The following is a 72,089-nucleotide window of genomic DNA, read 5'->3' as shown; positions in this document are numbered from 1 at the left end:
CGACGGTGCAACTCGATTTCATGTCGCTTTAACGAATCCTAAATATGCCGACCTGTTCTTTCCAGTTTGACACTGTGTAGAATTGTGTGTTATAATACGTAGAATGATCGATAGTTGCAGGAATAATCATTTTCCCCTATTGGCATTAGAAATGCGGAGAGACGGAAAGACGAATGAACGACATATTTGTGCTGGAAATATTTTTGACTATTTGTAAGAGCGTTGTATGGAGAAAATATCGATTAAAATAAAGTTATTGCAGGGAAGAAACATTGTTCGTTGAATGAGATTATTCGTTTCTTCTTATTACGAATATTTTTTTATATAACAATAAGACATAACGTAAAGAGATTAGATAATCGGTTAACTATAATCGATCAGAATTTCCTTCCCCGTAAAGACAAAAGATTCTTGTAGATTAAAATAATTTACAGTTGAACATACGCGAGTCGGATGTACAAAAGCTCCACGCGAAATATGAGTTACACAAGTGAAATACAAAGGAAGAAAGTGATCTCAGAAGTCCATCGGTAAATAATAGTCGCGCGTCGTACTATCGAATTAACACGCGTAATATAAATGAATAAAAAAGACAAATATTTTGCATACGTCTAACAATCTACAACGAATAAGAGAACGACGCAAAATCGAACTTCTACTTGTCTCAACAACGCGTCTATTAGAAAAGTTAGCTATTTTGTTATTCGAAGAGATGTGTAGAAAAGGAAAATGCAAGATTGACAAGACATCGCGATAATAATTCGAACAAAAGGGTCGACTTACTCTATCCTCGATTCCTGACACCGCCCGAGGACTTACGTTCAGGAACTGAATTCTGGACACGCTCGAGCGGCCATAGTGGACGAACGATAAAAAGCGAAAAACGTGGCGCGTTTTATTTCTCGGCCGACACCGGTATATCTACTTACGTGTACGTAAGTCTGTGTGTATGTGTGTGTGTGCATGCGCGCGCGCGCGTGTGTGTTGTCCGTTCTCGAAGCTTCGCGAAAGCTGCAAGAAAATTCCGTTTACGGACAACGTGCTGTGCGAACAAAGTTGAGAGCTTGCTTGGCGAACGCGTATCCATGGTGCGTGCGTGAAACCCTCGGGATTGCACTACCTGCAACTTCTCACTCTTTCTCAGACAAGTAGGAGGATCCAAGGTAACACGATGAACGCGAGATGGACTGAGATTTAGACGGCATGAAACCGGACATAAAAGTTAGTGAAGTGGAAGAATATAAACAAATGCACTGTCTGCAGAAAAATTGAAAACTTCTCGATAACGTGAAACTTCGTGGTAATGCGTGGAGAAACGTAAGTTGGAAAGTGCTGCAAGAGAATTTTCTATAGTGGCCCTTCAACAGTGTGTCAAGAGCTATTTATAAGGTTGAAAAAAGGTATAGGGACGTGAATGGCGTTCAAACCATTCGTCAAAATTAAATCGCCCTCGTGCGTTTGATACATTGAACCGTTTAAATAATAAATACGTTTTCATGATAATACAGTCGGTATAAAATATCGTCTGTAATGTAAGCCAAGGGGAAAAACTCGTGAAATAGAATCGGGAGCCGTTTGTCATACATGCTCGGTGCGCATGTAAGAAGTCGCAGCGAGTGGGCAACCGCGATATAAAGAACGCCAGACCGGGTAACGAAGAATCCGATAAAAATCAAAAGCGGTGGAAACTCGTTGCAAACTGCGACACGACGTCTTGGAAGCAATTAATGCCATTAACTGCTTCCTGGGAAAATATGATTACTTAGGTAATCGTGGCGATCGAATAAAAGAGCCTTCGTTGTTTCTACGATATAGTCAACTACGTAACATACGTACGTACTTACGTACACTGCCGGTCATAAGAATTAGAACTAATCTTCACATTTAAATAGATGACTCTAATGTTTACATCGCAAGGTACATTTGATTATCGAAATGATAGATTTATGAAAAGCTGAAGTAGGAAATACGAACACGTAAAATTTTGTTGATAAAACAAAGTTTCACCCGTAAACTTTAGAAATTACAATTTCTCCGAATATTTTGTTCTACATCGTAAGATGATAAAAGAGAAGCCTAGCGTCGATTACCAATGTAATTTGTCAATTATCGATACTTTCAGTTAATAAATTACTGTAAAAGGAAACCTAGGTATCTTCAAGGCGTCTGGCCAGCGGTGTACATTCTTCATGAAAATCGCAATATTACGCAGCAACGACCTAAAAAACATTCTACGGAAAACTGAAAATCTTCGTTTACGTTATTACGTAATTCCTTCTTATCGTCCTACCACATCGAGTTACCAAAGTAACCCCCGAGTTCTAATGCTGGCACGATCGAAACCAAGGGTCCGCGGTGTGAATCAATAACTACCGACAAACGAGCGATCAGCTCGAAATAAATCGGCGCTGACCACCGCCGAAAAGGAGAACGACAGGGGCAAGAAGCAGGAGGAGAAGGAGGGAGTGAAAACCGGCGATAAGTCGCGGCCGACCGTACGAACCGGGGATGGGGACGCACCGTTCGCAGTGTGTGCGTGAAAGCTTCGCTGGATGGGTGACCACCAGCCACCCCCTGCGGGTAGAGAGAAGGAGGCAAAGGTAGAGAAGTGGGCAGAGGTTTGGATAGGACGTAGAGAAGGAAGAGGATGAGGAGGACGAAGCAGGGGGTTGGCAGGGTCGTCTGGATGAGAGGGGTTGGACGGGGGAGGGGGCGGGTGGGAGAGCGGGTTGCGTCTGGTAGCGCGACTTGACCCCGGTTGACCCGAGACTCCTCTTTCCTCCTCCTCCACCTCCTCTTCTTCCTCCACCATCCTACCTACCGTCATCCCCCCTTCCCGCCCGCGGTTCCCTCTAGCTTCATCCACCCCTGACGTCCCCCTTCGCGTCTTGCCATCCCTTCGCTGCCATGGGTAATTATTGATGTGTCCGCCGCCGTCGCTGCCGCCACCACCACCGACTACACGCTCTTCAGGATGGTGCTACAGAAGGGGGAGGGGGTGGTGGGAAGCGTAGGGCGAGGCTAAGTGCGTGTACGCATCCGGCCTGAATGGATGTGTACGCACCAACACCCTCCCGGAGCATGTGAAACACGCTAAGTTCAGGTATTTCCTGCCGCGCCGTGGCGAGAGACCCGACGTATCTACCTACGCCACGTCTGTCTCGCGGGATAGAGATAACGCGACGCGGCCCGCGTTACCGTTTTCGCGTTTTAAACCTTTTTGTCTCGCCGATGCGCTCGATCAATTATCACTTCGATATTCGGTCCGGTTAATGGATAGTTTACGATCTTTTTCTAAGATGTTAATATTACAAATTTTTTAGCAGTACGTTTAGCATTCGATTTGAAACGAATCGTAATCGAACGTTGGTAGAGTTTAAATAATTCGAATGACGTGACGAGATTTGCATCTCTTCCCTTTTTTTCTTTTTTTCTTTTTTTGAGGACAATATTGCATTATGCAGGAGCGCAAGTCATTTACGTAATTACGTGTCGCGCACAAAGTTTAAAACTGCCTGTTTTCCGAGTTCATCCGTGCAGATTCCTTTGAAGAAAAAAAAAAAGAATTAAACGACCGCTTTGATGTTACACATAATTTTTTCTCGTTTCTTTTTGACGTTGCTTGTTAACAATACTGCTACGGTTGGCCAGGAAAGTGGAAAGAGAGGTCTAGACTCGAGACTAGACGTGGTGCGTGTACGCAATGATATGCACTCACCGTGAATGATTGCATGCACTTTAATACCTTTAAAGATAGTACACGCTGTTCAACCATTTATTCAACCCCTTGTCCCCTGTCGTGTACTCGACATTCGCCGATAAGATCCTGATAAATCTATTTAAATGTAAACAACAAGGCGCAGTTCAACTCATTAACCGTATTCAACGAAAAATTTAACTTTCAACTGGCTTCCTGGCTGCGTGAAGCACAGAAATATTCCCCCTACAAAATGTTTGTTTTAAATCCAGAAATTACACGTGCAGTTGATCGCTTCATTTCTAGTCTATGTTAACTCTTAACCACCACTTCTTCCGCTCTCTTGCTCCCCTGAAGGGTGAAACGTGTGTACTTGCCACATCTGGGAAAAAGCCGAAACCTGAAAGCCTCAAATGCTTATTTACCACTGCGATATGTTTTATACCTTACAGGTGATACACGTTTATCTTTGACCCGTAAGAAGATCTTTTTGCATCTTGCGCCTTTATTTAAAATTATTTGACAGAGAAAAATATTATGTAAAATCAATTTCAGATGAAATGAAAATTATTAGCGAACTTTTCAACATTGAGAAACGAAATCCACGATCAAAGATACAGTGGCACGAGATAGTAGCCCGGCCTTCTTTGTCAGTCTATATGAATGATTATCGTGACCGTCATTTGGCAACAGAAGAAGAGAATAATACATGCCTCGCATCCGCGTGACGACGTGTCGGCCTTCGTGCTTGAAAAGCAGGGTGTAGGCACGTAGTTATCGATCAAGTTAAGTCGACAAAATGGGTAGCCTCGTTAAGGAACTTCGTTACACCCCTTCCTCCTAGCGCCACTTGCTCTCCTTCCCTAACACTCTATAGTCAAAGTAGCTTTCAAACTCGCAACTTTCCACTCTGCAGTAAGTAGTGTATATCAGTCAAGTAGCAAGGTTATTAGGCGTTGTAATCGGCTGTTACGTTGCAAAAGCTTTCCGTTCTGTTCATCCCACTTTTACGAAGGTAATTTCAACAAATCCCTACGGTTTAACGACGCCTTGCAAAATTCTTCGCTTCTCTACTGACCGACGAGCCACGCGATATACGTTCCACATACTTTCGCAAATTTCTCTAATTCGACTGTCGTTATTTAATTTGTAAAATCTCGTACCGTGCTCTGAAAATAGCAGGGGATATTAGTCGAATTTACTCTCTTGAATGACTCTGCTCGCACAGTATTAAACCAGCACGTTTAAAATCTACATTTTATCGTTGCAAATTCGGAAAAGTGGGCCCCTGTGTAAACCTGTCGCCTATTGTGCGAGAGCTCGACCTCGGGATGGTTCGTGTTCCGTCGCTCGCAAGACGATGTTTTAAGCGGCATTAATGTTGCAAACTTCGAACATACCTGCGCTCTCGCGGAGAAATCTCCGGCACACGTCGTCGATTTGTCTCAATTTCGCGTTTCCTCCCGAACCAGGAATGTATTTCCGGGAACTATACTCCTGTGTAAACTTTCCCGCCCTCCGTTTCCACTACCGCCGTCAAAACCTTCCCAACTTTCTCCGCTGTTGAAACAACTTTAAAAAGGGTTACGTTACGAGTACAGCACGCGCGCATCGCAGCATCCACGAAAGCCGGCCAGGGAGAGAGTTGGACACGCGTCCATTCATCCCCGTGAATGCCACGTTTACATGCATAATGCCGCGACCGTAATGCGTTTACCACGTCAGCCGTGGAAGAATTATGCTACTGTTTAAAAAGAGCAGTTTCCCAGTGCTACGTTGCAGAGACTGCGAGAAAAGAAACGAAACGAGATACCGTTAGAAAGACAGAGAAGAAAAGAGAGTGTACGAGGGACTCGTTGAAGATGGGGGTAGAACGTAGGTGGATAGGAAGAGGGAAAAGGGAAAAGGGGCAGAGAGAACAGCGTTAAATACCCACAGCTCGACGCGACCCACTGGCACACTGTTTCCATGCAAATTCTGTTTACCGTCTCCTCTCTCTCTCTCTCTCTCTCTCTTTCACCCTCTCTCGTGAAAGCGGAGCGACGCACGTGTGCATATCCGGTTTGCACCATGCACACATCCCTTCCCTTTCTCCGCAGCCCTGCGGTTGATCTACATTATCCCTCATTTCGTGTCGAATCCATCACCTTCGTCTACTCCATCAACCTTACCAAAACAAACTTTATACGAACGTCCGTTAATGATCCGACGCGATGCAAGTTGCTAACGTCGCGCTCTCGATGCACCTGCACAATTTTTCCTAACAAGCTGTCGCTCTACCTTTGTCCCGCCGCGCCAAGTATTTTCGTTCGCACGAGGTGAACAATATATTGTCGAATGACTACTACCTCGTCTTCGGTCTCGTTTGTTTACTTTTACTTTGCCTCCGTTGCTATCGGTGGAAACGTATAATTATTCTTTTAGAGATATGGATATTAGAAAATTGTACTTTTTATAGTATCTAGTGAACCGCATCGTTCGTGAATTTGATTGAACTGATTGAGCCATCGATGATCCTATTATCTTTTGACCTGTCTTATATTTACTGAAGCATTCAGAATATTCAGCAGTCGAATTGAGAAGTTGAAGTGGAAAACTATGTAAATGCCAGCAACGAAGATTTTCGATAGAACGTATTTCTGTTCATTTTAGCATTTACATCATTTGTCACTCGAACGCGATGGACTTTTAACTTTCGTTACTTTTACAGATTTAACAGTAGAATAAAGAATAAAAAATGTATCAGATGAGTTAAATTTACTCGTCACATTTTTCGAACCACGATCCGGTTGGAATTTACGGTCATAGCTGTATCTTGTAACTAGTGCAAATAATTAAATATACGAGTCGTATTCCGTTTAGAATTTCCACTCTTCTCTACCAAAAATATAGTTTTTAATTCTTTTGCCATTTGAACAGTATATCGAAACATTTCAATCTTTAATTGCGAGTTGCAAAAAGAAACATTGTAAAGTAAAATAATTAGAGAATTATATCTTCTGCTTGCAGTTACGAAACATCCTAAATCCTTAAAATATCGAGTTTACGATAGCGCAAACACCCCTCTGTTAACTTACGCTTAAACGAGACACCTAGCCTCCCCTCGAAAGTCGGAAACCGCCAGTTGCGTCAGCGTTGGCGCCTAAAAGACACCTACTTCATAGACCCTTCGTATTCTCTCGAAAACTCTTCCTGTTTCTCCCCTCGAACAACCGTCCTTTCAACGATCGTTCCGACTGTCTCGGATCTACGATCGCATGACCTATATCGGCGTTGCTTCCAACGTACGAACGGACAGACGCGAGACTATCCGTCGTTTTACGGCCGCCTCAACCCGTCGCCGCTTTCGTAACGTTTAAAACACAACCGTGCAATTTTCTCGCGTGGTCGATGCAGCCCACTCGTAACGTCTTTCGTGCCGACCGCGCGTCGTATCGTCGACTCCAAGAGAAAGAGGCGGCGGCGGCGGAGGAAGAGGAAGGGCGACAAGAAGGGGACGGGGGTGGAAAGGGGCTGAAATGGCATGGTTAGGATAGGACGAGGGGCCTACGGGGCGCGGTATGAGACGGCGGGCCACGTTAGGTACCGTTTCGGCAGGGTTGCGTGAGAGCCGACGAGGCCTCTGCGTGCGTCGCTCCGACGCGAGGTGGTTGAACCCCCGCAAAAAGCTGGAAGCTCAAAGCTGCTCGGTGGTGCGGCCGACGATGGTAGTAGGACGGTAGCGGGAAGAAGAGAGGTTGGAAAGGCCGAGGGTGGAGTCGGAGACGAAGGAGAAGAGGGAAGAGGAAGGCCGTCGACTTTCTGTCTTTCTTCGTCCGCGTTTCTTTCTTTCTCTTTCCTGTCCTCCCTGTTTCTCTGTCCTCTGTTCCTCTTTCTACGTTCTATTTCTGTCCTTTTCTCGTTCTCTGTCTCGCTCTCACTTCCCCGGCGGTAGTGCTGGGTCATAGAAGTGGCTAGGATCTAACCTCATGGGACGGAGGATGAGGGTTTTGTGCGGTGCTTTCTACGCACACACACACTCGCCAACGCACGCACGCACACCATACCACCGGGTATACACACGTATGCAGTAGTGTAACAAGATCGCAAATTTTTGGGCGGTCTTCGCTTCGCGTCCGACTGATCAAGGTGAGCTTTCTCGCAAAAGAAAGCTAAGAATATGTGTCAAAGTTTGAAGTTAAAGCGTTCTCGGTATCTGACTATCTGTATCTCGCATCAGCGTCCGTACGTTTCATTTTGTTTTCAACAATTACATCTACCTAGCTCCGCCGACAACGCGATAACGATCGATCCACAGAAGTTACATCAAAAACATTTACAATTCTTCTCTCGATGTAGCGTCAATTTCCGAATAGAATGGTTACATAATCCCGGTTCACCGTCCAAACGCACGGCACCAAACAATCGTTAGAGCGAACCAGTGTTGAAAATGAAGATACATACACCGACCGGTCAAAACTGTCCCTGGTTACGTCACTGCACGCAAGAGACACGGACGACCATTGTTCGAGTGTGTACGTGTAGATCTATACACAAGGGAAAGCTATGCTTTTCACCCGTTCCTTTTACCTCGGTGTCCTTACGAAAAGGACATCTTTATCTCAGTCGATAGGGGCGAAGCCCTCTGTTCCAGAGTGAAGAACGAGCACCAGCGTAAGAGTAAGAAGAAGAACGAAGGGGAAAAAAGGGGAAAAAGAATTACGAGCGAGGGTAAAGGGGAAGTCGGCGAACCCGGTTCGTCGTTCTCATTATCGTCTCGGCTTCGATTGTTCCGGCTCGGCGGGTACAGGTGCAACCAGGTACACGCTCTATTCCGCTTCCGTTCGATTCCTCGAGATCTACAGCGAGAAAGAAGGTATACACACAGGCACACACCCTTCGTGTTCGTGGACACACGTATACGTATACAAGTATATATATTGTTATCCATCTACGGGTCTCTGTTCGTCGAGGAAAGAACGAGGAGAAGGAAAAAGAGCCCGCCAAGGTATGTCGGTCGATCTTTGATTATGTCCGACAGAGAATCCGTGATATTAAAGACAATTATGGTCTCTACAGGGGTAATCTATATTTCTCTCTCAGCCGTCCGCGCGACCGCCCTTCCCACCTTCACCTTCTTCGGCCTCATCCAGTTCTTTTGTAACCTGCAGAAGCGCACAGGCAGACCGCCAACGCGGTTCACTCGAAACAACGACCGGCCAATGCTGCTAGCCCCTTTCCACGACTCTTTAACTACCTCGCATTCAGCACACTAACTCGCCCGCGATGCTATATTAGCATCGTACTGGCATAACGTATGAAAAGGTGATCGTTGTACTGGTAACGACACGTGACGGTTTTTTTAGAACGAGGCCACTACAAGTTCTCTACTCCTCCGTAGCCGAGCCAAGGCAGTTTCACGCAGCCACATTCACGGCATCTATAATGCGCGAGGAGTTACTTCGTGCTTCCACTTGCTTGGGAAATTATTGAAACGTTCGATATGCACACGGATGGTAAAGAGATGGACGAAAGGAATCTATCGAAGTAGTTGGCGTTTTTAATAGAATTACACGACCTTCTTCTACGAGTAAGCGTCGTGTAACAGAGTCCGGGAAGGGTTGGCGCGTTCCTTTTAAAATCAACTATACCGAGCATTCAACGGAAAGGACAGTCTGCTAGCGAACCGCTTGAAGATCAAAATTATGCATAGCACGGCCGTAGACAGTCTACACCCACGTTTAGGTCGCTACGTTTCCATCTGCCACTTCAAGGTTGAAAGTTCTTCCGCGTGTGAATAAATGAACAACGTTCTGGACACGATGTTACCGAAACGACACCGCCTATGCCTTTCGTATTTATAAATTTAAAGTGCGCCGCATACATACGAACACATGTGTATATAGCCGACGTTGCTAGACGTTGACCCATAGTTCTGAGGTAAAAAATTTCGCGGGCAAAACTGCGTTACGAATGTATAACCCAATTTTCGGGACATACCTCAAAAAAAAAAAAGATGTTTCCGCTGTTTCGAAGCAACGGGAGCCGTGCCAAGTCTGAATAAGTGAAATACTGTCGAGACGCGATCGCACGCCTAACGTTACCGGACACGCGGCATTCTCGAAACCTGCAGCGTATTTAATACACAAAACGCGATCAATTTTTAAGTCACTGCGAGGAAAGCAGCTCGTAAGAGGGGACCGTGGGACCAGAAAGAAAAGCATGCTCAACGAGTACACGTATACATACAGTTCCGTGCAAAAGTTTTAGATCATTCGTCGTAAGAAAACGTTTTGTCATTTTCTAATCGATTTCCTGAATATATCAAAATGTACGTATAAAATTTATTCGATGTCTTTACGAATATTTAATGCTATTTTGACTCTTAGTTGGTGTTGTTACTGTGTACAGTGGTTGTAGGAAATATTTGCATATTATTGTATTTATTAGCATTTACATTTCACTTAATTAGATCCATGTGTATTAAATTTCGTACCATTTAATTGCACTTTCGTACGACTACAAAAACTTGCTGCTATGAAAAAGAAACGTGGAATCTGATGAAAGAGTGCTTGGAAAATAAGCAGTCCTCTGTCGTTGATCGTATAAAACGTCATCTTGATAAATTGTTTTTAGACCAATAAAGCGAAACAAGTGTAATGCGTATTATCGTAAGAAATGCGATATCGATATCGAAGAAGAAATGCTAAAAAATCCACAAATAAGTAGCAGAACGGAAAGCGTGTCTAACAAGTCATTTCCATGTTACAGTATGTGAGAATATTTCCCAAAGATACGTTTGATTAGCATTACGAGGTCCAGTAATATCCGATGGTCTAAGATTTTTGCACAGTACTGTATGTACGTATGTACGCGCGCGTATCTCGTTCCTTGGTCACAGCAGAAGGAAACTTCCGCCTACCGTTTCGTCGTTGGAGGTTCTCCCACACGTGAATAAGTCAACAGCATGGATACACAACTGCGTGTCCAGCGCATTGCTGTATACGCAGAGACGAGGGGAGGAGGATATAGATAGTCCGTTGTACGTGTATATATATCAGTGTTGGCGAAAGAGAGAGAGAGAGAGAGAGAAAGAGAAAGAGAGAGCCAACTGAGGCCGAGTCTAGGCTCATTAATAATGGAGACAATTCTATTACAATGCGAAAAAGGGGAGAAGGGGTTGTTGCAAGCGGCGCACGCTACTCTCCGATGTCGTCTAGCGTGTGCGTGGCTGCGTGAATATCTAAATACGTGTGCGAACGTGAGCAGCCGGAACCATCGTAGACAGAGAACTGAATCGTTTCAGCAAATATTGAAGGACTGCACGAAGAAATTGTACTACATATGATAAAAATAGGTTTCAGAATGACGATACGGGACCGGTAACTATAAATTAGGATTCATTTTTAATATTCCTCTGATTCTGAATTCACGACTGGTATCATCGACTGGTATCGATGGCCATGATAAAGTTTGAATTAGGTTTGGGCATGGTTACTTAATTTTAATCCCTTCGGAATCGAATTCTTTTTACCCTCTGAGAAATATCGGTGCTCGTCTATTATATATAATGGAACACATTTTCTGGAACGAACACTCGCTGCAAAACGTATTTGCGCACCATTGTATTTATTATATCACTTACGTACTAAATAATTAGGTTCAAGTACATTAAATTTCGTGTTATTTAATAGTATTCTATGTACAGAAGAAACGTAGTTTCTAAACGGGCGAATCCCTTTACAAAACGATTTTACAAAATTGCTTCATAGTGTTAGTAGGATATGAGCAATTTTTAAAAGTATATATACTCGTAATTAAGATATCTCAGTAAACGTTTCCTGGATTCTCTCGCTATACAAATAACGATACGTAAAACAGCCATAAAATTAAATTATCCGTGACTAAAATCGTTATAAATATTTGAACAACTGAATCCGCATATCCGAAAAATGAAATCGTAGTAATGGAGTGACACAGCGCTTATATGACGATTTAATTGCGAGTGGAGAATACAGAAGCGTTCGTTTGAGTGACACGTGTAAAAGTACAGATGACGTTTTCAACGTGCCATAGCGAAACGCTATGAAGAATTATCGGTAAGAACTAATTTAATATATCGTATTTCGTCGCAGAAAGAGTTTATCGTAAACATTTTAAACCGCGTATTATCTTATTAAAATTAATCACTCGCTGCTAACATTTCCAATGTCTAAACTGGCAAGTTTCTCACGCATCCATTCGTGACTACGCGTTCTCAATCGCGAATTTCACAAAACGAGCGTGCACAGGCGAAAAAAAGCCGCGCAATTATGAAGATGGGAAGGGAATCGATTGGGAGTGAATCGGCAAGTAGAAAGAAGAGCTATGCGTACGATACGCAATCACGGGTGTATACCTATTTACAAGAGCCTCACGGGGTTACAGGAGGTTAGAACATGGGCCGGTCAAGACGAGATAATTGCGTAATGCCTCCAATTTGAAGAAACATTTTTATACCTGTGAACGGCAACGATACGAGCCTGTGTAAGTACACGGATAGCCCCGGCACATACCTATATATAACTCGTGCGGGAGCTATCATCTTCTACGTAAAGCAGCGTAAGCACTTGTACGCGCCACGTTCATAAGATAATTGCGTAATCTACTCGTGCGCCACAATCAACCCCCGTGGACGCCTCTTTCCCTCCTCTTCTACTCTTCTCTTCTTCTCCTGTCAGCATATGTATGCATCGCCCGCGAATATACTTACACATTGACCAGTCGCATAGAAATACACGCAGGATCACGTAACACGGAGTAGAAAGCAGAACTTGCCATCTTCATCGTACAAGCGGGCAGCGATTGTGCATTCTACGGCTGGCTAGGGGTTTAAGAATACCATGTCCCTAAAACGAACCGGGATATTTACGGGAACTGCGAGAACAATTTACCCGTAGCGAATTGTTCTACCCGATACCCTCTTTTCGATAGAGACATTACGATTCCCGTTGGAAATGAAAGATGCATCCTTTCGAATGTACGTATATTCTAATTAACGTAGTATTTAGTTAAGATACCACATATTAGACGGCTACATCTATTTTTATAATATCTTTCGAAGCTTTTATCTTTGAAATGTTTCTGGTGTTATTTGTTTGCAAAGAGTCGTGAATAGCAGAAATCAAAATATATGATTTGAAGAAGTATATGATTCGATTTAAAAAAAGCAAAAAGATGGAAATTTGTTAGAAGATTGAGATTAAATAATATAAGATTGTGATTCCTTTATTTAAAATTCCTATTTTCTTTGGCATTAAACTTCATTTAAATATCACACTACATAAATGCATAATATACGTAATTTAAGAGTTTTGATTTTTCGGTTCACTTGTAAGTTTGAAAGAAATTATTACGAACATTTTGTTTGAAATCTAGATTTCCTTATATATATATCTGTTTAATGCTCGAATCTTCGCGATGTTTTCCAAGGTATAATTACCCACTCCAAAGAATATTGAATAATGTGCAAAATCACAGAATATAATAAAATTGCTTAAAAATCATCTTTTCGAAAGAATGACAAGCGTATTTGAACTAATCCTTTGTCATAAACGAAACTAAGTAACAATTATGAGAAAATTAGAACCGATAGAAAAATTTTTCCAAAAATTGTTGCAGGATCCATAAAATCTATGTACATTAGAAAACCACATTTATACTCGCGTTATTCTTGATTTACCACCATCTTCATCGACGCTCCGATACGAGAAATACGTTCCGTGAAATAATCATGGAAAATTGATTACCATTTTCTAATGGAAACTTAAGGATCGGCGTAGAGAAGAATCGGCGGATCATTCAGCACGTTTCGAGGCCATCGAATAAAGAACTGCATGTTGCACGTCGGCGAGAACTGCATGAAGAAATCGATTGGCTGCGCTCCTCGTGATCGGCCGATCCGCTCAAGTGCGTTCGAGTGTTTCGACACGCGTATCTCGTGCGTTTCTCGTAGCACAGGTCTTGCTTGTCGAATCACGAGAAACTGAAAAAAATGCAAAGAAGATCCCCTGCACGGCCCGATAAATCGTCTTACATATTTATTCACCTCTTTCTACCGAGGGGCCCGGATGAAATCACGTTCGTAAGCGTTCGATGAAACGCATGAGATCGAAAAGAAAAGATCGAAAGCCTCGGCCGTAAGGTGGTAACGTGTATCAGTGTAATGGTATGAGTGTAATGGTATCAGTATCTTCTCGTTGATGGACGAGCCGTCGAGTAACGCTTTTATTATTCAACAAGAGAGTAAAGCGATAATGCAGGGTACTAAGCAGCTGGCCAAGAGAAACGCGTTTTCAAGAAACGCAATATCCGCGAATTTTCATGAGAATAAGCTTAAGAGAAGAAACGCTGCAGGATGTTAAACCGTATCAGTCTGAAACTCGAAAAGATTCAAGAGTGCACACAGTTACGTTTAATGATAGAATAATAAACCTTTTAGAATTGAGGCAAAAACCTTATACTCGAGACGCTTCCTCTTATTATTCGTTCATTCGATTCTTCTCTAAGGGAATTAATATTAACCCGCGAATAAGCGTGCAACCTAATCAGCTAATAGAATTCGTCCAAACACAAGGATCATAAGAATCTTCCAAAATCGACACCTCTAACCATGTTCGTTTCTCTAACTTGATCCAACGATATATCGTAAGCTGTACAATGTGTACAGTGTGTTACGACAAACACTTAAATCGATCAATCTAGCGAACCTCGACTTTTACATGCTAATAACCGATAATTAAAATCAACTGTTACTTGTTCACAGACTAAATTACCTCTCTATAGTCCCACGACTATCGATTTACAAATTAGAACTAATCATCTTTAGCGACACTATTTTCCGTCCCTTCGATCAACAACATCAACCCCTACGGTTCGAACCTGCAATTTACTCCCACCCTATTACAAAGTCCGTGGAGCCTGGAAAATTCTCGAGTGCACGAGGAACTCGCTCGATGTCTTACGTCTTACATTTAAGATAGGGAATCGTCGAAGACTGGGAGGCTGATGACGCCAGTCGGACCCGGACCTAGGTGGCGTAACGGAAGGGAAGTGGAAGTCTGTGGAAGGAGGCGCGCACAGACGGTGGTATCGACCGCTCCGGACCTGCCCCACGCCGCTCTCTAACGCCGCCACATCGCCACCCGCCGCCATCCGCCGTGCTGCCCCACTACCACACTGCACCGTCTTGCCTTCCGTTCGCGCGTCTACGTGCACGCACAACCGTACCTACACCTTCTACGTTATAAGTTATGAGTTCTACACACATCAGTGTGCGTCTGCGGGACATGTTAAATCGTTTCATAAATTCTGTCTTTTCTTTTTCGTTCTATATTTCTAATGGAGCATTGCTTCTTATTTGTCAAGACTACGTTGTTCTTTAGTCAAATAGTCTTTTACTCGATATTTAGTCTTTACCCATCGAACGACAGCTTCGGTTTTTAATTCTGAATTGGAACCGTTGAGTTATCGGTAACAATGGGTTCAATAGATTGGGTTATGTTCATCGATAATAGATCGAGGGTGTATTAAAAACATTATTCATCCTGTAAAATATGAAATACAAGAAGATCAAGTAATCTGTTCTACGCGTAACTGAAATTCTTGTGAACATTTACGATCCAGAGATACTAGTCGATATTGTCCGTAAAAAGATTTTAGGGTATAGGAATAAAATGTTTGTTTTTAAATCAGGGCGATTAAAAGCAGAGTAGAATACATTGCTGTGTCAAATCATAATGTTTGTGTGCAGTTTCATGTCCTTTAAAAAAAGAGCGCAAAGTTTATGTAAAATGATCTAATATATACCACTATGATCTAATGATCTAATATACCACAAGTAGGAAGAGCATCTAATGGATAGACGATTTTGTATTCTGTATTTTGTATGTGAATGTCAGGATGACAAGTACGAAGCTTGCATTTTTAGATTTTTCTACCATCTACAAATCTAATAATTATTCTACCTATCTGGTAATCTACGTTACCAAAAAATGATACTAAAATCGAGACCTTCAAGAAATCACCAGATTTTTAAAAAGAACGATTTATCTTCTCGATCCGTTCATTTGCAACAGACAGGATACGTAAAAATACGTAAATTTAAATCACAGGAAATCAATAATTACGCAGAAAATAATTCTTTTCAATGAGATATTTCTTCATCCTAAATCACTGTCCACGGTTTTAATCGCGTAATCGTAATACGCGGGAACGTTGCAGGCGTGAGTGTATCTTCAAGAGTGCGCACGAAGCACGCACACGTCCGCGGAAATGCAAACACCTATACGCGAGCATAAGTTTCGCCTCTTCAACGTGCACACAGGTGCGTAGCTTTATATAACGCACGCGAACGCGTGCACGCGGTGTATTTACGCGACGACTAGCGGCGCATTCATATGTGTTCGAGTATCTATGCACGCACTGTTACGTATCGCGGGTATTCATCGTGCAAAAGTATCGACGTGTACTCTTGATATCGACCAATCCGGAATTATCAGACCGAAACGTATCGCGGCAGTCACGATTCTTGCGACAGGTTTTTATCCAATGGAATTACGACAGTTTATTCTTCCTCGCGAAGGAAGAAGAAACTTCGTTAATGCGTCACGAACCACGCACATGCATGGAATAACGTCCTCTCGTTCGACGCATATTTCACGATCGTTAGCAAATATCTGGCCTATTTGTGGCTCTTGCTCCTGACGCTATCATAGAGAATTAGCAAAGCGGCACGCGATTAAACATCAACGCCATTTGCAACGACACACGCGGCCTACACACACAGAACTCGTTACACGTTCGAAAAGTAAATGATATCGTAGATAATAGTTGCGCGTAAACTTCATTTAAATATTGACATCGTTAGGAACAATGGGAATTGTACGCGAGGTCGCGTTAAACAATTCGGTCGGCGTAAATAACAAGGTGCGTGGCAGTTACACGCGAATTTCAATTGACTAATGACACCCCGGTAGCCATCGATGAATGCGGTCTGCTTCAGACCATTGTACATTGCCGGTGCAACAATTCGTAATAATTGCGCTTTATTGAAACCTTTCTCTCTCTCTCTCTCTCTCTCTCTCTCTCTCTCTCTCGCTCACATCCCCTTTTCCTTGTCAGCCCTCTCTCAGCTTGGAATTTAAAGGGAACAAAGTGCCTTTGACGACAAAATGCTCAACATTGAGTTCGGTTATTGTGAAAAGAGGGATAATTGAATCGCGAGCGAGAAGAGGCAGAGAGTTAAAGGCCAGATAAATCTCTCCCTTTAAGATTGCGGTTAAATGAGTATTCTCCTCCGTTGCATCGAGCTCTAGCTTTACAACGCAGTCTCTCCGTGGTCTAGACACACTTTCTGTATTATGTAAGATAATCAGTACCACGCTAATTGCGGGGTAAACGTTACAGCCACCGTTACGCGTTTAACTGCACGGTTACACGAGTACAGAACAAATACATATAATGGCTATTGCAGCCTGTTCATCCATTTTATCCCATATACAGACACGTCATATCATATTGCCTTGTTGAGTTCCGCGGGTTAGTACCTATCTACTCAGCTTGGAAGCGCATCGCAAAACAGAGTCCCACCACTTTGAATTATTATTTAGCATAAATTCAAAAGGACAGACGATCTGCAAAGGCAAAGCGTAATTGTTAACTTATTATGCATGTAACCGTATTAAAAGGGACGGAGGAGATTTGGGTCAACGGTTGGTCGCGTTAAGTTACCAACTTGCAACGGAGGTTGAAAAAATAAAACGAAAAGATTAATTACGGCCGATAACAAAATCACCACTGCCACTAAAACAGACGTCCGACAAATGTATCGCATAAAGAGGTGCAAAGAGACTTGCGAACTATTTGCGCGGCAGCCTTCCGTTTTTCACCCGGAGCGCCGTCAAACGAGCTACTTCGTCCTCGCGATAGCTTATTGCGCGTTGTCAAACTTTTCCCGCGGTTTCGCGCTGTGCGCTGTAATCCACCAGCGAGCGTAAAACACAGAAGCAAAGTGAGAGAAAGAAAAAAAAAAGGGCGGGAGGCAGAAAAGAAGCGAAGGAAAAAGGAAAATAGGACAAGGTCGATCCGCAAGAGGCACGAACGCGACCGAATAATTTCCTTGAAACAGAAACACTCAACCCTCCCAACCAGCACCACATCCGACGGTTGGTAATATAAAAGCGTTACGATGAAGTGGTAGCCATTATTTCAGGCGACGGTCGTCAAATCTCGGAGAGTGTGCTCGTAGGAGGGCAGTTTCGGTTTTCCCTAGGCTTGCGCGTACGTAAGTTTAAAGGGAGCGAAATATCGGCGGCAACAAGGCAGTTAACGCTGCAGCGGCTGTCGTAAAGAGCGTGGGTGGTAAAGAGACGTAGTAAACGCGGAGAGAAGGGGGAGCGGTGGCACACGGGCAGGTAAATTCCCATCCCTCGATAGTCTGTCGTTAAACAGAACCCCCGCGATACGGGGCCAGGGTTGTGACGCAGTCTCTCCCCAGTCTAGACGCACGCTCTCTCTCTTTCTCTCTTTGGCTCTCTATCAGTCCACCGCTCACCGACACGCATCCATAGTCATTCCGCCTCACTCACACGGCCAAAGATTTACTGCCCTATCCCGTTCCTCCCCCGTCTGCCCCCGAGCACCCTCTCCTTTCGCCGTTAATGCCGCGCCACGTACTCTCGAACACGTACACGCGCATAAAGATACGGGCCGTAAACCCCAACAAGCGCGAAGACGTGCGTTTTGCTGTGTGCGCGGCCGACTCACCGACACCAAGAAAACGATTACTACCAACGACTGGCGCGGCTGCCGCCACCGCACCGCTGGGATAGCTTCTACGAGCATAATGAAAAGCAGATTAAAAACTTTCGTCGGGGACGGCCAAGAACGACGCGAGATGATTGGGGGATGAGAGCTTCCGGGCTTTCGGTCTCTGGTTTTGTGCTACTACTACTACTTGCTCCTTCTTCTTCTTCTTCCTCTTCTTCTTCTTCTTCTTCTTCTTCTTCTTCTGCTTCTTCTGCCTCTTCCTCTTCCTGTTCTTTCTCTTCCACTTCTTCTTCTCCAGCGCCGACTCGCGACCGCGATACCAGCCAAGAGTTATTGAGTTGGGCTAGGTCAGGTTTATGATGTACTACGGCCGAATACGAGTATACCCAAGCCAACCCGTGCCCGGCTACGGATTTACCTTCGACCGGGTGTAATCGTTGTAACGCCTCGCGATTCTTCTCGTCCCGCCGTAAATTACGCGATACACGTGTTCATGAAAATTGAATGAGACGATGCTACGTTTCAGTGGAATTTTAATATCTCTTTCCGGAAGTTATGTGTTTCGTGGTAAATGGTCTCCGCGTGGTTCGTGTCTATTGTTTTCGATGCTTGATGTTCGATGTTTATTGTTTCGGAAGAAAGGTTTATTCGAAATTTGTTTCGACGCTTATGACTGTCTATTACTCTTTCGTTTATTAATTATATAAATGAAATAATACAACGATGTTTCAAGTTTGAATATTTTAAGAAAATTGAAATTTTCTTTACGTTTGAGAATTCGTATCTGGTTTGTGGCAATTTGCTTCCACGATATTATTGATCTTACGTGGTATATTCTATATTTTATTACGTTAAGTGAAAATGTAAAAGGAAGCGCAGCGGTATAAGATCATTTAGTCTTCAACCTCTTACACATACGTTAACTTTCTTTCGTTTTTTTATATCGTTTAGTGAAAAGAAAGATAAACATGTAAAATTATTTCAACAATAATATCTTTCCTCGTGTCGTATTCATTTTTTCTCGCTGCAATATATCGTGCACTTTCGAAATAAAAATTACAATGATTCAATTATAGAATAAAAGACATCGACCTGGAAAAGAATAAGTGGCACTCGTTACTTATTAAATTAAAATTGGGAGTGTTTACAAGTCGTTGAAACGTTATGCAAAGAAGCCATCCCATCTAATGCACGTAATGGATGAGCGGCGGCTTACGAAAGAAGATAAACCGTCAAGCACGAGTCGATGCAAATGCAAAAGAAAAGGAAAAAAAGCAGCGTGGCGAGAGTGATTTTTTATTGTCAACTTCGATGCTACTCTGCTTACGTCCACCTGGAAGTGGTTCCTGCCGCGTCGGCCCGGCATACACAGTAGCTATGGGCTTTATTAAAACGGTATATCGGCTGTTTTATCTTATACCTACAGCCTTGTATTTAAGGTTTTGAAATTCAAATGAAGCGGCCCGGTGCCTGCCATCCGCTATTGATATGCGAAATATCGCGAGTCTGCCAGGCCTGCCTGGTCTCCTATGAACGATGCTATAAAATCACAAAAGAATATACTCGCTACATAGAGAAACAGTTGATTGCGCGCACGGGCAAAGACCATTCCAAAGATTTTCATGATAAACCCTTCGTAAATGAATTACCTAAAATGCACGAATAATTTAATACTTAACATTATTCGTTGGATTTCCTTTTAATCGTGTTTTTTAGTAAGCATACGTTTCAAAAAAAATTTGTTACTTTGATATGGCGCATCATAAATGAGTTTCATCCTGATTGTTCATTTATTTATTCTTTATTCTTCTCCGTTAATTTATTATTGTATACTTATACATAATACAGAGATATTAGCCTAGAATATGTTTAATTTTTAAGTTGCAGATAAATAACATACCTAGTATCTAATATCATTCGATTATTCATTAAAATGTGAAATATATCTGTATATTGTATTATAATTCGACCAAAAGTTATTCGAAATAACGAGTTTGGAGGTAACCGTATTATTTTAGCGTATGTGTGGAACGGCAGAGATTACGAGACAGAATTTCATTCTTTCCCATTTTGCCGCTCGTGAAAGGTTTGGGGTTAGAAAAAAGGGCTGACGTAAGCTAACAGAAACGTTGCCCCAAGACAATTTCCTTGCTACGCATAGTATCCTTTCCGGTTGGTAGACATAACAACGAAAATACCAACGAGATCCAGCGAATTTCGCACGATCCGTCTCGCCTGGTAATCCAAACAAACTCACACTTGTACACGGACAAAAGGTATCCGTTGCCTTCGATTGATCGGGATACTTTCATCGAGGGATATCTTTCGGACACGTAGCCGCCTAACATCCCGGCAGACCGAATTTTCCTCCGTACGTGTGCCCCGGAATGACGCACGTGTACCATCGTGCACACGTACGCGGCACATGCATCAGCCACTCTCGCACACATGTTCGCGCGGACCTTGCAAGAACGGAAAATCGAGAGAGGAAGAGAGCAGAGGGTAGAAGGAACGAGGGGAGAACAAGAGACAGGAGGGAGCGAGAGAGAGAAAGAGAAAAGCAACACGCAGACACTCGCGAAATTACGACCTTCGCTTACGTCTGGATACATCGCTCGAGTGAACGAGCTAGCGCCAGCGGACGACCAGGGTTTATAGGGTTGCCAGAGGCATGATGAGGGGTAAGGGGAAAGGGCGGACAAGTGGCAAGAGGAAGATGGTGAAAGAGGACGAACGTGCAAGAGAAACGCAGATAGGAAGGGAAAGAGGAAAGAAGGGGATGGGATTGGTTGGCAAATGGTAGGATGGGTTAGAGTAGGATGGTGGTTACGGGGACGCACACACCGGCGTGGTTTTACTGTTTCGGAAGTCTAGCCGCCCCCAGGCTATCCACCCCCTTTCCGGCAGTGCCGGGGTCCTACCATCCACCCGACGACCACCCTTCATCCTCCCATGGGGGTGGACCACCCGCTTATACGACCTTCCACCCCCTTTGGCCAGACTAGCACACACCGAAGTCGTAAACCTGCACCCTGCTCTCTGCCTACCTTCTCTGTTTGTCTCGTTCGCTTCCTACCTCCCTCCAACTCTTACTTTTGCACTTGCTCTTGCTCTTGCTCTTGCTCTTGCTCTTGCTCTCTGTCCCTCGATTCTCGTTCCACCCTCTCTCACGCTCTTGTCCGACCAGCCTGCTTCCACCGCTATCTAACCCCCCGCGCGCGGCTACCTTCAACCTCGCGCGCGGATACCTCGAATGCACCAGCTCTTTCTCATCGTCTGTCTGACACGCACGCACGCCATCGCTACCGTGCTCGATGGATATAGACACGTATTACACACGCGTCTATCGCACAGGTGTGCGCCACCGTACGAACGTGTCCCTGTCCCGCTCCACGTACGTATATACCATCTCTCGTAAGAGGTATAGGGGAAGGACGTAATTCCATCGACACCGCCGGTGGTATCGCGCGCCAACCGACCAACCCCTTTCTCTTTCCGCCGTTTTCAGCCCCGTGAGCGGTCGGATTACGAATTCGTTTCGACGAAATTGTTCGAGTCCATGTCCAGAATTATCAGGCCGCCAACGGTTAAACGGCAATCTTCTCACTTCCTGGCTACGTCCCTTTGCATCTAGGGACGTGCACTGTCTGCTTTATCGGACGGCCAGCGAACTTTCGATATCGCGAACGATATACTTGCTAAGCTTATCAATGTCGGAGAAAAGTATTTATCAACGATTTGGTTTTCTTTGCCTGAGAAACGAGGCGACGAACTTACGACGAAAGACACCGCATCGATATCGAAGAACAGAAATCCCATAATTAGCGATTACGACTTTCCCAGAAGAAAGATTGACAAAGAAATTACATTAATTTTTAAACTAATCCTCGAAAAACGTTTCGGCGAAAAATGTTCAAATGTCTTTGTACTCAGCGAGCTTGCAAGAACTTATCCAATTAATCGCATTATATAATAGGCGTACTTTTTTCGTAAGTAAAGCCTCGAATTTTTCAGTATCGTAATCTTGAGCTTCGCCAGACACGAAAGTACAACTTATAACCTTTTCGCGCTGCAGACGTAGTCGGGGAATGCAACAATAACTGAAATTCAGTTCGCGCCGACATAGCTAAGTTTATAGGGGATTTTAGATGTGTTTTCATGGAATTAATACAGAGTTTAGTTTTGCGACCATAAACTAGATCCAGACGGCAGTAAAGCGAGCGAAATGGCCGGGGACAGTGCTGTCTCGCCGTGGGCTATTAATGGATCACGAGACGCGGCTAACTATAAATTGATAAGAGAACCTGACCTGCTCCATTAAGACTAAAAACTTTCCTAGACTACTGCCGTTCTCTTTCCCTCTTCTTTTTTTCTTTCCCTCTTTTCTCTCTTTTGCCCTCACTTTTTAGTTTCATCGTGACACTCTAAGTTACGGTTGTAAAGTTGTTCGCTGACAGACGGGAAGATAGTAGCGTTTTAACGATCTTAAATAACGTTTAACCGACCAGTTTGCGGTATCCAATTTCGTTCTTTGAACGCTCTTTACACGAACACAATTTTTTTCTCTAACGAGCTTGAATAACGAAGTGTATAATTCATTAATCGATTATAATTATAAATTACAACCAACGAGAAAAGAATACGACGATGTTAAAGCAAAGACTGTTTCGATTTAACGTATAGTTATTCTTAACGCTTCGACTATCGCCGATCGTAGCTTACGATTTGTACTAAAAGAATGAAAATATACGATTCAACGGAAATAATCTTTTATTCATGTATTTTGCAAAAAGACCATTCAAATCCCTATGCTAGTCGAATTCGCCGTTATAGATTTATAAAATTTCTAAAAAAAATTGTAAATTGGTTATTTGATCAGTCTAATAGTTCCAGCATTAATGATTCAAAATGAAATTACCGAAACAAAAATTACATATCATATGACGATAATCTATTTACAATCGTAACATCGATACATTTTCTCTCACTCGGTTATCACTCGGTTCCCATGAATTAACCGAACAAGTTTTCCATGGAAGATTCTGAACTAGTCGTTTCGACTACGCCGGTAGTCGTAATATTGAAAAAAGAGAAACTACAAATGGAAGAAAAAGAAATCGATACTCGATTATACCATCGACGTGTATTTGGAGAAGCGTATCGCAGATATTATACGTCATTCGATGACAAAGCTGCAAACATCACAGACACGTAGATAAAATGTAGCGGAAAGTAAAATCTTGTTACGCTCAATTATCACGGGCCCCATGAATTATCCCAAAGACAATTCTTATTCATCGTTTCGCAACAAGTTAATTTATGTATAAAGTGCAGCGTTTGCCGTATACGCGATCCCGTCGCATAAATTCCAGCCAAGTATTTGGAGCATCTCCGGCGATGCGAATCCAGTGGATTCTGCGGGTCGAGTGGCGTCTCGTTAATACGAGCCCGGAAGATGATAAACGAGGCCAACTTATCAGCAGTCTACGGTCACGACCAAAAAGTTTTCACGGACCAAAGTGGTGGCGCCGTGAAAGTCGGAACGGAGAGAAGAGAGAGAGAGAGAGAGAAAGAGTGAGAGAGAGAGAGAGAGGCCGGGACAAACGGAAGTGGCAAAGGGAGAGAACGAGAGACGGTGGAAGCAAGAGCGGGTCGGTAAGTCGGTTTTCGACATTGACTAAACGAGACACGGAGACATGGCGTCCGAAGGAAGGATGGTAAGTACATCGACCACCACCCTCCCCCGTTCCACCATCCCCGTGCCAACCTATACCTTCTCTCTTCGTGCCCACGTCAACCCCCTTTTAACTTCCCCTCAATTTCTCCTCCCGTTCGCCAGGAGCTCTAGGCATGTAACACCCTCGGCTCCAGGCTCCTGCCCACATTCAAAGGGCACTGCCTCGCACTGGAAAGGAGCCCTTCTTCCTCTGATGCCACCCCTCGGACCCTACCACTCTCAGCCTGTTCCGCACTCGCGCTACTTCTAGACCCTTTCAACCGCCTCCGTCGTCCCTCTCTCGAACCCCATTGGCAATCATACTGCCATAGTATCTTCGCTGCAAAATGGCCACCTGACCTTCTGCCCTCTTAACGTCTATCTGATTTTTTTGAGGGCAAAAGAAAAGCAACAAACAAATCGGTCAGATTTATCTGTAACGATCGGCGCCAGTAATTCAAAGCGGCTTCGTGATTCGAGTCGGTTTTCTTCTTTCGTGTTTTTGAAAATAGTATAGCTATTCGAGACTTTGCGTGGTTGCTGATAGTTTATGACTGGGAGATCTTAAACGGATTAAAAGTGACCAGGCGATGTAATGGTACCAATTCAGGGTCTTACGGCTATCCGTGGTGCAATTAAAATTCTATTATCGGTATACGATGCGTTATCATCCCGTGGGTACCTTTTAGCAGAGCGTATATAATTATCGGGAAAGGAAGAAATTTCGTTTTATTTGGGTTGTTTATCTTTTATTGAAAAGAGGGATGATCCTGCGGGGATAAGATCAAGGTCCCTTCAAAGCGATATATGGAGATCACGGGTTCTAAATAAGATCGCGCCCTTGAACTCTCGTTGAATCAACGCGGGATTTACGCGCTCGTTCGCTCCTGAAAAAATTGATTTTCCCATTTGGCTCAACTTTCGCGGCGCGGATAACGCGTTGTAAAGTACGCGAAGACGATTTCTCTCGCGACCTCGATTCTCCTCGCGCCTCATCGTCGCCCTCGTCGTCGACTTTCCAGAGTGGATGGGGATGTCGCTGGCGTTACGTGCCGTGAAAAAGGAATTTGTGGCAGAATTTCGGATTTCTTGGCGCGACGAACGGTTGTCAGCGTATTTCGCCGATCTTTGCAAAAGTGTTAACGGTTTGGAAGGGCGAAAGGGAATGCGAAACGTATCGGGAACGCGGTTTCCAGAAAATATAGCACGGAATAAGTTTTACAAGGTACAAACAAATCCCAGCCACGTGTCAAAGAAAGAAAAAAACCAAATTTCTATAAAATTTTTGTAGACACGAGCTTTACTTTTATGCATATGTCGTATCTGAGAATCATTGTAAAAATGAGAATATTTGAACGAAAGTGGAATACTACTTTGAAGAAATATCGCGAAATCGTTCACGATATTTTTCTCCCTTTTTTCTTTTCTTTTTTTTCCCCCTTTTTTTGCTTTCCGCAATATCGTATTTTGAAAGGATATTCCAGGTTTTCGATGAACGTTTCTTCTTGCGTCAAATCTACCGTAGAACGAGTGTTTGAATTGCGAATAAAACGGAGCTCGATGTGACGTATTGCGAAAAGACAAGGGAACAAAGTGAATAAAATAAGTGGAAAAGAGAATTGTCATAGATTTCGTACTTCTTGGCACTTGGTAACTGTCTCGAGAACCACAGCTTCTTCCTTTTCCCGTGGCACTGCTATTTTCTGCATGACGGAGTGACTATGGTCTAAAAGAGAGGTATGCATAAATGCAGTGCGAACCGAATTGGATGTTCCTATAAGGTACTTTTCTCTCTACGATTGGTATAAAAAACCGATCTGTCGAAAGACATTTTCTACATTTTTCTACACGAACTTTGAACGCAAGCGAAGATGTGAAAAACATTTAAATTTCGTATTACGTGTAAGGATAATTCATACCTAGTCTTACGACGGTATGAAAAAGGAAATAAGAAAATAAATTGTCAGGCTCGTAAAACTGTAGAAACTTATTTATTTGCTGTATCATTAATTTCGATGAATAGTTAAAAATGTTTACCGATCGATCGACTAGAATATGAAAATTACATAGGAGAAAAACTCTTATATCGCTTCTAATGTGATTTAAGCCGAAGTACTTTAACACGAAACAACTGGAAAAAGGAGTGACCTGATAGATTCGAAGACGATTGTACGTAAGTCGATTGAAAATAGAACAGAATAGTTCGACTACGATCTTTTCTATAACTTAATTTAATAGATATTGATGTGTATAACTAACGTTGTTATGATTAGTCCAATGTATAAAAAGGCTGGAAAAAAAATTCAATGAAAGATAGCGAACTGACGTGCAATTGATCGACGAGATATCGAATTTTTAAACTGTCCTATTGTACGAGAAATGCGACTATCGCGTCTTTCACCTACATATAGGGATTAACTGGTAGCATGATTTTATATATTGGTTCAATCTCGCTTAAAAATGAGCGAATCGTGTTTACGATTGAGATTTGAAGAAGGGGATAATGGGAGAAGAAGGAAATGAAAGTAGGACGATAATGAGAAAGAAGGAAAAGGCGGTTACCAAAGTGGTTCAAAGAAATTGAACGAAATCCTAATCTCATCTGAGAACATCAAAGAACAGTTTGGAAAAGAATGTTTTGCCGTTCTTGTTTCAAAAACAATGGAATAGGAGCAACAAAGAACGAGCATTACATAAAGCAAAATATTATATCTGCTTTATGGTTTTTACGGCAACATGTATAATTCTAGAACAACAAGTCAAAAAGGAGGGAGATTGCAAAGGATTTAAGGCTTAGAACAAACCCTGCCTGCGGCTGCGACGTTTTAACGTTATAAGCTCTTTGTCCCCTTTTCTCTTCCTATTTTACTGTCATCCGCTGGATGCGAATAATTTACACCAGGTGAACTAAATAGATGAAAGCAATGAGCGGACAATTAAAATTAAACCAACGAGAAGGATTCGCAGGGCATGATCAATTAGCCGTTATAATCGAGTCGGCGAAAGAACGTAAAACGACGTAAGTCGGAAAATAAGATTCGTTCCTTGTACCAACCACACGTTTTACATCTTAATCTGGCGAAATCACGTGAAATTAATTTACACCACTCTCACCCCCGACGATTCAATTACATTTATTTGCATGCATTCTGTAACGCGATGCAATTCCAGATCCGAAGACTGATTACATCTGCAATTCAATCGAGAACAGTGCAACTAATTCATCAATACGTTCGCGTCTCGTTATTACGTTCACAGTTCGAGGAAAGAGAAAAAAGAAAAATCTCGACCAGTTTCTCTTCGGTGTACGATAATATCATTCCCGTAAGCTATACCGTTGGATAAGAGAAACGATCAGAGAGGAGCTCTATATCCGAAAGGAGCGCGTGATGTAATAGAATAGAGCTCCGCCGCGCCGCATCCTAGGCGATCGAATTACGTAAGACGACGGCTAGAAGATAATGACGAACGTATGAGAGAAGGGACAGAGAAAGGCAGATAGACGGAGAGATAGATAGATAAAGAGAGGGAGAGGGAGAGGGAGAGAGAGAGAGAGAGGACGACAACTGAGTGAGCGACGAGGTGGATCGATGCAATCGATAAAAAAAACTTGGTCCCTCCTCTCGGTGAGTCTAGAACTTTTTGGTGTGCGGTGTAACCGTCAGCGTCATACCTTTTCTTCCTCCGGTTCCGGTAACGTTCCTCTCTTCTAACGTTGTCGTCGTCGGTGTCGGCGTGACAAAGCAGAAGTGGGTGGACAGGGTGAGTGGAGCGCGGTCCAAAATGTGGCTCCTTCTCGCAGGACGCTGAGGACGAGGACGAGGACGAGGACGAGGACGAGGACGACGACGACCGAGGGGGGTTCTAGGGACTAGCGCGAGGGCGGATCAATACAATCGCTAATCCGGTGCATTGTGAGGCGAGGCGTGGCGTAGCAAAGAGGCGAGGTGAGGCGGTGGTGGTCTTGCTTGCCTTCTCATCCCCCACGTCTCAACCGCCGGTTTCAACCCTCTCCACCCACTCTCTCTCTCTCTTTCTCTCTGCCCCTCTCTCTCTCGCCCGCTCGCTCTTTCTCTCTCACCCTTCCATCCCAGCCTCCTCCTGCCCCTCTCTACGTTTCAACCCCTCGACGAGCCTGCCTCTGCCTTCCTTCGTAGCCGTTCGGCCCACCCGCGCCCCTACAACGTCCGTTGCCTTCCACCGCCGGCACCGTCTTGCCGCACTTCCGTTTCCAACCCTTAACCTAGCCGTCGACGAACCAACAACCCCCTTGGTGAGCAACGCCGTAGAATCACCCGCGCTCGCCTACGAAAACGTAACTTACGCCCGTGCAAGTAAATTCGTCCTTCGGCCAGCCTTGCTACCCTTCCCTTTTCTTTTCTCCTATTCTCCTCTTCCTTTGCCTTCTTTCCTCCTCTCTTTCTTTCTTTCTTCCTTACTTGGATTTTTCCGTTCTTTCGTTCCACAGTTCTTTCTTCTCTTCTTTATTCCGTAGCATTTCCAACTGCCACGCGGCCAACTTGCCATCGTTCTCCACGAGCACCGACAACGAAATCGCCGATAAGGGAATTGCAATGAATTAGAGCAATGAGGGATTTCGGTCGTACTACAACTTTTGCTCGAACGTAATTCTTTCTCAACGATGACCCGCTCCCTTTAAACTTCCTCGAAGAAATTGCATCTGTTTGGTATTGGATTATATCTATTCTTTTCTTTTCGCTTTTTTTATCTCCCTTGAGGAGAATCTAATTCGATTCCATGGATATTGACTAACATTCTGGTTTCTTCGGATTATCACATGTTGCGATAGTAGTGCGATACGTAAAGGCGTTCAGGTAAAAGAAAAGAAAAGAGTAGTTTCTAATATATTTTTAGAAATACGACACTGTGGTTATTAGAAGCTGTGCAAAATATTCGTTGAAGGACGAAATAGCCATTTCGAGTATTAACTTATCTTTGCAATTGTAAGGAACCGCTAAGATCAGAAAAAATTCAAAGGATTAAGGGCGGAGAAGAGAAAGGATAAGAATGGTTAGTTGTAAATCTTAGCCTCGTGGGAACTTAAAAGGTAGGTATTTATTTGCCTACGTTTTGGATAAATAATTAAGTACACGTTTCTTACATCGAAATTAAACAAATATTACTACTTCTGTTCTGAGTTAAAATCCAAATTTTTTCCTTTGGACGTGTACAATTGAAAAAAGTCACGTATGAAATGCTTGAACTATTTCTCCATTAAGCATAATTTCATTTAGAAAATTTTCTAAGTGAACTGTATAAACGTTAATCGAAAAGATATGCCTTATTTCCCCGAAATGTTATTTCCTTAAAAAAAGAACTCGTGGGATATCGTTGATAAATGTAAGAATACATTTTACTTTGAAAAAATAGTCATTAACGAAAGAGAAAACTTGTAAAAAATATTCTCAACTTTCCTTACTAGTATGATTTAAAATATTTATGTAATTAACAAATGTAATATTTAAAAATGATTTCAAAGCGAATATTGGTTGAATTCACAGAATAAGACATTACGTTGTTGCAATATTTTGCAGCATACGTCGATGTTATTTAATAGCAACTTTGCAAAGACAAAGCATAATTGTTGCTCGCACGATAGCGCGAGCGAACACAGCTGCGAATAAATATATTTGATTACAACGTTGTCCCTTTTCTACGAAACGATATCTCGTGCTTTTAACAATTCATTCTCCCAATACATATTTTATTGAAGATATTCTCTGAGTATGTCTAGACACAAACGACGATTGACGTTATTCCGTGTTAAAAAAAACACAAGTTAGGTCGAAACTTTTAATCGACTCATATTTAACTCGCAAAGGATAAAACAATTTCTTAATAACGAATCGACGATAACAAAGTCGAATATTATGGCCTGTTCCTATATCTTTTTCTTCAATGATTATTATTATTATTTATAAATAAAACAACAAACGTATAAATAAGAACGAATACTTCTGACAAACCCATCGAAATCACGGAGCTTCTTGAAGAAACCTTCCTTTCACTGTAATTTAAAGATCTCTAATCGAACGTTACAGCTGCTGAAATTTTAAAGAAACCAAAAATTATGAAACTCGATTTGTACGATTTCGACTGAATCGCTGCTTACGACGCTTTGAAACCTTACCTGTCCGTTACACAATTTTGAAAATGAACAATTATGCGTTATAGTTCCCGAGTCGTTCCTTCTAAATTCTTCGTCAAATTCTTGGCGAAACGAAGGATACGCGCATCGCGTACGAACTCAAATAGTCGATCAACGAAAAAGATGAAAAACGAAATTCAACTAACGTGCGAAATAACGAGTAGCATTAGCAGCCACGCCTAAGATAACCATGCTAACGAAGCGAAAGTATTTGCTGGTAAAAATTAACGGGAAACGATCTAAGGGTCCGTGGAAAGATTCGCTGCGCTCTTGGCCGCAAGAGTTATACCATACTCTATAAATATGGAGAAAGTACGAAGCAAGGGGAGCGAAGACGAGGGGTAAGAGTGGTACGAGAGTGGATCGTCCAACCCGGTGGTTCTAGCAATATCAACCCCGCATCCTTCGCAGGACCGCCCACTCTTAAGCGAGATGGACCCAAACAAACTCGTTCACGAACAGCCGAAACTGTGTTACTAGAATAAACTCGTCTCCGACGCAGAAGCAATTTACCAGCATACACGAAGCTGCTCGTAGGCAAGCCGGCGCGCGGGCGTGCTCGCACTCGCAACTTCTATTTGTAAGAGCATTTGCGTGTAAATGTATGTACAAGTTGCGCGGCCGCCACACCACACTCGGGGAATTCCCTTTCGGTTGGCATCAGAAGTGGAAGAAAGTGCAATAAATTCGGCGTATAATACGGCTAGGAAAACTTGCGCGAGCGACCTGGTGCACCGGCAGCCAACGCCGGTATCGGGGTACCAGGCAAGAACCGAGCAACAAGCGTCCGTTTTATTGTTTCTCGAAGATTTGCTCTTCGTCGTGCGATGGAAAATGGGAACTTGCAAAATTCAAGGGAACAAATTTGAGAAAGTATACGTTTCGCTGTTTGAGATAATCGATAGCGTCTTGCGAATCGAGGAATTGAAACGGAAAACGATGTTGCATTAATATGTCGACTTTTGTCCGATGGATAGATAGACGAAAAATAAGAAAGATTTCTTAAAAGAGCGCGTGTATATCAGAGGTATGAGGTCTAGAATCACCGCGGTTCCTATAAAATCTGTGAATTTAAAAAGAGAAAGCTAGGAATTTTATGTTGGGAAATATTTCTATCAAAATTTGATCTTTCGTTTCAATTAATACGCTACAGTTCTTCTGTAATACGTCGAAAGTGTACTTAAATATTGAAACTAAGTTATGTATACTCCGTATAATATGTTTTATCACACATCCTTTAAAATTCGTATAGAACAGAGAATATTCCATGTTCCTTTCTGTCCAGTTTTCATTTGGTTGCAACGTCGATGCGTGCACGCGATAAGTAACGATCATCTTTCGACGAAACAATTTCAACGTCCGATGCAGCGATACGATAGGAGCGTTTTGGAAGCCGAAAATACGTCTGTGCGCAGAGGGCAATAAAAATTAAACGAAACGGAAATAACAAGATGTTCAGAGACCGAGTAATTTTCATCCTTCAAATCGAATGGCCGTCTGAGGACATGCGCGTCGATAGGAAGGCATACGTACATGTAGTGGAGCCAGCCAATTATCAAGTGATTGCTCGCAGATTATAGGAAATGCAGTTCCACAAATGGGAGGTGTGCATTGGCACGTGTATGCGCGACCACTCTCACATCTACGCGATTCTCCACTTCCTCTGTCGTGTCCTTCGCGAATTGCCTATCGGTGTTTGCTGTCTGTCAAGCAACCATCCAAAATCCTATTCTCCCTCGCAGACCTTCAATTTTTCACGCGGCACGTAATGTAATTATTCGAAATATTTCTAATGAAATTTGAGGAAAATTTAAAAATAACGCGTATATATTACATATTTTTATAGAATTAGCATTTTACCAAATGGCATAAATGCCGTTTACTTTAGGTGATTTTTTTATTTAAGGGATAGTTTCCTCGTCATTTTTCTCAGACACTTGTTCCCAGTACTAATTTCTTCGAAATATACCGATTATATAAAAAAGAGAAAGAAGTTATAGAAAAAGAAGTTGAGATTTTTGTTTGTAAAAAGAAAATATTGCGCTATTTCAAAAGAATAAAAAATAGATAAAAATGAAACTCGAGACGCGTCTTTTTCCTAATCAAAGCTACTGGTTCATATAAAACTATATTATCAACATCGTTTAAAAGAATATCTGATTCTCGACTATTACGGTTATTAATTCCTTGTCGTCTACCGTCACCGTTAACATTCCCTGAATTTAATTTCAATCGCGCCATTCATTCAAAATTTCTGAATCTCCACTGAAACCATTTTCAAAAACTTCTTTACCTCCGCCCAAACTTCGCTCAATTTCCCAACCACCTTGCACTGCGACGAAAACGATCAACCACCCAAAACCTCCCACCAATCATCCAGAAAACGAATCGTCGGAACCGAATAAGCCTGAAATTACACGAACGAAGAAAGAAAAAAGAAGAATTTCGATTTTCCCCAATAACCGGAACCAGCTGTTTTCGGCAGGACATAAGGCTGCGTCCACTTAGAAGGAGGGTATCGGTTATTAGACGACCCGGTTCCAGCAACCAGCACCGTGTCCAGCCTGTCTGCGCCAAGTTCTGCAATCGGTCCTCTCTTTTTCCGTCTCACTCACGACACGGATGCTCTGTTCCTCACGCGAGGAGTGCTCTTTTCCCTCCCTTTGCCCGCCCCAATCGTAACCGGAGGCTGGCTCGCTCTGTTTCTACTCTGCTTCCGGGTTTACCTCTTTCTGTACGGGCGGCCCGTTGCCTCAGCCCCTTCATCGCTCGCCACTCAGACTTCAATTAATTTCGCTGGTTCTGGACCGGCCGTTTTCCAATTTCGAGTTTCTCCGGTGAACGCGAAACACGGCCCTCGATACGATGAAATGGTTGCCGGTGAAGATCCGGCCGCATCGATGTTTATAGAGGAACGCGTGCGCGCGCGCTCGCCTCAAGAGGGACACAGAGCCGCTTAACGCGAAAAATTAATTACATATGCACCACAGTCCTGCGGTTTCACCGGTTATGTCCTGTAAAAGCGAGATTTCCCATAAACGGCAGAGGCGAACGTTTACAGCGAAGAGGTACACAGCCTCGCGAAAATATTCGGACGTTCGCAGACAAGTCGAAATAATAAAACATTTTGAAATTTCGCTAGCGCCGTAACGAACCTCGTCTAGCGTCATCGTATTCGTAATGTTTGAAACGAATCCGAAAATGTACGTACCGTGGCTGCGCAAATTTTATTTGCATACCATCGTATCTATCAGCGCATTTACATACTAAACAATTAAGTCCAGGTATGTTAAATTCCATATTGTTTATAGTACTATTTTTATATCTGTTGAGATATGTATAATTTTCTGTGCTGGGCTGAGCTAAATGCGTAATAGATAATATTCGTATGTGGGTATCAGTGTGTGGAGGTATGTGTGTGCGCGGCGTCTCGAAAACGGATGAACGTAAACTATTCAGTCGGTTAACAGTCGGGTATAGAAGAAAGTGCTGAGACGCGTGCAAGTGTGCATCGATGAATATATAAGAAATCGTACATAAAATAAATATATTACTATTCTAATATTAATCCCAAGTATAAATTTAGCGTTCCTATAACATTATTTCGGCTTCGAAGATCCACAATTCTCAACGATATCGTATCTGGATGTTGCAAAGATGAAACGTAAAATATGATGAAAAATCGCTTCGTTGCAAATTGAGAGTATGCGCAAATATTGTTCGTAGCCTGTATAGAAGCTGTAACAAATTTAGCGCAAATATCTACATACAATTGGTAGAAATCGCAAAAGTATTTAAATAGCCAATTGTCCGTCATATCGATAAACCTCACGCTTTAATCCCTTGACGACCGCAGATTTAATTGGTTATTTAAACATTTTTTAACCGATACGTATATCATATTCCGTTACCTTGCAGTCGATGATATCGATATCAAACAGATCTATAAATTATTGGCCATTTTAACGCGCGTTGCATATTACGACCGACTTCGATCAAAAGAAGAATATTTCGAATATAGAAAATTAATAGCGAATCGACAACGCGTAAACTAATTTTTCGACGGTAATCCTAAGAATCATACACTTGTAAAGCATAATTGGAAACTACATTTGAAGGCAACATAACGAAACTGACAGGATACCAGCGAATGTTAGTTTTGATGAAAATACTCGAGTTTCCCGACTGCGAACAAAACTGAGCTTCGAACGAAAGAAGCTGGCGAAAGAAGTCAGATATCCATCGAGGACAGTGTTCGTGGCAACTTTCGAAACGAGTGTTACATCGGTGAAACGTAAGGTAGCGGAGAATTAAAAGGAACCATGAAAGGGGATGAAGAAAACGAAACGTTCGCGGTCGGGTTAACCTTCAAATTACAAGAGACCGGACGATACACGAGCGAATATATCGGACGAAGGAAAAAAGTTGCATTAAACTCGTGACGTACGGATGATACGGGGGAAAATTCCTGATAAAATCTCGCGAAACTTTTCCAGCACGCGGCACGCCGCCACGCTCGTAAATCGGTGGTTTCCGATGCGCGCCGTTGACGGAGTTTTATGGGCCTTCTGAAGCTGAAACTCGCCACCCCCCGGCAGTCCTGTTTACTGGCGTTCTCCGTGTAATTCGACGGGATTCGCCGCTCGCTGACGAACTGTCGCATCGCGTGAAACCAGCTGATGGATGCGTTCCACTGTCAAGACGATCGAGCCGCTGAATTTATTGCGCAGCGGATATGACTTGGCGCGGAAAGGCTGTTAATTGGATGCTTGTGTCATTCGGGAATAAATGTGCAGGCTGAAATGAGAGAACAGTGTTACGGAAAAATGGGTTCCCGTATGGATGTTCGAGCTCGATGAATTATAGAAAAGTAAAGGATGGCTTGCGGTGTTAGATAGCGATTCGATATTATTCTTTTCGGGATATCGTTGGTTATGGGCCGTGAGACATTCGAAAGTGCAGAAATGCATAGAATGCATATAACGTGGAAAAATATATAAAACACCCAATACGACAATATCACTCGACTTATAACACGACGTCTAACGGATAAAGCAACTTTTTACTCAAGTTCCATCTTTCTAATCGTAAATATTCGTAAAGATATGAATTTGAACGGAAGAAGAAATTATAAGAACCCGCTTATCGTCTGTAATCGTAAACAAAAATCGTTTAAGCGTATCAAAAGTCACTCTACCTCGTAAAAGTTTATTACGGAAAGGAGAAAAAAAATCGGAAAAGATACAAGTTATAGGTGGAGCTAGAGTCTTGGCATAATAACGAACTTAATTGTTGTCGTTACTGAAAATGCTGCTGAAACTAATAAGCCGCATAAAAATTCCACGAACGAACGCAACCGGGTCTCTCCTTTCACGCGAAACCGCAGACTTACTTATTCAACGATCCCTTCGCTTGACCCAACAAGATAACAGCCACGAAACACGAAAGACACCTACTCAAGCACCAACGTCGATGCAACGTTAACCTTTATTTGCCCGAAACTTCCAAAGTTTATCGTTCCGTGAAACGCTCGTTCGGTATCTCTCTCGACGCTAATAAAATCCCTCGAGAAACCTCCAATCGTTCAACATTTACACGAAATATCCCGCAATTTCCTTACAACGGTCAAAGATCAGTGTACACCTAAGGCAGAGTATGTAAACATCGAGCTCGAATGAGTTCAGATAGGCGGAACAGAGTCGTCGATTGATTCCGTGGTATATCTGCGTCTTAAAATTCAATCTTCAACTCTGCACGGAATAATCGAATTTGTTGCACATTATGAGACATAGTTAGTCCGTAGCACGCTCATTGCCGCGAGAACTTAATATACAGGGTGGTAGGTAATTGGTGGTACAAGCGGAAAGGGGGTGATTCTAGGCGAAAAAAGAAGTCGAAAATATAGAATAAAAATTGTTCGTTCGAGGCTTTGTTTTCGAGAAAATCGACTTTGAATTTTCGCTCGGTACGCGTGCGGTACGTTATAACGGATCTCATTGTAGATCGTTGACTCGATGGAAAAATTAAAAAAAAAGTAAAAAAAATTTTTTATTCTATATTTTCGACTTCTTTTTTCGCGTAGAATCACCCCCTCTCCGCTTGTACCACCAGTTACCAACCACCCTGTATTTTACCTTGGCAGCCGACAACGCATCAAAATGTAAGATTGAACCGTTGAAAAATATCGTATCGTATTTGCGCGCTTTTTCTTTGACAATTTCGACTAGAAGGCACCCGTATCGTTGAAAATTTGTTAACGTAAAATTTAGCTTGCTTCGTCGTTCTAATCGTTCGAAAGGATGCAATGACTTGGTAGGAGAAAATATAAAAATGTCGTGTAGTAAAAACACGGAATAAGTCTGAAAGGATAGAGTGAGAGCGCAGAAAAGGTCCAGGAACGTCGTAACAAAACCACAGCGAGTATATCGATACAGTGGCTACGAAAAGTATTTGCACATCGTTGTGCTTGTTAAAATATTTACATTAAAAACATTCGTTACGTTAAAACATTCCTAGTCGATTAGGTCGAAATATATCAAGTATATTAAGCGTACAAATTAGATACCGTGAACGGAAAATAAAAGTATGTGCAAATACTTTCCGTGGCCATTGTATCAAGCACAGAAATGACGCAAAAAGAGCGTAAAGAAATTCAAAGTTGATGAGGAAAAGATGATAACGAAGGTACGATAAAGTACAAACCGACGGAGAAAGGTGGTTAAAATATTCAAAACAGTCGTAGGGAAAGTGACAAAAGCGGTGAAAATAAACGGAAAAGAGTCACCGGGAAGACGTAGAAAACGCATAGAAGATTCGTACAACAATGGCGGAAGACAGAGGAAAGACAAGAAAGGTGCGAAGATACAAAAAGTTGGCAAACGAAATGCAGAAAAGACGTAGAAAAGTCGCAAGAAGTACAGAGGGAACGCGGAATGGCGTAAAGAATGTGCAAAAAAAAGCTACAAAAAGCGCGCAAATAAAATACGAAGAAACGTATAGCGAAGGATGCAGGAAAGATGAACAAAAAGCGCGAGAAAGACGTGGAAGAAACGGAAAAATGGCGAGAGAAAGGAGCGGGGAAAAAGACATAGAAAAAGCGTTAAAAAAAAGTGGTGAAAAACGCGGCAAAGGCACAAAAGGTGTAAAAAAAAAGGGTAGAAAAAGGAGATGAAAGGCTTGTGGTACTTGGTCGATCCTTCTACGTCGAGGAGTCCCGATTGATTTACAATGGACGAAGGTGTGGCGGAATCCGACACCAATATCACACCGATACTCGGCCGCGTGGACAATTATCCTGGTGGACAAAGGCTACGGGGGTGTACGCGGCTATCCCACACGTAAGTAGGTACGCGGCGAGAGCTGGCCTACGGCTCTTTACGCAGCTGACGCGGCTCGTATTAGGAATCGCGTGGGCACGCTCCGTACGTGCGTGGGCAAACACCCGCACGTCCTGGCGCACGCAACTTCGAAGAAAACTCGAACGTTCCTCCAACGCAGCTAGAGGAGGTGCAAGGACCTCCCGATATTTATCTGCCATTGAAAGCTGGACGCGAGATCGCCTCGAGACCAAACATACGAGACGCGCTCGTCACCTCCTACTTCAGCCGTTTCATCGAGTTCCTTCATTTTTTATATCGACGGAATGGCCGAACAGAGGATGGAGAATGGATCGATAGAAAAATTTGGTTAATTTGTTCGAAAGACCAAACGCGCGATATAGACGTTTCCCATTTGCAATTCGATATTTCAAAAAGTCGATAAGATAAATAAACGTATAAAACGTTTGCATCGTTCGGAGATAACATAAGCCGAAGCGTTGTTTTATTCGCTCTTGTATTATATTTAATTAAAGCATAGAGCAATATATAAAGCGAAGAGCGATAGGCGAGAATTAAGAACAATATGGTGTTTTTGTGACACACCGTGGAAATCATCGATCAACGTTACGAGTCGAAAGTACGAAGAGTAAAAGGAAGGTACGGTTACTATAGATATTTGCGTAATTCTATATTTTCGTAAGAGTAACTAAGGGAATGGAATAGCCATTCGTTTCATCCGCTTGGTCTCGATATGTGATTTCCATTTCATAGAACTTGTATCATAGTTCAGAGTTTACGAGAGAGCTAAATTTTTCGAAATGATTTTAATATAATTATAATTTTCATTCGTTGTAGTTGGTTTGAGTGATAACACGCGGAGGAGAAGTTACGCGAGATAAGGTGTCGTAAGTGATCGAGTCGTCGAGTAATAACATCGAGAAAGATCGAACCTAGCTTCTGAAATTCGAATACAACGCTAGTTAAAGGCAACGACGATTCTACATACTTCGACTGTAACGACGATTACGTCGTGAATTGTAAGAAGGAAAATCTAATTTTGATAGGGTTGGTCTCACATCGAACGTCATACGTTTTAGATCTAGATAAGAAATGTTAAGGAATGGAAACAAACGCACAATACGACAGAATACAATGGCAATATCGGACTTACGCATCGACATTGTCCGATACAATATCACAAACTATTTCTGATTCATAAAAATAATTCCTAGTTACAAATTGAATAGAGAGATTAGCATTTAATTGTAAAGTAGATGGTGACTGGTCGTCGCATATTCGCATGAACCACCGGTGCACGCTTTTCGTTGTTTTCTTTCGCCTATGCCTATTGTTCTTTGGGTGATAATGAGCTCATAAATACTGGCCAATCATCGAATAAGGCGCAAGCATCGTATGTTCTTCAGGGCATACATACTCGAATAACAACCAGCCGCCTTCCTTCATGACCGGCAGGTTTATGTCTTCGCTCGTCACGCCTCTACGTGCTGAACGAGACAACCTGACCTTCCCCCTCTCGTCTTTCTCTTCCTCGTTTTGTCAGTTTCCACCGGAAGAGGAGAACAAGGCGAAACAAATTTCAAACTTATGCTCACATGTACGTCGTATATTTTCTGAATACCGTGCGACTGATTACGAGCTAATTACTATACGCGACGATAATGTAATACCAGAACGATTCTATAGGCAGAGAAACGGAGCTCCTGAAACACGTCCGATTTTAATTTTAGTTTTCCATTCCGTTGTTTAAAATTAATTTTATTTGAAAGCTTCAGATAAGTATTAAGAGTCGAAGGATGAGAACGTTTTACATTTGACCAGAGAAAAATTCTATAAGCGTACATTGGCGCACGGATAATATTTTCAACTATAATTGTAGCTGCCAATTTCGTCGCTTGATAACATCGAGGTGACGGATGTTCTTTAATTATTTGAAACATCGGATGGATATCAAGAGCCGAAATATAAAAATGTTATATTTCACCGGTATATTTGGCTTAAAGCGAAGCATTTAATCAAAGTATACAAAAAGAATAATCATAATGCTTCACAGAGATTAGTATTGAATTGTTCGGTAAAATAATGGATATTGAATTAAAATCAACTACGAGGATCATTGAAATGTATTCTTTAATTATATATTTTAATTTACTATTATTCTTTTCTATTTACCATTTCTATATATTATGTTATATTAATATTTTTTAGTTCGTTCACTTTTCGTTGTAATAATATTACACATAATTACTACTACTAATTCTTTTGTATCATTTGCATCAATGAAATTCCATACTTCTATAACTCTGTTTTCTTTGCTAATATCAGCGCCATTTATGTCGTATATCAATTAAGGCATAATATATTAAAACTTCTTATAAGATGTCTACGATAAATGGTGCCATTAATAGATTTCAATAATTCCTTTAAAATGCCAGAAATCTAACGCAAGAAAGTTCAACGATTGATTATGAAACCGAGAATTACCGTGTTATTACAGTTGTCTTGTTCTACGAAAGTAGAAACTCTTTAATGTTTCCTAATCTCCAAAAATCGACTACTAAACGATCTGCGAGTTTCTTATCGGCGTAGGAATCGAAGCGAACAATGATGCACGATCTGTGCCGCGACAAATTAAATTATTCGAAAACTATTTTATCCTTAGAAGACGGGAACAAGTACAGCAGCGGCCTATACGGTCGAAACGATGTGCAATGCCAACGGTATTGTCGTTACGATATCGTAGTAACATCGCTACAAACAACGCTAGGTTGGAGCCCGAATAAATTTAAAGAACGAACAAGGAGGATCACGGTAAAATCCAGGCTTACGCGACGAGTTTCTCTCACCAGAGACAAGTTTAACACCCACGCGAAATTTCTTTGTGAAAGTAACGTTAAATGCTTTTTCACTTCAGATATCACGCATCGTTGCAAAACAATGGTGCAGCTATATTTATCGGAGCTTTTATTACCAATGAAAAACGTGTATATGTATACGTATATGAATTAAAGAGTCGACGATTTTTATTGGTAATTTGATAAGGTTATTTGTGCTCAATGTTTGCTATTAAATTTGTAATGCGAAAAAGGAGTAGAGTTAGAAAAAGTAGAAAAAATTGATGATACCTGATGTAACGTACAAAGTGCATTATGAAATGAATTGCAGCGCCATCTAAAGCTGCAACAATGCAGTAGGTGCATGGATACATTTGCTGATACACGCATGAATATCGCTAGATCACTACATTGTCTACTGTACTTTAACTCAATGATTTTTACTATTGAATGTTTTTACCGATAAATCATAGGATGAACATTCGATAACTTATAATATGTATCTACCATTAGCAATTCTCTCTTCCGGTAAGAACATTGAAAAGCATTTTTATCGATATAGAGGATGATCCTAGCTCTTGAGAATAATATTATCACGTTATTAGTGATTGAAATTAAAATTAATGAAACTATGTAAATTATTTGGTGAATAACTGTGTACTATCCTTAGCTGTAAAAAGGAACGCCAACTTTATAATAATTACTGTGTCACTAACTAATCCGATTAAAAATTTTCGATAAAAAATTTCGTGTTATCGCGTTTGCTTAGAAACATTTTGTCCAGGATTGTAGTTAATAGTCATAATACAATTATAAACTAGATTACAAATAATATGAACTAATTGACTATAATCGCAACTATCTTTTACTTTTATATTTAGTTTCAGTTCCAACTGTTTCAAATGTTACAACATTGACTAATAATGCTCCTTTCCAGTATTAAAACTCAAATACCTCACAAACTGATGATCTTTTGATACAGATAAGTTAATACTTTTTTTAAAAGATTAACGACATAATCATTAATGTATTAAAAAACATATGATTTTAGTAATATGTACATCCTGTCTGTATCTTATTGTAATGCGTATCTTTCAAGTATTTTCTTCTGACCAGAACATTCTTTGTAGACATAGATATCTACAGTAAATTAAAGTAAAAAGTTTCTCATACGTATAATAGGTATTAAATAAAGAAAATGTAACTGTAATTTGCAGAAAACTTACGAATGATTAAGCTATAGCGATATTATTCATCGATACTTGTAATAACTATTTTAGCGATCAAAAAAATAAAAAAAATGACTCACCCACAACAAGAAAGATCGCCTCCTCTCATTATGACACATATTTCTCGCGTTATTTTACCTCACTATTAGAAGATTAACAAGGTTAAATTATATCCAAACAATTAATCTAACTTACAGTTAATTAAAAACACTAAACTATAGCTTATTACTACATTCGTTTGACATTATAATGCTACAATATTACACGAAATATTTCCTTCGAAACATGTTTTGAAATCTTGGTCATTACACTGGCCAAAAGTTCGTTACATAAATAAAATCGAGTTGAATGAATTATTTTAAACCAAAACATATCGATTAAAATCGAATGAATAACCAACGACATCTTCAATTATCGATACTATAGAATATACATGGTTCTGAAAGTCCACATTTTTTTTAATAATCTAAAGAATTATTTATATAATACAAAATAAATATAAAGATATATTATATTATGTATTAATTGAATCATATTTATATTACATATTGGCTAACGTATAGTATTATGATTCAAAGGTTAAGCAGGATGATAAAAACAATGTTTCCACAAACTTAAACAGAAAATATTTCTTGAAATATTTCTAAGATGAAATAAATCCAGAAATTGTTCTAAAAATGTAAAATACAGAAAAGAAATGCTTTATAATAATTATATTTTTTGTATCTTATATCTTGAATGACATGTCTTTATTATAAATAACGGCAACTAATAACGTAATATATTGCATAATTTTTTGTGATGAATGATCGATATTCATTACTTATAAATTTTTTGTATAGATTATTTATAAAAGTGCAATTGATGTATTTCACAGCCAGTCAAAAATATATATAATCATAATAATTGGCTTCAGTATCGATGTATTTAATTGTAATATATCCTTAAATATGAATCAATCTGATTAAATTTCTCATTACATTACCTATTTAAAATAATAGTTACCATTACTTTAGTAGTTATAATAAGATTTTAAAAATCATATATCCACCAAAGGACATAGCAATACTTAAATAGATTAATAAATGCTGCAGTAATCTAGTAACAAGAAATAAACAATTACTATTTTAATTTTGTTTTATTATCACAGTTAACATTAATGCAATGGATTTGTAATAATAATAATAATAATATGTATATTGACAATTACGGTCTGTATACACTTGAAATCATAGTTATATTTTCAATATTATAGTTTACATACAACTGTTATAAAATATGAACTTAACATTGTTGAAAGACGATATACTTGTGATAGTGTAAAAAGCTTATTTATAGATTTATTACTAAATTTTCTACATTACGCATAAATTTTAATTGGACATTGTTTTGGAAGATTTTAATCGTGCCATCACAATGTTATATTCTTAAAGTGCAATATAACGCTAATAATTATCATTAAATTTCTAGTTTCATCAATGTAATATCATAAAGAAACAAAATTGTTACGATTAAACGTCTTAAAATGTAAAAATCAAAGAATAGTTCAATTTATTTTTCATTTCAAATTTAAACATTAGGTTCTGTCTCGCTCAAAGTGATTTGTTTAGGAGGAGCGAAATCGGCCTTCCATACGTTTTCTTTGCAATGTTCAACAGCCTTAAAAAAGAAACATAAAAATATTTATTATATCATATATGTACATGTAATTTCATTGAATTACTTCGCACTAACCCACACGTGTGACAGCGAAAATTCTATTTAAAATATTACGAGATGCATAAGATAGTTTTAAATGCTTTACTACGACATAGTTTACTTTACATATATTGTATGGCATTTTGTACTGAACCTTCATCGCTACCCATTTGTACTATATATGGAACAATGCAATGAAACTGACGACATAAAATTTCTAATATGTAACAAATTTAACCACGTTTACTTACCTTACATTCACGAGCTGTTTCATTAGTAGAACACCAGTAGACAGGCCCCCATGTACAGTGCTTTATACGATTTTTTTCGTACGATCGTTTAATTCGCGAATTTTCCAAAGACACCATTGAATAATCATTGGGTGCACAAAGACCTATTTTACTACATATTTTGTAAATATTTTCGCGCTTCTTGACAATATTTATTATGCTTTGCCCATAGGAATTAATAAGCGTGGTGCACTAAAAATGAGTAAATGTTATTATTTTACAAAAACTTTTAAACAAGTTAACAAAAGATCTAACCAAATTACCTTATGTTCTTTGTCTGCTGGTAAATGTTTACATACTTTAGACAACACTTTCGTAATGCTGTTATCAACATCTTGTACATCCAAAAATTCATCTATTACTGATATAATAGATTTGCACAAAGCGCATTCTGTTACAGAAGCTATTAATACAACAAATTTCCGTTACAAACATACGTTAAAACTGATATTTTAATAAGTAATTAATATCTTAAATATTTCTTAGCCACCTTTGATTTCCTGTATGTATAATGAACAAAGTCCAAGCATACTGCAAACTTGCTTTGGTTTGACATCTTTTGTGAGGACATCAATTACAGCAGAAGCGTATTTACTAACAAATTGGTTACATTCTTGAGAGACAGACTTTGGAAGATGATTACATACTTCAAGTACTGCCTTTTCAATTTTACTTCTTTCCTTTTCATTACCAAGTACTTTGTCAATATAATGCATAGTGAATTCACAGATTACACAATATGGCCCTTGTGTACTTTCTGATACTTCAGTACTTGCTGGAGAATTAGGTATTTCATTTGTTACTGAAACATGAAATATATTTTTGAAATACCCCAGGAATTTTATAGATATTGTATTTTTATTAACTCTTTGAACTCCTTTGTCGAGCGTTCACAGACACTCTTACGTCGAGTTACACTCGACATTTTTAAATTGCAGGTTTAACTCACAAGAGAGTTCGGGAGAGCGTGTTAGAATTTATCTATGATTTGCGAGTATCAACAGCCAAATTAGGAAGACCAGAAACAAGTGATGACAATGAATGACTAAATAGAAAACCACATTTCATATTTCTGCAATCATAAGGATAAACACATTGCTAAAATTATGCAGTTTGCTTCAATAGAAAAATGCCCGGGGGAAGAAAAGAAATTAAATAAAGAAAACAGAAAAGAAACTTCGAATTGGTTCCTATCTACAATTGTCTTTGAAAAACATTTCAAATGAAATACTTAAGATAATAGAGAGTTTCTGAAAAAGAGATTAGAAAAAAATAGAAAAGTTTAAAGGGATAACTTATAAGAAATTTTCATGCAAAGCGCTCAAAAAATATATGTATATACATACAAATTTCACCATCTTTATCCGTAATAAAATCATCTCTTGGACCAGGATTCTTTGAAGCATCGCACAATTTAATATAAACACATACTTCTTGAGGTGTTAAATCAGCCAGCAATAACTCTATAAGTTCTTTACTATAAGCTTTAACTAAATCTGTACATTCTTCGACCAAACTCTCTGGCAAATGAATACATAGCTTATCCAGTTGAGCTTGTATGTTTGCCTGCAATATTAGGATGTATTTAATGATATTATATTTTTAAATATGTTAAAGCATATAAATGCAGATTGCTTGTAACCTCGGTCTTATTATCTTTTATAACTTCATAAATTTGTGACACAGCAAGTAAACATAGTGGACAACTAGGTTGGCTCTTTTTTTCTTCAAGCATATATTTTGCTGGAACACTGTGCCACAGTGCCATCAACTTTGCATCTGGACACAGGTGTAACATTGGACATATCTGTAATTAATACTTTATGATACACTGCATTTATTAAATAATCAATAAACAATGAACTTCTACACTAACTTGAGATGGATCAATTTCTTGAACCAAAATAGCTACAATAGCATCTCCATAAAGATCGACAAACTGTGTACATTGATTTTCTATAGATTCAGGTAATTTCTTACATACTTTCCCTAATGCTTCCTTTACTTTGTCCTGAAAATAATAATCAATAGCATTTTGATATAATTTTACATATTTTTTTATCAATACCGCGTTATGTAAAATATTATCGTAATTATTACCTCTGTGGTAGGATTCGTTATAGCTTCTTGTATAAAATGTAATATATATTCGCATAACGCACATGTTTCTGTCCCTTTAGTGTCTAATAAACCTTCTGATACAGGGAATGGTACTGTTCTTTCAATAGGCAATTGCATTGCTTCAACTTCTGATTTACTCAGTTGTTCGTTACTATCATCTTCTATATTCTTAGTGTCTGACAGACCCTGTAATTGATGGAACGGTACCAACCTTTCAATTGGCAATTGCATTGCTTCAACTTCTGATTTGCTCAGATGTTCACTATTATCAGCTTCCATGGCCTTGTTTGCATTTTGGAAAATACGTGTTCCTATTGCAGCCGCAGATTTAGGTACTAAAGGCCAAATTGGCTCATTCTATACAATATAAAATATTTTCATTAATAACAATTCAGAGATAGTAGTTATGTTAAAAGCATGTGTATAATTAAAAAAAGAAAGATATAAACCTGCAATGCTTTGTCTGGGGTAGGGCATATTCCACCCATTTGACAAACAATATTGGAATTTAAACCTTTTGTAAGATATTCATATATTTCTGGATAATATTCATCAACTATAGCCAGACACTTAAATAAAAGATACAAAGATATGTGATTAATAATTTGAGATATTCTATAGAATATTTCTACAATTGATAAATATTGCAATACTTACCTCAGTAGAAAATGATTTAGTTTGTTTACATAATCCTTTCAGAACTTCTTTAAATTCTGCTTCTGTAGTATTAGCTACTAAAAGATCTCTTAAATGTCCCACTAGTTGTTCACACAATTTGCATGGCAGGTCGTCATTTACATCGACCATACCCACACTTGAAAGTGGTCTGATTTCTACTTTCAAAGTCTAAAATGCAATTTTCATAAGTAACTTAATCATAATATCTCAAAGTTGTTACATTATATTACTTTCTAAACTCACTTTATCAGCATCTTCATGTTTGTGGAATTTACCACTACACTGACCAGATAAATGACAAACATTTTGAGCATTGAAACTTTCTTGCAATTGAGCATATATTGGGTCAAAGTAAGTTAAGATCGTAGCTGAACAAGCATCTGAGTAAGTACCAAGTTCTGCACATACATTAAGCATTTGTTGTAACACTTTATCGCGAGGGGTATTATTTAGTTTATGTTCCATATGAGCTGCTACTGTGTAACATTTTGAACATTCATCAGGTTCGTATTCATCTTTTTCCAAAGATCGAGATTTTACTTCCTTAGTCTAAAATACAATATATTTAAAACAATAAGGATATCTTTTAGTATAAATAATTAATATAGGGAAATAGTTTGCATTATTAATTACCTTAGATTCAAGTTGTCCATATTCCATTAACAATTTGTCCATACGAGCGGAATTACAAAGTCCCGCAACAGAACAAACAATAGATGGATTCATTTCAGACGCTAATGTTTCAACAAGTTCTGGGATAAATTGATCTACAATTGTTATACATTCTTTCACAATTACATTTAGGCGAATAAGCCTACAGCTTCCTTCAAAAACAGTTTTTAAATCCTCTTGGGTTTGATTGCTCTCTAATTGGTCACGAGCTTGCCGAACCATGTCCATACAAACATTACATACACTATCATTATCCTGTGGTACTTTCATATCCTTCCATATCGTTTTGATACAATGTGCAGTTGCATTACAGCCTGCCGCAGTTCTACATTTATATAAAATAAAATGTTTTAGTACTATTTTAATTCTTAACGATGTTATATTTAATGCGAAATTTTATGAATATAAAAGTTTTTATTATGTTTCAAATACAGAACACAGCTATACACACATACACAAAAATAATGATAGCTATAAACTTGTAAAGTGAGATAAAGCAAAATATATAATATCATAACCAATAAAGTATGTACTACTGCAAAATTTATCATGCAATCTAAAATAACGTGTAATGGATATTTTTCTTATACAAATATCTATGATAATGTAATAGTATTAATGGCAATATTTTATATTCCTTATTTTACTATATTTTATTGAACGCACTTGATATTTTCACACCAATATGAAGGTCCCCATGTACATTCCTGTTGACCCAAAAGGTAAAGATTTGCTGGTCCCTCAGCATTAATAACTACCCTTGCTGTAGATACTAAAATAGATATAATAATTATTGAGCATAATAAAATATATATCCAAATATTATATTTATTAATTTTTAATGTTATATTATCATATAAAACATTATTTATAATATTCACAATATGTCTATGGGAATGAACTAAGTAAAGGAATCAAACTTTTATTTCTCAGGTTATATTATTTTAACAATAAATATAAAAACAATATATTCAACATCTTTATCTAGAACAACATATCTAACAAAAAATATATATTTAGCAGGTTGAAAATACATGGAAGATTCTTGTTAATCATGAACTATTCCTCAGTAATTGTTAAGTACTGACTCATCTTATTCATCTGAATAAGCAAACTCTGTCTTTTGTGCGTAATAATAATGCGATTATAGGATGTAACAGAAGAACCAAATTAATGTTATTTCTCAAGTGTCCTGATTCTCAATAAGCTGTGCCTTTACAAAATAATCAATATTATGGTTCCAAGGTACATTAATAATATTGCGTGTTTTCGATAAGACTTCAACAATTAAGGCGTAAAAAGTACGTTTCGAAAAGGTAAAACAAATAAAAATATAACGCAGGAAAAAAAATTTAACGTTCAATTACGGTGCAGTTGAACAAAGGAAATGTACAAATTAAATGCAGAATAATCGAGATGCTTACCAGCAAGGATCGCGCAAAGCGCGATCAAAATCTTCATCTTTGCTGTGTAACTTTCCAATTTGTTTGCGACAAGGGTACTAGTAAGAAAAGTTCCCGATTTAATCGCGTTACTTCTTTGTTGCTTTCTTATCCACAATAATGTTCAGCGGTGACGTGCAATTACCCTTGTAACAACGTAGTTGCAGAAAATATCGACAAATTGTTTAACGGTGGGACACCAGGCGCTGCTGTCAAGTGACTGTTTCTAGCGCTTATAGGTATAAAGATACGCAGCTACGCATTCTTTGACTGATGAGTATTCTCTCTCCCTCTCTTTCCATGTCGCTAAACAGCCAATAAGAGCTTTGTATCTAGAGCCACCGTTTCCATCACGTGATATGAATCTCCTTTCTTACTCATTGCATACAAGGAATTTGATAGTTTATGCTGTTGCATTCTTAAAATGTGAGACATCTTTAAAAATTTCGTCGAATTGAAAATAGAATTATGCATGACCATTTTTCAATCAAACGATTAGGGTAACTATGTTTCCTCGCTAATTAATCGTTGAATTGATTTTAACTGAAGCGGACGGCGTTCGTGGTGTCATCTGTCGGTATGTATATAAGAAGTGTACGGTATGAGAATAAACGTTGTTTTGATTGTGCTATCAGAATATTATCGATTCTTAGATAAAAATCAGCAATTATTTAATGATTAGTATAATTTATTTCATAGTAGAAAGATAAAATGGATTAAAACAAGAGAATCGTTTCCTACAATATGTAAAAAAATGTTTATATCAATTTGCAATTATGTATGATGTATGTATAGCATACGTCGATAACGGATACGTAAACGAATTCTAGATAAAGTACCGACATTTTGATCGATCGCGGATTTGATATTCCTTTGTGGCGAAATAACGCCAATGTACACAAAATCACGATTTTGCTTTTCAATCTCTTATTTCTTTTTTTCAATTGCACAAGCTATAACAATTTTTCATTAAGTGTTTGCAACGAGGGTCTTGTAACTTTTATATATACACGTATATTTTCGGATTGATTTAAAATTTTACTATTATAATCACGATATTGTGCTTTACTACAGTACTAACGAAATTTCAAAAAGTTTCAAAAGTTCAATGCGTATAATATGTATGTACATTTATAACAAATTTTCTGCGGCAAGTGCCAGAATACTTTGGTGAATCACTGTACGTATGTTCGATGTACATATGTAGGTACATATCGCAGTCGCTTCTTTTATTGTATATCATAATAATCATAATAAGGACCATAAGTTTAATTAAATATTTCGCGCAAATTTTATTTAATTTATCTTATCATCTTAATACTGTGATTATTAATATCTCTAAATATAAATATTAAATATTCAAATATGTAGTAGATATGAAATACTACTACATTACCATGTATTAATTGGTTATATTGATACGTTATCAATATTTTAATTATTAAACAATCACTACCTCGAAATTACGAAACTCATTACATTTCCAAATTTATACAACTATTTTTAGGTTCATTTCGTAAGTTTGCGTTAAAGCAAAAAAACAATTCAACCGAAGATAAAAGTGAATTATATTACAACATTAAAGTTCTTATGTTCGCATTATCGGTTCACACTGCCATGGCTGTGACAGTCATTGGTGTTGAAAAATAATGTTCACTGATATAGTAATATCATATGAGCGTTTATTATTAACCATTGTAATGGTTTTGCCATAGCACATGTCACATGTATGCCACGTATAAGTATACTTCATGCTTTCGTGTATCTAATTCGTAAAAATCAGTAGTCAATTTCGAGATGAACAAATCGAATCATCTATATTCGATGCGTATTAAGTCATCGTTTGTTTTAATAGCAATACCCAAGTCTAATTTAGCAACCATCGTTATTATTATTGTCGATACAGTGTCAAACACAGAATCAGGCGCTTCAGGCGAAAGCGGTCAATTTTATACAACGAATTTTATTTTCGAATTTTCACACAATCAAGAAAGTACTCTAATTACAAATCAGAATGTCAAAGTTCAGTCGTGTTTGAGAGTCGAAGGATATCAATTTGCTGTAGATAGAGCGTGATACGAATATTTAAAAAGACTCTAAACAGTAGTGTCGTCTTAACGCATTGCTATCTCGAAAGGTTTTAAAAACTTCCTGTGATAAAACCGTATGTAAAGAGACATTTCGAAAGAAATAAAAATTATATAATTTAGTTAGAAAGTTAAAGTCTATTGTCCCTATCTCTTTGATTCAAGACTACAAATACAGCACAGATTGAATTTACATTTTTTTCATTTTGTAATTTCATTTAATATCACGTGATTTTGTTACGTTGTATTTGATGGAATCGATGTCTATTCGCAATTAAAGGCCAATATCACCTGATCGTGCTACTGTTATCGATGCAATTAAATAAATCGGTCAATGATTAGTAACTACAAATTGTAATTATGATTAATAATTTAAAAAAAATGTATTTTTTAATTATGTCATTATCAATGATAGTTTCTACTTAACCTTGTTCTCGATATATAGTACTTTCTGAGTTCTGTAAACCTGAGTACTTTGATAGGAGATGTCCAAAATGACATCCAAGTGATAAGATGATAATAAATATGAGCTTAATATAACGTATGAGTTGGAATAGTTGAAAATTCTTCGATAGGGCGTTTTCTTACGTGAGTGTAACAGATGTAGGTTATATTAATTTTCTAAACACATAATTAAATATTCTATTATAGGAAATATTATGAAATAATTAAATATCACATGTAAATTATATTAGTCAGCTAGTTTGACGATCTTTTAATAAACAATTTTTAAGTAAATTGTACTAGGAACTGTGGAAGTTCCGAATTTAAATTTACATATGTCATTTTTACTTGTGAACATACCTGAAATCCGTCGTATGCGGAATATTAGTTGAGGTAAGCATTCAAACGAGTGTGTACAGAATGCATTAGAGAATTGAGTTTTAAAAACTTTGAGTAGTACCAGGAATTATTGAAGAATAACAGATCAATGACAAAGCGCCTACGTACCTTGAAGTATAAGCTATAGTATTTCTGAACGTCTCCTGTGTAGGCAACCAGCTAACAAATTACAGAATATAAAGCTTGTTATGTCTCGTAAGCAAGATTAAATAATATATACTTTTATAGTATTACAAACTCCACTTATCGCTGGACATCCTGCATATGTATACACAAAAGTATAGGAGGAGCATCTCGCTTTTATTCTTCACAAGATATAATTGATGTTCCAAATAATTTTTATAGATTTTAGTTTTTTATTATTAAAATTGAATCTTTTTGCGTAATTTAAGAATTATGCATATTACGTAATATAATATTGAATATTATATTTATTTTTTTTAAATTTTGAGTTTAAAAATGATAAATAATTTATGAAAAAAGTAGCTACCAATTGTTTCCGTGGTGTAGTGGTTATCACATCCGCCTAACACGCGGAAGGTCCCCGGTTCGATCCCGGGCGGAAACATTTCTTTTTTTCTTCAATCAATATTTTCTATAGTAAGAGAATATATTTTAGATCACAATATTTTAGTCATAGACGTACGTCTATCATTTTAGCAGTCTATTCTTAAATATTTCTTAAATATTCTTTATAAACCTTGCAACAATACAAAATATAGAAACATTTTTTGGTACCTGTGTTAGGAATTCTTATATATCCATACCTGCAAATAAATTCCACTTGTTTGATACATATACAATAATGTATTTGTAAATGTGACATATCGTCATGTACCACATCCTCATTACTCGCAATGTTGTCGATTCAACCTAGAATAAGAGTGAGTGATCGTACTTAGTTTCATTTTTCTCCGCTAGGTGTGTCGTAATCTTATTCTGTGTAGTTGATAATATTGTAACTGATATAATAATGAATTAGATGTTACATAGATTTATTTAATATAATATTGTAGATTATAATTTTCTCCCGTCTAGGATTGTCTTCAATATGATATTTTGTAACATTAAGAAATAACTTTACTTAAGAATATCTCATTTACTCGCTGTAAGTATTAATTTAATATATTCCTTTTATCATAGATGTCGCTGATCGTTTAAAATATGTTAATTCGTAGTAACAAGTTCAGTAATACTGTTTCCATGGAACGCTATTGACTTAATTTCACTTTTTATAAGTTTGTATCAAATACTGCTACTGACTTAATAGCCAGTTGCTAAGCAGATTCAACTAGCTGTTCGTCATTCTTTACTGTGCATTTTGCCAAGTGGAATACTCTTCCTCCGTAAAAGGTATGTATCAATCATATAATTTACCGTGACATTTTAGTAAACCTTTTTTGATTGTTTCTTCTATAATTTACAAAATACATAAAGCGACATTGTGTAGTACAAGGAATACTAGAAGAAACTTTATCAACATAGTTGCACAATTATAACGTATTGTTATATGTATTCTACCTATCCACTTTATTTTTCATTTAACCTATCGAACCAAAGCGAACGAACCACGATTGCAATTGAAGTACAACAACATATTTACACATTCGAAACTGATAAATATATATGTGCGTAACAATTATAATTATTAGTTACAACGAGACAAATGCAAGATAATAAGAAATGGTCGATAAAAATGATTTTATGGAACAATTTTCTCAAGACTCGTTCACGAGTGCTGTCAAACGATTAGCTTCTTCGTCGATAAATTGGAACTAAAATGACAGGAAAAGGAATTCGCCGATACAGATTTATTAAAGATATCAGCGGACATATCGTAGAATTTTCGCGTTGCGCGTCGTAACAAAGCAAACGGACAAATTGTAGCCATCTTTGGAAACACGATCGTCGTGTCAATAACAATAAGACAATATCTTGTTCTTCCCGTATTACCGTGGAACGTGGCAACGTAATGACGTGTTGCGAATACGAGCCTATCGCGATAATAATATTCACGAAACAAGTCCCACAGGTGAAATGATCAAAGTTTGCCAGGCACGTCGTTGCTGGAGGCTGTCACCGTCAATTTCTAACTAATATGTCACGTGGAAACTACGGAATTGGCCGGAGGGCGTCTTTGATCTCGCAACAGCCCCCCGGAACCAGCGTGCTTGTCCACCTTCCGAAAACTCACCCTTCGAGTCGCACGCCACGTACGTGCCACGAGGGTCGCTAAATCCAATTTTATTGTTTGCACGCTCAGGAAAGCCGGAATTACTCGATTCCGACCGTGAAGCGTAAATCGTTCCGTCGACTCGATTTCGGCTAATTTAAGCGTGTCGTAATCATTAAAAAGATCCGAGAAGGAATATTCATTTTCTGCCTCGAGTGTTTGATTAATATTAAGTTTCTATGGAAGAGATTTCTCATGGGCGTGGTGTAATCTATGTCAGATTAGAACGTGGTGCGATCTATGTAAGATTAGAACGTTTATGGTCTTTGAAGAAGCATCCGATATTTTTGACTAGCGAAATAAAAATTATTGATATAATATCTAGAATGTAGATATATAGGTGGTAAAAATTCTATCGATTAAACAGTTTTTTTATCGATTAAACAGATATTTTTCATCGATTTGACGCTATTCTTTAACTAGTAGATCAGTTCTGCAATTTTAAGGAATTTCTTTATTTGTTTTCTGAGTCGAGTAATTTTTTTTTTTTTTTATTAGGTAATAATCTATAATTTTTTAAACTTTGTACCACAAATAACGATTCAAATGCTCCTCGAACAAGAAACAAGCTATTTAATTGAAAAATCGAAAACTATTCTTTTAACAAAAAAGTAACGCAACAACGATGAAAGAAAAATGAAAAAAGGATCAATTTTTTCCTAAATAGGAGTAAGAAAAGCTCGAAACGAGCTGGTACACGAATAGAAAAAAAAAAAGAAAAAAAAATAAAAGATAGCAGAAGGGCGAAAAATTGACTTGGCGATCCATGTTTGGCACGATCATAGATCATTCTATTGTATCAAAAGGGGGTGTGTGTACACATTATAACAGGGACATAATGGCGCACCAATGTGTACACACAACGGGGACAGCGGCGACACAGAATGTGCGGTGTTTGGTCTCCATTAATATCGGATCGACTGGATGGTTACTGCAGGCCATCTCTTGTATCTCTGCCGCTTTTTTTTTTATAGGGCCATATGTCTCGTGCGTGGATCGCGTCCCGTGGCGGGACGCTCATTTGTCAGCACGGAATCTGCCATTGTCGCGATTTGATGCCGGCAGTCAAAACATGCGTGCGATTTTCCCGCCATCTAACGTTGCTTTTAACGCGACAGATCGCAATTACGCGGTGTTGTTCATCGATAAAGACGAGCATAGTGTCTCGTTAAGTTGCAGGTTTCAACGAAACTCGATTAGCAGACTACGGATGTTTGTGCACTTAGATGAAATTCTAAGGTGCAAAATTACACGGAATACGCGTAATACGTAAAAATATGCTTCTTTATAATATTACTAGGAGAATTAAACAAATCACTGCTTGAATTTCAATATTTTCTAAACTTTAATTACGATTAGTTATAGATCCGAATAAAATAACGCTAGCAATTACAGGTACCATTTTCTGCTTCGCTCTATCACATTTTTAATCTGCGATATGACATAACTCACGGTATAATAATAGAATCAGAAAATTACTCTACGCGAGACATGCTACGTTCTATCGAAATTCGAAATTAAATGTCACCATTAAACGCGACAACAAATAATTCCACCGATATAGCGAATAAGTCAACCCTGAGAAAAATATCTCTCTGTTTCAAATCACTGATCGAATTTCAATATTTTCTAAAGTTTAATTACGAGAAACATTAGTTATAGATCGTTATAGAGACGGAGGAGATATTTCCAAATAAAATAACTTCAGCAATTACAGGTGCCATTTTCTGCTTCGCTCTATCACATTTTTAATCTGCGATATGACATAATACACGGTATAATAATAGAATCAGAAAATTACTCTACGCGAGACATGCTACATTCTATCGAAATTCGAAATTAAATGTCACCATTAAACGCGACAACAAATAATTCCACCGATATAGCGAAAAAGTCAATCTTGAGAAAAATAACTCTCTGTTTCAAAATACCTCAAAACCTGAAGAACAACAAGGAACTCTGTCTCGTCTAATCATTATGTATCTTTATTTACAATTAACGACGCGTCGAACGAACCGTACTCGTTAAATGTTAGTCAGTAAGCATAGCTCGCAGAAAGCTTAATCGAAAGAAAATCGAAAGAAAATTTCAGAAAAAGAAAGAACGCGAAATGTATCGACCAAAAGAAGCGGAACAGAAATTCGACCGTCGGAGAATACCTACGGTGGTTGAAAAGAAGGGAGATTGGCCACGTCGTATAATATCAATGGGCGATAGAGGTGGATGGCGATGATCGCATCGCATTAGCAACGGAGCGTTCTATGAGCGACTACCGTCGTGGCCACCGTCTATGTCCGCTTAGAACCCCACAGCGTATATATTATACGCTGGAAGTGTCACCCTAGCTGCTGTGTCTCGGTGTAAAATAAACGATACCTAATTATACGCGTCCCGTCCGCGTGAAAGCCGAACCCGGAGCAAGTGCGTACGAAGGTGGCCTCCTGCTTAATGGGATTACGAAATTACAATTTAGATTGATTGTCCGTGCGCGACTGCCTCTGTACAAGCGGCAACTTGCTATATACCGTGCATTTAAGAGGCAGGATAAAGTCAATAGCGTGAAAGACGCATTTCTCGGGAAACTGATTCCTCATGGAATTAGTACTTGATTGGAAGCAGAAGTTCTGTGATCTTTGCGCTTTAAGAGGCAAGAAATCAGTTGTTTCAGACGAACTTTCTGTTTATTATTCTTTCATGTAATATTCCTTTGTGAGTATCCTCTTCGTTGAATATTTTTCTTATTAAACGTTTTTTTTTTTTTTGTGAAGATATAAGTTAAGAATCTATCGAACAGTGATACTGAAAATCATCTGTGTTTCACTGTTCCGTAATTCGTACGAGATATAGTTCGTAGTTGACGCTTAAGGTATAGTTTGTTGTATTATATTATTTATATTACGTCGAGAATTTTCTTAAGCGCAATCAAACAGAGTATAAATATTTTTAACATAGGGAACACTACTACTATCGAGAATCACGATATTCGTGTTAATTTCATATTTCTAGTAAAAGTGCAGAAAAGTGAATTTACGATTTTAATCGAACAAATCGTAATGTTCACGATACAACGTTGCATTAATTTCACGAAATTTCTAAATACCTTAATAGGCGTAATATCTTGTACGAAACATGCTTAAATTAAAACCTGTAATTAATCGTATGCTAATTTCTCGCGACGTCAAACAAAAGCTGGTGAACTCGTGCCTCGAAGCTTGAAAATTTCGTCTCCGGTGATCTAGGCTTCGTAATTTTCCCGGTAATCCAGACAGGCGCAATTTCAGGCAACGATAAATTTTTGTTATTCACCGCGATCGTTTCCGATGTTGTCAATTCCATTTAAAAATCTCGCCGGTTTCGACATCTGGATGCGCCCCGTAATATATAGAGGTGTCTGCGTTGCGGATATCGTATTTTTTTTTTTTTTTTCCACCAGGCTTCGCCTGCTGCCAAGAGGGTGGCTCGCAGTGGGTGTGCCTGGCGATGATTAATTAGCGTTTGATGAATATGTATGAGAGAAAGGCAACCAACTCCGCTAACACGTACACACAGCCAGCATCCCCTGTGTTACAATAACGCGGCCAACCCCCTTCGCATAGCTCGTTTCAAGCCTGTGATAGCTCTTTCTCTCTCTTTCTCTATTTTCCTCTCTCTCTCTCTCTTTTTTCTCTCTCTTTCTCTCGTTTTCTCTATGCTTCACCTCTACGGATTCTGCGACTCTTCCGTGAGCTGTATAACAATGCGTTTTCGGGTAAAAATTTTTGTTACGGAACGAACGTCGACCCACGGCCATCCATTATGATTTACGCGGGCCTCGTGCATACGCAGGTTTACATTTACCGGCGAATTTCGTTAAAATATACCGAGCAATGGCAAACGCGTCAAGTGTACCGATGGCTGGAATCTTGGGATCTAGCTTTGATATTGATGGATTAGTAGCAAATGTAGGAAGAAGTAGCGCAGTTGAATTTAACGTACGTGTATGGTGACCTGTTAGCATATTCACTGATATTGACACGTATGACCGGTACCGCGTGATAATAAAAGTGGAAATTTATTTAAAAAATTAAACGCCCGGCATAATGTCGTACTATGGAATAATACACGTACAAATTACATCTCGTTGTGCGTTTAAATACAGACGAAAGATCGGTAGTTCTAACGTTGATCATAGTTCCAAATATTCTAAAATAATAGTCTATAAAATAAAACATTCCATTTCCAGTGTCTCTCGCAAATAAATCCAAAGAAGATAGAATAAAACTAAGGGTAGTTGTAAAATTTCTTAAAAAATCCAATCTCCATTTGCCTTCGAAATTAAATCCAACAGAAAATAAAACAAAATGTACCATAATCGGAAAAATCGCGTTTCTATTATTTCTCAAAACTAAATTCAGAGAAGATAGAACGGTATCGAGCATAACTGAGAACTGTCTAAAAATATTCATTTCCGATATTCTGGAAAACTAAATCCAAAAAAGAGGAGAGGAAAAAGGTTCGGTTAAAATAACGCGGAACCATGCTGTCCTCGTGGTATCGAACGCGTGACACATCGACTTTCCATGCTGTGCGTCCGATTGGAGGTATCGGGACGCGTTCTACACCGATATCCATCAGTATCGCATAAACTGGCTGGTTGTATCGCAGCAAAATATCACCTATGGTGCTGCGAGCAGGGCGCGAGGGGTTTAGATTTCGGCGAAACGCGAGGCTGAAAGGCCGACGGTGAGCGAGATCGCGCGCGCGCGCGCGCGCGCGGATTGTTCGCACTGCGAAGAGAACAATGCAAACAATGGCGGGGCCGAAGCGCTGTGGTGAGACCCGGCTTACGCGGTGAATACAATTACATTATGAACTCGATTACCATTTAAATGGAAACAAACGTGAAATGCTAAAATACACCGACGACTCTCCGCCTCTGCCAACCAACCAGAGCCGTGCCTCTCGGCGCAACGCGCGCGAAAATGTGCAACCGCCTCTCGAGTGCTCGATCATCGGTATGCAAATAGCGTGCACGGGCATACACACGTGTGTGCACAGCGTTTCGTCGGGAAAATATTTCGTGCGAAGGGATTGCATCGGGGAAAGATCATTTTTGTTGCTAGATTGCTTCGTTCCGTTTGCCTTTCGTCGGTTCGTGCTTTGGTGATTAAGTAAAGAGCACTGATATTTTTCGCTTGGCTGAATATTTTTCTCTTTGATCGACGACTTAGAAAGAGAGATGGAATTAACGGGTTATAATTTGGAAATTAGAAATTATCGTACGGAACGTGGCGGAGAGAGAATTATTCGTTTTCGTATAGTTAATCCTTTCGTGTCGGATGTTGGATATAGCCAACATCCTACTCTAACGTCTTATTAATTAACGATAACGTGTATTTTTCAGTGAAATTGATCTCGAGTTTTCAACTCGTTCCGTTTATATGTTATGTGTTATCGATAGGAGCAGTTTTGCAATTATTTCAACATTTTTCACGTTTATTTGAGCGCATCTCGTTTTCTCTCTTAATATTTTGTACGGTTGATAGCAATACCTTGACGATATTTTTAACTAAATTAGATTTCTTGGTATATTTAATTAGATTAAATATTTTTATAGATCAAATTTTATTGTTTCGTTCTACTCCATTCCACTATAAAATGAATTCTTCGCTTGATGAGAAGGATATGTAGCTTACAGGGTAAAGTATCCTAATAAGTGATATGAATTATAATATCCTTCTAACAATAGTACCTACAATTATAGAAACTAAATATGTAGAGATTTGCTCCACCCTCTATAATATTTTAATAAGTACATTAATTTGAATATTTTGTATATTTTCGTATATTACGTGCTCTCCGTACATTTATATTCCTCACAATTGCGTATAGTTCAGTCAATAGAGCTATTCGGGTGAATTTTATCCGATATAACGGGCTTCTTTTACACAAATCGCTGTTAAATATCACAGGAAATGGAAAATTAAAAGGTATATTCTGACAGGGAGCTTCTAGTACCTTCAGCACGTAATTTTTCACAAACGTAACATCGACTGTTCCTATGGAAAAGACAATTTCAAGAGCGCGCTTGTCACTCGATTTTTAACACTCGTTTTCTCGGTAACTGTAGCACTGAGAAAGATGATTTTTTTTTTTTTTTAATTCGATGTACCGTGGAAGACTAGGCATGATTTTTGTACCACGACATATTCTTTGCGAAGTACGTATGAACCAAACTTTACCTAGTCTTGGTCCTTTTAAAGGAACGTGTGGTTCTTCATCGTCTGTGTTCTTATTCTTCATCGACGTAATTGTTTATTGTTCTCGTTTGCGATGGTCACATCGTGTTCAGGGACTGCTTCGACGATCTTTCAAAACGAACAAAAAGTATACGTAACTTTTTTTACAAAGATGCGTTTTCAGAGGAGATATTTTAAGAAACGCGTTAAAGAACCGATCAGCTTTGCCATATCGAATTTCCACGAACGTATAACCTTTTCGAGTGGCGCAAATATTCATTTTCATTTTCTACTATATCCGGCACCGGTTTATGTTAAAAACGTTCTCGTTAAATCAGATCAAACACATCCCAACAGCTCTATTTGACTGGACCAATAAACGTCCGCAGTATACTCATACGAAATTCGTCGTCCACGCGTTTAGCTACTCTCTGCGCGTGTCGATGGCCGTGGAACGAAAAAAGAGTTCCGTTTAACGTGTCCCATCAGCACCCCAATTCTAATTATTATACACTTAATTTCCTAATGAACCGTATCGAACGGCAGGCTCGATGGAACGGCGCATTCGTGCACTGATTTCACGGGCCACCTGTCGCACTGCTGTCCTACCCACCCCATTGGTTTCGTCGAATTGGACACGCAGGGTGTAAGACATTATTCTACGCGAAGGGTCACGGGGGCTCGATGAAGACACGAGTATTATTTCTCAGACTGTATTTTCCTACGAAAGTTTTTCCTACGATAAAAAGTGTTTCTATCTTGCGATGTGCGATCGACTGAGAAAAATATTGAAAAAAGTATCCGCGTAATAAATGCTTTTTGACGTGAATGTACGGCGATCACAAGAAACATTTGTATAATACAAGCTGTGCAAGAAACGTTATTTTCAAGGAAATGTCTGTTTATTAGGTTCTACGTTTCAATTTCATATCATTATATTTTACTAATTATATGAAAGTATGTAGGTACTATTAAATGACACGAAACTTAATATATTTGAATCGAATTAATTTGTATATAAATGGTATAATAAATATAATGGCGTATAAATAATTCTCGTAATAATGTACTTTACCTTGAATACGTTTGCTGCAACGCTTAATTAAATCGAATTTGCTGAAAAACTGTTTTTAAGTTTTCTCCATTTTTATATTAGTGATATATAAATTTATAGTAATGTTTTAAAACAAAAGAGAAACTGAATATTTTAAAATGAAAATTAATATTAATTTCTACGTTATCTTTATATCGTCTCATTTTCTACAGTCAATTATAAATTTATTATTACAAATAACATATTACAAATAACAAATATGTACACTTTTTTGATTTTAATAATCGACGATTAAAATTTTATGAATATCAATGTTCTATCAAAACTTGATATTGTGTTTATGTCAAAAAAGGAATCTTCACAGGGCATAGTGATACAGCACAAGTAACATTACCTGGTATTCAGTGACCCTATGTAGAATGTTCCTTTCTCTAGAATTCATGAAAGGACGAAAACCAGGGGCGTGTCGCTTGTACTTTGCTGTTTGGACATTTTCGAACAAAGCTGTATCAATATTTCTTTCGTTTCTGCGGTCGTATGGCGTGAGATCTATACATTCTTTGCACCCTTCAAATATCGTGTGCAACGTTTTCAACGTTTGTTGTGGCTAGCCAGAGGCTTTACACGTTCAAGCTGTTTATTTCGATCCATATTGTCATTATAATACATAAATTAAACAATGAATTTTCAGTCTGTACGTGTTTGACGAAATTCTGAAACCTCGTTTTAACTCCTGAAATTTGAAATTAGTAATCGTAAATTATTTCCCAAGAATAACGATATTCTCAGCGAACTTCTCCCTAATTTCTATACTCTCTATAAACGTTTCTTCTGAATCTTATAGAAACGCTATCTCAAGCTCGGTCGTACATTCTAAACGCGTCATTTAAATAACAGAAAGCCACATAAAACGAGACCAATATTTTACAATCAGTAGAATCGTTAAACTGCGGAAACGCATCGCACCTTCGGTGTATGACCGAGTTTCATAGCGTTCTTTCAGGTTTCGCTTGAAATCCTAATCCCATAATATCCTCGAACCGATATATCGTCGTCGGTAATGGAATCGTGCATTCAAATGGACATCGTTTCCCAGCGAGTGTAGGAGGCAGGTCGCGGAGAGAGCAATGCCGTGGATGATATTGCCAATATTTGGTTTGATTCTGGTGCGAATGTGCAGGGTGTATGCCAAGGGGGTGCTCGCACCCCCTTAAGCGCGAGCACGGGGGTCGGAGGGTCGGTATATGTTAGACGCGCGCCGATTACCATTTGAATGTTTCTACCCCTGGTCAGCCTTTGTCAACCCTCCTGACAGTGACCGCACCTATCTATCTAGAAGGGATCCATTCTCCCTTTTCTTTCTTCTTTCCACCGCCGTATGTTCGCTGCTAGCTCTTCCATATCGAAGGACAGGCGACTTTAACAACCTTCGAGTCTTTTTCTTCTGTCGCATTGTTGTTGCTCGCCTGACTTTTTATTGTGACGCGTTCCGTTAGCTCGACTCGAAAAGAAAGAAGTAATACTTATGAAGCGAGGCATTGGCAATATATGTTTTTCGCTTAGACGTTTGTTCGTATCATTTATCGAGCTATTTATTGGTAGAGTACGCTAAAGAATGATAAAAGAATGAATAACGTGTAGATATAACGGAAGACTTTGTAACTTATTTCAGCTTCCTTCAAATTCGTTTGGTCTTTTCCTCGATATCCAATTCTTAATCGTTTCCCAAACCAATCCACATCAGCTAATAACGTTTCTCGTTTTAGTTAATTTAAATTTTATGGTACGATCGAATCTATGTCGAAACTGAACGAATCGATGTTAAAGAACTAAATAATCCACATCCACAAGTCTATTTATTATAAAAATGACGATATAAATGATCTTAAATTCCAAGATCAATTTTATGAGGTAACATTTGTCACTGCCGAGGCTTTTTCTCGACATATGAAGTCGTGTTTTCGACTTGTGGAGCAACGTGACTTTTAACCTCTGCTCAATTAACACTAGACTGATAATCATCGTCACCCTTCGAATCACAGGTTCAACAATTTAAGTTTCTTCCATTTAAACGGTAGCTTGTTATCTGGTCACTCGCCGTTACCGGAGATCAGATCGTCGGAACAATTATCTCGTAAAACGGTTGGCAAGGGGTTTGCCGTTCGTATTCACGGATAGGTCTGTGATTCGCGATCGTTGTTGATTCAGTGCGTTGAACATCGCACGTGCGCCGATGTAGACGTACGTAAAGCTCCCGCAACCCGAACTTCAGCACGCGCCGCGATTATGCGATTACGCGATTACGTGTGTCGGTTTCTGTACCCTAGCTGGCCCATCCAAGAAGAGGTCCACGAACGATACCCTACGTGTCATCGATGACACGGAACATTTTTTTTCTCTGCCTACGTCCAAATAAAGGAGAAAATGTTTCAAGTTCGATTTTGTCGTTTTAAGTTGGAAATTTCGCGTCGTTCTCTTTTTTACACGACGAATGGGCTTCGAATTGTTACGAATTTATGGAAAATTTAAAGGTGCAAAATTGCATCTTAATATATAGAAAGTGTGTGCAGAAACATATAAAATAATCTAAAATATAGAATTTATTAGATTATTTGGTTCAAGTTAATTCATAAAAATATGTGAAGTTAATGACGATTTATAGAATACACTGTCATGTTCTACAGGAAGCTTCGATTAACTCTGTCGTGGGAAATTTTTAATCCCTCGAACTTTCATGCCTCGATCTTACTCGTATTTTAAGAATCAAAGAAACTTTAAAACGAGATTGAAACAAAAAATCATCACTTTCCGTCTTCTTCTTCAAATTCATTCTTTCTCTAAAAAGTACTTGTATTTTCAAGTATCGTATCAAAATATAATTCCTTCATTGGCAATAAATATCAAGTAAATTCTTTTTTTTTTATTTAATATTTCACATTCACAATTTGTCCAATTTTGGTAGAATTTTTTAGCTGTTTGTTATCATGTGGGTGGCTACCCCCAGCGGGGTACCATCTTCGTGTTTGTTAGGTTATATCCTTTATGATCAAGTAAATTCTACACACATTTTCAGATTGATTTCAAAGACCAACAGAGATGATTACGACATTCGCGTTTCGTTACAGTCCTAACGAAATCTCAAATATTTTCATGACTCAGTACAAGTAGAAGCTACAGGTCGCTAGCTCTGATATTAAATGCTATATCGTACGAATGATAGGGTATTATTGTACGCAAGAAATGTCGTCGAATTTTAAAGTAACGCGATAAATCACGAAGAACGTCGGAACACAATGTACCACATCTTTCGCGCATAGTTGGCGAACATTTAAAATCGCATAACGCGTCCACGCGCATTGCCTGCGTACCAGCAAGAATTAAGGGAGGTAGGAGTGATACGTAGCGGCACGAGCCGACACGTGACTGTGCCGCTTTATACAAACAGCATTATGCACGCTCGTGCTAACATAAATTACTGTGGGTTTAATATCGGACGTCGACGTTGGCCATAGCCGACCACCTCCTGAGCAAAACACGTTAAATGCGGCCAACCGAGCCCGCTCCTCTGTCATGAAACGAACTTCCTTTGATTCTTGCTGATCGCAGGTGTCAGCAGGTTTACCGGTAATCGAGTTTTATATATTGACAAATAATTTTTGTATTTTTGTAAATTCGTTTTTACGGTGTAAAATGTTCTTTCGCCGATTCACGAGAGTAATCGAACGTTCGTTATAGAAAATCGTATGGGTATCTTGTGCATTTTGCTAAACTTTAGATCGTAATACGCGAAATGTACGATCTTTTGCATTAGGTAATTTTTTCAAATTCTCGTTAGATTTTAATTGACGAATGATTTTAATTTCCAAAGGTAAACTCTCTTCTATCCTAAAACTTAGATAAAAACGTTCAACCGTTTTCGGAATTATTTCATCTGCTTTCCTTTCGACCCATCAGACTCAAGGATCAACATCCGGTTTCGATTTTCTATTTCGAGAGATCAAAACGCGTCCGCCACCGAACGCATCAGTCACCCTCGAAACATTTACTCGGAGGAATTTCGATTCTGATCCCGATTCATTGATAAACGAAAGGCTTTAATACATGCAGGCGGTCTGCATTCCGTCATTCTCCGCGGGGTGTCCACTTATCGAGACCGTTTCATTCCCTCTTTTCGTTCATTCTCGCCTTTACAGTCGCTCAGGCTGCTTTCCAAGGGCATCTCGTAAGGCTCCCTAAAGTCGCTTACAAGCGCTTTCACGTTTAGAAGTCGTGAAAGAGCTTATTGTGAAATTTAACCGAGATTTTCCCCGAATGCTGCCATTCATATACGACCGCCTTTCTGTCTTCGTTTACATTCAACCAGTCAGCTGTTTGTACCGTGCACGATGCACTGATTATTTAAATTCTTTGTTCCGTTCGCTCAAAGTACGTGACATTTTTAATTAAATAATTACAGCGATTCACAAAAATATTTGAACGCTCGTACGAGTATGTTAAGTGTTATAGGATGTATCGCGAAAATTTCATTAACAACATGATCGGATTATCGTTATCGTATTGACGAGGTTTAACCCCTTAACCTACGATTTACGTTCGAGAATGCCCGTAATATTTACTTTTGGCCCGATCATCGTACTACGAGTCATGCTCGTAATATTTACGTTTGACGCGATTATATACTGCGGGTCATGCTCGTAATATTTACGTTTGGCCCGATCATCTACTACGAACTATGCCCGTAGTTGTAGGTTATGGGGTTAAAGGAAATTTCAAGATATACGCAGAAATTAGAAAATATTTAGCACACCTGTATATGTACCTCGCAGTGATCGTAAAAATATTTAAATAGTCGGTCACCCGTTATATTAACGAGCCTTGTTATTCACTGAAATCATCCCTAACATTTATTACACGCCTAAAATGTAAATATTTGTAACGTATAAAAGATGACGATTCATAATTAAATAACTTGGAAATTTGGAAATGTAATAATTCAAATGATCGGTAATTTGGGAACTAGGAAATTTTAGTATCTCGTTTTACGCCAAACTTATCGAACACATTTCCAACGAAACGTTTTCTCAATGTACGTAATTGCGATTCCCGCGTCCTACAGCATAGTTCACGCTAATCGCACGAAATTTTATTTTTATTAATTTTATAATATAGCGAAACATAAAGCAAGTAAACGTTTATTTTATATATCGTGTTGCTACGCTTGTATCGCATTTTACTACAAACTTAGGAACGTTTATAGTTACAGGTGGTGTTAGAATGGCGGAAGTGAGTTACATTAGAAACCCTTATCCTGTGCCGGATGTAGTACGCGAAGGAGTGTGGCTACGACGACCTGTACTAGGTAATAAAGTTTCACCCAAGGACAGAGACTGGAGTGCAAAGTTAAAAGCGCACGAACGTCTCTTTGCTCATCATACGCTAAACAGTATACGGAAAGATAATAGGCTTCTGAGATCACAGGTAAAACTACACGCGTTAACCTAAAACCTTCCTTGTTATTTTTTTATCTCACCATCTAGTACAATCGAATCTCGTTTTTTATTTTTTTATTATGACAGTACTTGCGTGACACATGTCTAAGTATTCGTGTCATTTTAATTATACAGGGTGGTTGGTAACTGGTGGTACAAGCGGAAAGGGGGTGATTCTACGCGAAAAAAAGTCGAAAATATAGAATAAAAATTTTTTATTAATTTCTTTTTTTAATTTTTCCATCAGGACAACGATCTACAGTGAGATCAGTTATAACAAGACGCGAAAAGTGCACGCGTACCGAACGAAAATTCGAAGTCGATTTTCTCGAAAACAAAGCCTCGAACGAAAAATTTTTATTCTATATTTTCGGCTTCTTTTTTCGCGTAGAATCATCCCCTTTCCGCTTTTACCACCAGTTACCAACCACCCTGTGTACACGCGTAGATATTAACTTTGCCAATGTATCGTAAGTTCCATGCAATTTATTTCCATATTTTTACGAGCTATATATTCTTGAGAAAGTTTCTATAATATGTTTTTTATTATCAATTTATAATTAAATATATCTTAATATACACTTTGAAATTTAATTTATTTCTAGGTGTATCTTTATGTAATCTTTTCTTGTATGATAAACACGAAACAGCAAAATATTGCAAAGTTTTTCGTATTTGATAAAAGTTAAATTTGTTAAAAATCGTCCGCTATTATCACAATTCACAACAATTTCTTCCAATCTTTCTTCCATTTGTATGTTCATGTTATCGCGCATAGTACAGAAAAATAGTTACAACTTTGTTTTTACAAACTACAAAATTACGTTTTTCACTAATCTGTACGAACGTGTTAGGTACCAAACGATGCTCTGGATCTGGCGCTTACAACCGTGTACATTCACAGCAAAGATACGTTGGTGCCCAAGAGCTACGTCCTAGTGCAACCAGAAACTTTAGGAAAGAGAACCTGGCGTGTTTTAAAAAATCAAATCGAGGTAAAACACAACGCTCCTTGTAATTTATTCTATATTTTTATAAAATCTTTTATCCGTAAGGTAAGAATCTTTTAAACCGTTAACGATGACATCTTTCTCAATCAAAAAATATATAATAATTTAGACGTTCGTGTTTATTTTCAATTAATCAAGGTTTCCAAGACACCGGATATTCCAGTAACGGAAGATCCCGTTTCGTTGCTTGTGGAAAAAGCAGAATGTTATCGTGGTCCGGTGCCAGAGAGACGAGTCCATCCGAGTAGCGTGAAATTAAATATCTCCGGACCTCACTCGGTTCAATCTAATCCCGGATACAGTCGCAAAATCGACGGAACTTTTTACAGTATTTAAACAGTATTTAAACACGGATCTGTACGGTGTTTGAGATGGAAACCCGACAGACAAATCTGTGCTAACAATCGTATTTGAGGAAATTAAATCAACGATTTTATGATTATCATCGGCACTGTCGATCGTTTCTATATATGTTTATGAATACGTATCATTTTGCCGTAATATCGCCGATAAATCTATACGGTTCGTGTGCGATTAGTAGAGTACTTCGTTTCATACTTTGTTTTGTATATCTTCTCAATTATAGTGACATTTCGAAGAAAAATTGCCACGCAACGTAATATCTAGATTGTTATACAATGCCAATTATTTTATATACGTATGTTTCGTTAAATGTAACGGTGCAATAAAAATTACAGATTCTACGTAGAAAAGTGGGCGATTTCAGTAAATTGGAAAATATTCGTATTGGAAACAAGGGTGCGGTATAATTAATAGAAATAGTAGCAAATGTTTAGAAACCGAAACGGAATTTTACAACAGTTAGAGAAATTTAGTATATAAGAAAATTATTTATTAACATATGGCATGCAATGGAAGCTCTATCAACGGCGAACATCATATCAGGGAAACAGAAAAAAACATCCCAAAAATCTCGAGCCAACCGAAATCATCGCGATAACTGCCATTTACTTAAGACACCCCCGAGGCCGATGGTATCGGACCCGAACAATGTTGACAAATTTGTTTCGTAGATATCTCACGGCGTCGTGATGCGGTATCTTTGGAATCTTGGCAGCGATCTGCCGCGTGCAGCATCGGTTTCGCCCCTTTGGACATCGCTGTGACAAGAAGCGAAAGCGTGAGTCAGTGCACGGTGCGTTCTCACTGTCGACCAACCGAAGGGACAGAATGTCCCATTACCCGGGTAATCCTTGTTTGTAATAAACCAGCACCCTGCTGCCAGGGGGTGGCAGCCACCCTCGCCGCATAACGTCGCGGAGGTGGAGTCATCTCCGCACGCATATGCTCCTCATGGAATATCATTTATGTTTCGCCCCGTGCAGGCGTCTATCTTGCCCCCGCGTTTGACCCGTTCAACCCCTCTGACACCCTCTTCCAGCAGAAACTACCCTCTACGTCCTTATACATACGCCTAATCCGGCCATGATTGTCGTGGCGACCGCCTCGTCACGAAAACTCCTCCTCGACTCGTGCACCCGTTTTCTCTTCTTTTTTCTGTTTTATTTGGTCTGCCACCATCGGCTCGACCCCGTTATCTTTTTAACGACATTGGTAGGTGAGTCGAAGGGAAACGGGCCGCGAGATTATTGTTTCGCTACTATGGCGAGAGATTTTCGAGGGTTTCGACGGCTGGAATTGGTGAATTGTGAGGTTCTCGAATGGGGTAGAGAGATCTACAGATTTAAGGACGGGGCTGGTTGAATAGCAACACGATTTGTAATTGTTCAAATTCTGTTGTATCGTGAAATAAAATAAAAATGCAAGTTTATAGGTAGTTGGAAAATTCACAAAGTTTCGTTGCGTTAATCGACGTTAAGATCATGTAAGGTGTAAGACGCAGGATGAAACGAAGAAGATAAAAGCTAAAATATTCGTAAAGTTTGTCACAAGACATATTTTTCACCATAGATATTATTCGTATAAACGGTTGAAATTCAATACACTTGTAAGTACTTATAAAAAGAATCTTATAAATTTTACGAGAGAAATTCGTAAAGTTGTATAAAGGTAAGTATTCATAAATATTTTCCTATTGAGTAAGCGTAACCTACACCCTCGAGTAAACATTATTCGTCCACGACGAATCAAATAACTCCCCCTGTAGATTACATCACGTCGAATGCCTATCGACGTGGATTCTTTTTCTTTCTCGATTAGGGGGCGTACAGAAAGTGACAAGAATAAGGGTGGAGCGATCTCAGGCCGTGATGGGTAACGAGCGAGGTAACCAGCCAATTACTTGGCTGAGCGATTTTATTTGTATTTAATTCTTATTTAATTTACTTTTTACGGTTGCCTTCGTCAGAGCCTCCGTTAACGAAATGGAAGATTCGTACGCCGTTGCAAATTCGCAAAATCATACCGTGGTGCATCGAACGCAATTAATTTAAACGAGGGTAGTAAACTGACTTCTGTTTAACAAACACCTCGGAAACGATCGTTAAAGGTTTGGTTGATGGTGATTCGATGAGTTTGATTGGAAAACCTAATCAACAATAAACTCGTATATTTATATTTATACAAGGTGACTTGAAAATAGCAATGGAAGCAGAATATTTGTACCACTTCTTACCACTTTGTTAGATGTAGTTTTTAAATTCCATTCCAGATTTTAACTTATCCTTTTTGACTTATCCTGACATTGAAAGCGATAACAGGAAACACTTGTTTAAAGTACAAATATGCAACGATGAATATATAAAATTAGATTTGTAATAATATTTAACGAGATTTTAATACAAGGACATATGTAACTTTTAAGCTATAGAGTATTAATTGTAAATTTGAAAGATCGTGGTTATTGAACGTGTTCGACGAATAAATGGTAACAGAAACAATGATCGATTTGCTATCTTCCCAATTCCTGCTCGCATACGTTTACTCGAAAGGAAATTCCGCGTAAAAGTCGCAGCAAAGTCTCATTGATCCCTCCGGGATGAAGTTGTTATTCCAGTGAACTTGTTACGTTATATTTATCAGCGCGGTGCACACTGCCACCACCCGTCGAGCTTTATCGTTCCTTTCGGTCCCATTTTTGCTCCCTCGACTTTATTCACCTACGTACTGTCAAGACAAAGCCGCAAACGACGTTATAAAGGACAGCCAGAAATAGGCTGTATTAAACGAATGATGCGAGTGATTTTTCTTGACGTTTAGCATTCCAGAAACGAAATATGCACCTGCACGGAAAGAAATAATGGCATGCTATTTACGTACAGGTAGTTTAGGCATATAGTCTTAGCTTTAATCCTCAGAATCATCGGTTACTAACTGTTACTAAATTTCTTGAACATTTATTTATTATATACCGCGTGTGAAGAGATTATGAAAATAGAAGTTCGTTTTGGAAACGAAAAATTAGAAATTTCTTAAGAGAAAAAGAAAATTGTATCTGTTTCATTCGTTTCGTACACGTAGAAATTGAGTTAGATTTAAATTTTAAACGTAGGAATTAGATTAAACCGGATATGAATTTTACCAAATTTCAGATATAAAATTTACATTAGACTGTGCGTAAATTTCTTATAAATTCTATGAATTATAATTGCAACAATTTTGCTCATAATTAGAACGAGCTGCGTTTCAGGAGATATAGAATCGTAAAAATTTAATTGAGTTTGGTCGTTTCTGTTCGTAAGAACAAATACAAAAGGAGCTCGGAAGGTACGTGGTTAATCAAATAGTAGAAGCTCCGTGGTTGGAAATTTACCCTCTATTCCAGTCGATCTGGTTTCTCAGTCCCTTTAATGTAGAGAGAAAGCCACCCTCTTTGTAGGAGGTCAGATCTATATGAGTGGTAGCTTATGAAGCTTATTTTTTAATTTCTGTTCAATATGTTGCCGTGCCACTCGAGTGTTTGTCCAACGTTTTAAAGTTATTTCAAGACAACTTGCCACCAACATCCCACCCGTGGGGGTTTCAGCTGCAATTGTCTTTTCTATTAGAATAGGGGAAGCGAAATCACGGTCGTGCGATCGCTGATTCTGTGAGAACGCTCGATCCTTTCGTTTCCTTTATTATTCAAATAAACAAGGCTCGCTTCATTTTTATTTTTAAAATGTACGTAATCCGAGATTTTTTATAACGCGAGCTTCAAAAACGAAACTAATCGAGTCCACTTTTCGCAGATCTCTTAATTTCATTATTCGGGTACCTATCCAGTACAAGTATTTCAAAAAACGACTGATTTATCTTCATACATTTATTTGTCATAAGGAGATTACACAAATGATCGGAAATTCCAAAGTATGCGACGTCATCACCTTTTTCTGCGTTCCGATTTACAAAGTCGATCAGCGTGACTTCTTAGCGACTCGTAGAATCTCTTTGAAGATATAAAGTTACAATGGTTTTAAACGTAGAACGTCAAGCAGCGTCGATACATCGAATGGTGGCATGTTCGTAGTACAAGAACAGCGTTAAAGTTACAAGAACTTGAAATTTACATTGCTAAACTATCGA

The 72,089-nt window shown here is 39.0% G+C and overlaps 2 protein-coding genes and 1 non-coding gene across 3 annotated transcripts; 2 read left to right on the top strand and 1 right to left on the bottom strand.

Annotated features, from left to right (window-relative positions):
• Positions 1-42,948: 42,948 nt before the first annotated feature.
• On the bottom strand, positions 42,949-48,972 carry LOC117235656 (prosaposin). Its single transcript, XM_033497898.1, has 14 exons — positions 48,653-48,972; positions 47,895-48,000; positions 47,190-47,553; positions 46,800-47,105; positions 46,536-46,724; positions 46,328-46,447; positions 45,858-46,235; positions 45,634-45,768; positions 45,400-45,564; positions 45,104-45,323; positions 44,248-44,559; positions 44,021-44,160; positions 43,719-43,949; positions 42,949-43,428 (listed from the first exon to the last, which is right to left on the bottom strand). The coding sequence occupies exons 1-14, from the start codon at positions 48,687-48,689 to the stop codon at positions 43,339-43,341; spliced, it is 2,793 nt and encodes a 930-aa protein (XP_033353789.1). The 5' UTR covers positions 48,690-48,972; the 3' UTR covers positions 42,949-43,338.
• A 3,123-nt stretch (positions 48,973-52,095) lies between these two features.
• Positions 52,096-52,168, top strand: Trnav-aac. The gene has a single exon. It is a non-coding gene; the product is annotated as a tRNA-Val (tRNA).
• A 561-nt stretch (positions 52,169-52,729) lies between these two features.
• Positions 52,730-68,306, top strand: LOC117235748 (protein C1orf194). The gene is made up of 4 exons (XM_033498067.1): positions 52,730-52,953; positions 66,363-66,583; positions 67,449-67,589; positions 67,743-68,306. The coding sequence occupies exons 2-4, from the start codon at positions 66,380-66,382 to the stop codon at positions 67,938-67,940; spliced, it is 543 nt and encodes a 180-aa protein (XP_033353958.1). The 5' UTR covers positions 52,730-52,953; positions 66,363-66,379; the 3' UTR covers positions 67,941-68,306.
• The last annotated feature ends 3,783 nt before the right edge of the window (positions 68,307-72,089 follow it).

Source organism: Bombus vosnesenskii, unplaced genomic scaffold (genome assembly GCF_011952255.1).
Source record: "Bombus vosnesenskii isolate JDL3184/JDL3185 unplaced genomic scaffold, Bvos_JDL3184-5_v1.1 scf7180000013319, whole genome shotgun sequence".
NCBI classification, from domain to species: domain Eukaryota; kingdom Metazoa; phylum Arthropoda; class Insecta; order Hymenoptera; family Apidae; genus Bombus; species Bombus vosnesenskii.
The sequence above is the reverse complement of the archived record's forward strand: the minus strand, read 5'-3'. Positions and strand labels throughout refer to the sequence as shown.

Excerpts from the sequence above, each read along its gene's own strand:
- LOC117235748 (XM_033498067.1), top strand. The coding sequence starts at position 66,380 with ATGGCGGAAGTGAGTTACATTAGAAACCCTTATCCTGTGCCGGATGTA. Across the intron at positions 66,584-67,448 it reads ATAGGCTTCTGAGATCACAG|GTACCAAACGATGCTCTGGA; the intron begins GTAAAACTACAC and ends CGAACGTGTTAG. Across the intron at positions 67,590-67,742 it reads TTTTAAAAAATCAAATCGAG|GTTTCCAAGACACCGGATAT; the intron begins GTAAAACACAAC and ends CAATTAATCAAG.
- LOC117235656 (XM_033497898.1), bottom strand. The coding sequence starts at position 48,689 with ATGAAGATTTTGATCGCGCTTTGCGCGATCCTTGCTG. Across the intron at positions 47,554-47,894 it reads TATTGGTGTGAAAATATCAA|AACTGCGGCAGGCTGTAATG; the intron begins GTGCGTTCAATA and ends ATATAAATGTAG. Across the intron at positions 45,565-45,633 it reads AAGAAATTGATCCATCTCAA|ATATGTCCAATGTTACACCT; the intron begins GTTAGTGTAGAA and ends TATTAATTACAG.